Consider the following 61,662-nt stretch of genomic DNA (forward strand, 5'->3'; position numbering starts at 1 on the left):
CAAAAAAAAAAAAAAGTACTAAAATAATGTGATGAAGGGTGACTCCACATCTATGATAGGATCAGTGCCCAGGAATACGGGACTCATTTCTAGTTTTTATCTCCTCTCTCTACCTTTCAATAAGTAATCTTCTTAGCCTTGTAGTATAGGGATGGATTGTTCAATTGTTACTATGCCTTGCACTGGTTCATAGTTTAGGGAAGATCTCATCCTCTCATGGGTTAAAACAGTATCATATCTGGGTATTTGTTCTAAAAGAACATTTTTTCTTTTTTCTCATTTTCCAAATACTGTAGAAGACGAAGCATGGAGTACAAGGAGAAAATTGGCGCTAAAAAAAGGAGTCGAGTTCATTATCTAATGAAGGTAAAACCCTTGAAAGTAATTGATTTTACTGACGAGTCCCTGTCTCCACTGGTACGCCTGAATCTTGTTGGATCATAAGTGAGAATAGGAACAGAACAAGGACTCTTTTTATTTTATTTTTTTCTTCTGTTTTTCGGTGCTAGACCCCACGGGGGTGCAAACAAGGACCCACATATGAGGAGCCCGGTGAATATTCACTTACGTGAAACTCCCAGTTCACTTACAGTATATACTTGACACGTGTTTATTCTCTTAATTCTGCTAATAGGGTTGTAAACGGTTAGTTAATTGGGACTAATATTATTAATACTTAAATAATAATATAAATAAATAATAAGAATCCCAAAATAAGTGGACTTCGGTGATTCCACTGGGAAATCTCTCTCTCTCTCTCTCCATACTTCTTCAACGCGGTCCTTCTTTGTTCTTATATTTATTTAAGTATTAATAATATTGTTTTTTTTATCAGGTATCCGCACGTTAATGCATTACTCTGGTTCGGAAAGCAGAGCTCGATGCTTTTCGCTATTTGGTCTGATTTTTTGGAATGGTACTAATCCGACTGTCAAAAACCGCACCATATTGTTTATTAAAGGTTGAACTTTTTCCAATATGGAAGATCAGTTTCTGGTATTCAACGTTAAACTACAAAACACCAAGTTTCTCATGTTTTACAATTCAAAAAGAAAAAAACAAGAACCCACATATGACTCTTTTTATTTTATTTTATTTTATTTTTTTCTTCTATTTTTAGGTGCTAGACCCCACGGGGGTGCAAACAAGGACCCACATATGAGGAGCCCGGTGAATATTCACTTACGTGAAACTCCCAATTCACTTACACTATATGCTTGACATGTGTTTATTCTCTTAATTCTGCTAATAGAGTTGTAAACGATTAGTTAATTGGGACTAATATTATTAATACTTAAATAATAAGAATCCCAAAATAAGTGGACTCCAGTGATTCCGCTGGGAAATCTCTCTCTCTCTCTCTCTCTCTCTCTCCATACTTCTTCTTCAATGCGGTCCTTCTTTCTTCTTATATTTATTTAAGTATTAATAATATTGTTTTTTTATCAGGTATCCGCACGTTAATGCACTACTCTGGTTCGGAAAGCAGAGCTCGATGCTTTTCGCTATTTGGTCTGATTTTTTAGAATGGTACTAATCCGACTGTCAAAAACCGCACCATACTGTTTATTAAAGGTTGAACTTTTTCCAATATGGAAGATCAGTTTCTGGTCTTCAACGTTAAACTACCAAAACACCAAGCTTCTCATGTTTTACAATTCAAAAAGAAAAAAACAAGAAAAGATAATGTTTCCATGGCATAATACCAAGTTATCCACACCCAATTTTATTCTATTTAGACTTCAGAATGAGCCAAGTGTTCCATATCCATTTGATATTCAGATACTGTTCTTAATGGAATTACTGTATCCACTATGGTCATCATATTACTCATTCCACAGCATAACACCTCCATACTTGGCTGAAGTCTTGATCACTAGTAATACCTAAGAATTCAACACATTTGCAGGGACGAACCCACTTCCTGTTGCTGGTAAAACCATGAATATCTTGGTTTCCGGCATTGACGAGGTCTGTTTCCTCCAATAAGGAACCGCATTGAAGAAGAAGCAAGGAGAGAGAGAGAGGATTGAGATTTCCTAGCGGAATCACTAGTGGAGTCTGCTTATTTTGGGATTCTTATTATTTATTTATATTATTATTTAAGTATTAATAATATTAGTCCCAGTTAAGTAACCTTTACAACTCTGTTAGCAGAATTAAGAGAATTAACACATGTCAAGCATATAGTGTACGTGAAATTCACGTAAGTGAACATTCACCGGTCTCGTCAGTGAGGGGGTTAATTGAGTCACACTTATTACTACATTACTACTTGATGAGGCAAAATATGTCCCCTTCCTCAGCACGACTGAAGCGTATATGCAAACCTGAACAGGGCTGACCCACTACCTCGGCCCTCCATCAAGCCGTGCTGCCACCTTGGCATCTCATCAGACTGTGCTGCCACCTCGGCCCTCCATCAGGCCATGCTGCCACCTCTCCCCTCCACCAGGCCGTGCTGCCACCTCGGCCCTCCATTAGGCCGTGCTGCCACCTCAGCATCTCATCAGGCCATGCTGCCACCTCGGCATCTCAACAGGCCGTGATGCCACATCGGCCCTTCATTAGGTCGTGCTGCCACCTCGGCCCTCCATCAGGTCGTGCTACCACTCACCTCGGCTCGGCTGATCTATCACCTCGACTTGGCACAGTCAAGTAAGGCACTCAGAAACGTGCACACATCCACTCCTATATTCAAGGGACGTGATCCTTGATCACGTGGGCAGGACTCTATCCACTTCACATCATCAGAGGCGTCCACACCTCTCACGATTTGCACCTCCGATATCAATGAAGAATATTTTCAGAATATGCCCTGAAACCCGGAATATTCCCAGAATCACAGAGCCACTCCCCTCAAGGACTCTACGCCTGAACCGAACTCTCCACAAATGCCCCTTCTTCTCTCTCCATCAGCAGTCTATAAATACCAAGGTAAGCCTCCATCATGGGGGATCAATCACTCATTTCTCTTACTGGAAAAACTCTATTGAGCATCTGCTGTGGAAAGATCTGACTTAGGCATCGGAGAGTCCCCCGTCGGGTCAGCCCGGCTCTCCCCTGTCATCTCTCCTGTGCAGGTCGACCAAAGCACCAGGAACTGCAGGGAAGATCGTCCGATCAATTTTTACCGCATCACTACTATTTCAAGAAGGGTAGGAGGTAGGAGGGCTGAACTTTCTACAATCTCTGGACTTATGCTTAGGAAACATTGTTTGCATGAAGTCACATCACTATGAGTTGTGAAATTGACAAAGTTTCTGATTCTGTGCTCGGGTTATATGTACACATATCATTCACCATTGACAGTGATGCCCATCCCCTCTCTATACCTTGGCTCCTTCAACAATCAACATTCTATCAAGTTGAGGACAACTTCCTAGCACAGTTGGTTGTGTATGGTCCATAAACCTCAAGATACCGATACTGTAAGGGTGGTATTGGTACAAGGGTAAAATGGTCCAAATAAACCTTGGTATCGGTATTTTGTTGGGCAATTCAACCATGATACGGAATTTGATTCCGATACTAAGACATTGAGCCCAATGCCTGAACCCTAACCCAGTCCAAGCTTACCTAGGCTACAATTCTGGCCAAAATTCCATCATATTTCTATATATATATATATATATATAGGTTAGGGCCTAGGGGTGTCAATGGGCCGGGTAAAAACCCGGCCCAATCTAGCTCAGCTCAATACCATTGGTTACTTGGTTGCTTGATCGTGGTGCATTGCCGAGGTCAAAGATCAAAGCTTTTGTATATATGTAGATTGTAGAAAACGAAAGACAAGTACCCATTTATAATTATTAACATATTTATATTATAAACTTTATGTGTAGGGCTGAGTTGGATTGGGTTGGATTGGATTGAGACCTCAACCTAGGCCTAGCCCAACTTGGCGGCGGACCTCAAATTTTCAACCTTAGCCCACTTTATCGGTTGAAATCTCAGCTCAGACCGCTTTATTTGGGCTCTGTGCAGATTCGGACTGACCGGGGTTTTTGACACCCATATGTTAGGCCAATAATCAAGGAGAGAAAAACACAAAAAATGAAATCTTGTGTAGATCCGTTCCAAAGAAGATCATATATATATATATATATATAAGTGATTGGGAATTAATTATATGGACAAGAAAAGCTTCTTTTAAGGGCTGAATCATTTGATTGATCTCAGCCACAGGACCACAGTACAAGCTTTCCAAAAATTTCGGGTCCAATATAAAGCCAAGAAGAAAACTCTCGAAGACTAAAATATTCCATCACCAAAAGTCAAAAAAAAAAAAAAAAAAAAAAAAGGGTTAGGTGTTCCGTTCCATCGGCTTCAGCTTGTGCTTAGTGACAATTATTTAAAGCATGAATCTCGTTCTCAGAGTTCTCATTTCTTTTCCCTCCGGGCCTACTCCTACGGCTGTACCCCCACCCAAAAACATAAAAGGGCCAATCCCAAACCATGTAGGTTTTTGGGATAAAAATCGTCTCAAATTCTCATCTTGTGTAATTCTGTACAATGCCCCCTTAGGTGGTGGACACGTGTACAATTCCAAATGAACGGTCCATATTCAAATACCACTGACATAACCTTAAACCAATGAAAAACCAACTTGAACCAAACCGTTGGAGAACAAACCGATTTGATTCATCATTTTGAAATAAAAGCTGAAAGAGTTTCCCCCTCTCCTCTTTCGACTCTCTCTCTCTCTCGACTCTCCCTCTCTGTACTAGAAGCCCTAACCCTCTCTGTCACCAAAAGCTCAGACCTGCACTCTCTCTTCTCTCTCCTCTCTCGACTTTCCCTGCTCTCTTGACTCTCTCTCTGTTCGTTGCTCGACTCTCCCTCTGTCTCGACTTTCTCTCTGTTCGTCGCTCGACTCCTCTCTCTCTGTTCCTCGCTCGAATTCACTCTCGACTCGCTCTCTCTTTGTTATGAAGCTCTCTGCAAAGGTATGAAATGCTCAACTCTAATGACTAGCCCTCTCTTTCATGTTAATGTTAATGTCTCTACAAAGTTCTTTGCACCAACGTTTTCTTTTGTTAATGTCATGGTTTTTTTTTTTCTTTGCAGCTTACCTTGTTGATTAAATCTTGGTCGAACTTCGACTTTCCCAAAGAGGATTTTTTTTTTCAGTCTCTGTGCACGGAGGTAAAACTCTCCTCTCTGTCTCTCTATATCTTTCTCTCTCAAAAAGCATCACTATGTCTAGATCTGTGATTTAGGGTTTTGAGAATGGAAATGTCTCTCCATCAAAAACCTAAGAGATTTAGGGTTATTTTCCTTGGCTGATTTGAGTTTCTTTTCAAAAAAATTTCAATTCTATTATTTTTTATTTGCTTGCTGTCTCTGTCCTTATATTTTACTTATCTTTAAAATTTCAATTTCATATTTGTGTTTGCTTGCTGTCTTTGTCAAAACCTAAGAGATTTTTTTCCTTCGCTGATTTGAGTTTCTTTTCAATAAAATTTCAATTTCATATTTGCTTTTTGTCTCCATCAAAAACCTAAGAGATTTAGGGTTATTTTCCTTGGCTGATTTGAGTTTCTTTTCAAAAAAATTTCAATTCTATTATTTTTTATTTGCTTGCTGTCTCTGTCCTTATATTTGATATAGAGTATTTTAATTTTTTTTTAATTCCACTCTTGCTCTTGCTTTGTTAAATTCTGTTGAAGTACTGTTACCTTTATTTTTTTTGTTTGTTTTGTCTAGTATGGAGAATGTTAGACATCCAGGAATCTAATTATTTTTATTGATTTTTAGCCTCTAATGTACTAACAATCTTTTTTTTGTAGGTAAGGAGTCTTTAGCTCAAAATGGTAGAGCACCTGGGTTAGTGCCCAGGTTATGATGGTTCGAATCCACCAAGACTTTGAAAAGTAATCGGAATGTATTCTACCGTTTCAGTTCCGTGTTTGAAATTGCATTTTCAAGGTTTTTCAGTTCAGTTCTACTGGTTTCAAGATTTTTAGCCTCTAATTCCTTATGTTGGGTCCTACCTTGTTCTATACTTTAACCTCAGTACACGTCTGTTTGATACATTTCTTCTTCCTTTTATCAGATTAACTTGTTTATTTTATATGTTCTTGTTGGTGACTTTGATAATGTGAAATTTGAATTACTCTTCCTTCTTATCAGATTAACTTGTTTAATTATTCTAGTTATCATACATGGTTGCACTGCAATTTCAGGTTGTTAATGTTGGTGTATGATGTCTTGTATTCCGTCGCAGTTTAATCCAGGGAGTACTGGTGCAACACCTAGACAGTCAGGACGGCGGTCCCGCTAGCCGGTTAACTGGCCATGGGGGTTGCAAGGGGGGCAGGAGGCCCCCCTGCATAGCATAGCAGGGGGTGTAGGGGGGCGCAACCCCCTGCTTGAATTTTTTATTTGAGGGCAATTGTAGTTTAATCCGGATTAGGGTTTTTTCACTATATATTTGTAGCGAGGGTTTCTTTCTCTGTAATGCAAGCAATACTGAGAGGTGTGAGGACGAGCGCTGTAACCCTATTCTCCATTGATAGTGAAGCAGGATCTCATCTCACCGGGGACGTAAGCAACCTTGCCGAACCTCGTAAAATCCGTGTGCATTGTTTGTTTTGTTTTTCCATTATCTTTTACATCGTTTTAGGATTGCGTTTCTACAGTTAAATGATTCATAGTTATTCTATGGAGTTGTGCTATTTTAAGTATCTTGTATAGTGTTCAGACAATGAGGACTGTCACTGCAAACAAACTACATTCTCATTGCAATTCCTCTGTTCTTATTGTTACCTCAATCTTCAAGCATTGTCAGTGTTGAAGTTGAGATTTCAGTTTTGTAGATTCCAAGGAACTTTTAGTGAACCCCAATTTGGGAACTTAATGGTGCATATTGCATTTTAGTTTTCCATAGTATTTCCCCTAGTATACTGTGATGGTTGGGTTCATACTTTAGAGGGGAAATTAGGGTCTTCTGGTCTTTAGTGGTAAGAACTGTGGCCGGCAGATCGATGCCCAAATGGGGCTGAATCCTTGATGGAAGGTAGCTTGTATGATACCTATAACAACCTCAAAAGATGGGCTGCATCAGATCTGGGAGTTATGGGAGAAAGAATTAAGATGCTGCCCAGAATTCCTCCTCCTTATGCTATCACAGGGTCTTCTTGAGTCACAGACCTGCAGCAACAATTTTGGTTGATATCTCCTTGAAACAGGCCACCAATAGAGAATAAACAGTACTCACATACTCAGGAAAATAATAGAAACAAAAGGGAATAAACAGTACTCACCAATAAAAACTGCTTGATCAATTGAGTAGTTTATGAGCATCATTTGTACAACTTACTCTTATGCACAAACAGCTTAAAAGTCCTCTGTACTGCTTCCATTCTATAGGCTGCTAAACTAACGGCATTTGCAGTGAAAAGTTGTCTCAGTTCCATAAAAGTGACTGAAGAGACATAAAGAGAAGTATTAGTGGCAGAACTGCAGGGAGAATTAACTCACAAAGCTCTTGGTTGAGGATGACAATGTTCAGATATAATTCCAACAAGGGCTTTGAAAAAGAAGCAAAAAGGATCAAGGATGGGCTTGATTCAACATGATGCATCTTTTCTTGTGTAATTTATCATGCTCTAAAGAAATATTCATGATGATGTCTCATTGACAACTTCAGTTTTATTTTGGGTTCTGAACACCTATCTTCATTTCATTTGATTGTGGGATCCACAGTTACTGATCCATAAGAGCTGACAACCTAACTAAGAGTTGCATTCATCCAGAAACTGCATTTCCTACCAGTTAAAAAGGGGAAAAAAAGTGGGTCTTTTAATAAATATAAAAAGGACAATCATACACTGCATGGTAGTTCTTTAACAACTCTGTATTATAAAGTCTATCACAACAATGTAGGAGGCTAAGGACTTCTTAAATATTTGAGTTCCTGCAGACTTACATATATGTGGTGCAAAAACTCGATAATAAACCATTCGATCAATGATGCAATTCAGAATTAGAGGCATAGCAGTTCAATGTCCACCAGAGTATGTTGGACTTATTTCTGGCATCTTTTTTCGACATTCATATACAATCTGTAATCCATTTACCACAACTTATCTTGATAATTTCCAACTGAGGCACTAGAGGAGAAGTGCATCCACGATATCTTGAAGGGATTCTAACCAGTATAGCTCCACATTTCTTTTTAAAAGAATGGTTCAAGCTGTAATAAACAGGGGAATTAAAAACGTAGTAATCATAGGTAATATCTTCACATATCCATTGATACTTATTAATCCCCCTTTTTGGAGTATTCTTTGTTGGATATCATATTCCAACTCCTCTTACTTTCACAATGTTCTATTCTTCTACAGAATGGATACTCGGTACCCTTCCCCATACACAACCACCTCCTTTAAAAGAATGACAAATGACACCACCAGCTATCCAAGGAGATTAAAGTGTCAGAACCAGTCTCACCCAAAAATATTCCATCCAAACACTCTCAAATCCAGAACTGAACCTTGAAAATGCAATTTCATCATCAGAAACTATTTAAAAAAAAAAAGAAAAAAAGCCAAACTCTTGGTAAACCAACAGAAGCATATGACAGCAGTAAGGTAGAACAAATTCATTCACTTTCAAAGTCTTGGTGGATTTGAACCACCATAACCTGGGCATTAACCCAAGTGCTCTACCATTTTGAGCTAAAGACTTCTTACCTACAAAAAATATTGTTAGTACATTATAGCAACAAGTGAAAGGCATATGTCCACATTGGTCCTTAACTATCCTCAGGAATGTTTGACACAACTTTGGACATGTGAGAAATCAACGGGGAAGATCAACCCTTTTCCCCTAATATTACAGCAGTCAAAACCACAGAGCAAAGGATGCAATCAACAGATTCTATTAAAAATTGGTGATCTAGGTAAAGCAATACTTGGTATGGTTTTGGTGGGGATTTAATCTTACCCTTAATTAATAAAAAATAATAAAATAATAAAATTGACATATCAAATACATCCATAAGATTACATAAAAATGAATGAGTTGTTTTTCATACCTTTGCAGTGAACCAGAAATGTTGGTGCAACAGGTTGCCGTTAGGTCTCTGAGAGAGTTAGGGCAGAGAGGGAGAGCTTCGTAGCAAAGAGAGAGCAAGTCGAGCTCGTAACAAAAAGAGAGCGAGTGGAGAGAGGAGTCGAGCGACGAATAGAGAGCGAGTCAGTGAGGAACAGAGAGAGAGTGGAGTCGAGCGATGAACAGAGAGAGAGTGGACTCGAGCGACGAACAGAAAGAGAGTCGAGAGAGCAGGGAGAGGAGAGAGAGGAGAGAGAGCAGGTCCGAGCATTTGGTGACAAAGAGGGTCAGGGCTTCTAGTAACAGAGAGGGAGAGTTGAGAGAGAGAGAGAGAGAGAGAGAGAGAGAGAGAGAGAGAGAGAGTCGAAGGAGGAGAGTGACTCTTTCAACTTTTATTTCAAATTGATGAACCGAACCGGTTTGTTCTCTAATGGTTTGGTTCAAGTTAGTTTTTCACTGGTTTAAGGTTGTGTCAGTGGTATTTGAATCTGAACCGTTCATTTGGAATTGTACACGTGTCGACCTCCTAAGGGGGCATTGTACAAAATTGCACAAGATGAGAATTTCAGACGATTTTTATCCAGGTTTTTGGAGTAGATTGGCTACAAATGATTGCTATCACCAAATATGCTTCTAAATATCAATATATATATATTTTTTAATGATGGGTATTCAAGTATTCAGTCTAATTAGTGTCGTAGGCTCATACTGATCCCATAATTATATAGATCGTGATATACCAATGTTGAATGTTTTAAATATCAATATTTGTTTTCAAAAAAAAAAAAAAAAAGAAAAAGAAAAAATCAAATCGATATCTGAGCAAGATCTTAATTAGGTGTTGGTAATCATATTTGTCTCGGCTAATATCGTTATGGATCAATTATATCGAGTTAGATTGGACCCCTTTTTTTTTTTTTCTCAAGAAATTCTCATAAGGACAGCATACGTGTATAGATTGTTTGCCTTAATATAAATAACCGAATCAAGGAAACAACAAAACTAACATATAATTTTTTAATATAAAAAATCTTTTTGAGAAGAAAAAACCACAAGATCTAATCTAAATTAATCTTTTAGAATAATGCGCAATTACAATCACCTCTAGACAATGCTAAAGACTAACGGACATAGAGAGAATCACAAAAAGAACACACCAAAAACACACAAAATACTCACAAATATTCTCTACTAAAACACAACACAACATAAAGAGAGAAAAAAGAGAAAAAAGGAAAAATTGAAAGAAAGCTTTGTCTCACAATCAAAAACAGTTTTGGACTTAAGCCCTCTGTATATAGAGAAAAAAACAAACATCTCATACCCCACTACATAGAGAAAAACCAAACATGTCATACCCCACGCTCCAACCTCTCATTATGAGAGAGACTATTTACCAAAAAAGGGAAAAAAAAAGACTTTATGAGAAAAAATGGGAAAATAAATTCACCTAATTGGATCATTAGTTAATTATTTAAAGTCTTGACCAATATTCACCTAATTGAGTGCCCCACATGGTATGTTTCTCCTTTGGACTAAACCTACCACTTGATTTAGATGGAGACATAGATTTTATATATATATACAAAAATATGTAACTAGCTAGACATGTTTATCTTTAGAAATGACATCAATAAAAGGATGCTTTCATGGAATAGAGGTTTTCAAACATGTACGAGTTTCTTTCTTAATTGGACTAGAGGTTTTCAAACATATCTAGCTAGGCATGTTTTACTTCAACTGTGAAGAAGATAACATTTTATTTTTTGTTCCTAAGTGATGTGACTTTGTGATTGGACTTTTAGGTCATCATTATATTTCCACCTTATATTGAAAGATTCAAAATTATCTTTCCTTCGTACAATCGAATGGTATCCATGAAATGAATGTGGAGATCTTTCTTTACCATTGTAACAATGTCTAACCCAAAAGCCTAAGCTTTAGGGTTTCTCAAAGTCACAAGCTCGCCAATCATATATCATCCGATCTACGTAAGACTTAAACTTCTCTTCTATTCATGGTTATGGAATACACTCACTATATTAGACTGATGCAAAGAAACTTGATCTTTCTTCCTTTGCACTTCTTTTTTGTAATCATTAAGAAAAAAAAAAAATGGAAACAAGGGTTTAGATCTTGGCATTGCCTGCGAGCTCTTTTTTTTTTTTTTTTTTTTTTTTTTTTTTTAAATTCCATTTCGTAGTTTATTTCAATTTGAATAAGTTAACAAATTTAACATATGATGATAATATATTTGAGATTCGAACTATGGTAAAAAGGTGGGTTTAAAGATTTAAAAGAAAATAAAAAAAGGATGAGATTAAGGATTGAATAAAATAAAGAAGTGGGAACTAGGGATGGCAAGCATATGGGAAAGCTTAAGTCACGTGATTCACGCGACCCACCGTCTATTAGGACTCTACCTGTCTACTATAAAGCCGGAGCGGAAAGTCAACTTTTTTTTTTTTTTTTAAATCAAACGATCAAGAAAGTAACTATTGTTTTATAAAAATAAAAAAGAAATAAAGGTTTTTATTTTTCATTTCTACGTGGCGCACATAAGGAAACATGAACGCGTAATCTAATGTCTTCCATGGGACTACGAGAGATAGGGGTGTAAGTTTGGCCCTAACCTCCTGAAACTGTTTTGGTTCGTCTTGAGTTTGAATCTTGTCTAACTTGGTTATAAGAGTTAATCTGGTCCAGCCCAACCTTATTTTAACCCTAATTTATTATTGTGTTTCCCTTCTCTTAGGTTCACATCATGTGTTATACAAATTGTCTGTATGACTTCAACCCACATAATGTGTTACACAAACTATATACTCTTACCTATTGAGGTAAGACAATCAAATAACAAAACTATTTCCCTCATTTTCTTTACATAGTCTGTCTTTGTGTCTCCTGTCATGTATTGATATGAACTTTCGATATCATAAGAATCATAAAGAATTTGGCCAAAATTTGGCTTGTCCAGTTTTTGAGAGATGTAGTGATGCGAGGTGATTAAAAGGTCTATTTTATGATCAAATTGATAACCTTGCTTACTACAAATTTATGTATTAGGGGTGGATAAGGGCTGACCATAGTCTTAACATCTCCCCACCCTCACCCCCTTTGATAATTATAAGTTTAACATTTGTGACCCTTTGTAAGAAAAAAAGAAAAAAAAAAAGAAAAATACAGGGGTCAATCTGGTACAACCTTGAACCCAGTAGGGCTAGGCCTGAGTGTGAACCCAATAGGATTGGATTGGACCTAAGTTGAGTTTTAAAGACCTAGAATTGAATTAGGGTTTTAAGAAATCCGACCTAACTGCCCCTATTTTATCCTAGTGAAAGAGTTTAGATAGATATAAACTTTATGACCAAGGTCAGCCCCTGTGCTCACACATCGACTTTTAATATTAATAGAGTTAAAAGGCAAGACATGACAAGAGTTTCTATTTTTAATTAAAAAACAAAAAAAATAAGAATCCCTAAAAAATCAATCTTTTGTCAAGATGGTTGAAGACAAATGAAGAATTGAAAATAGAAAGAAAAAACAAAAATGCATTTACGAAGGGTATAGTAGGGATATGAATATAAGTTCGAAATTTATAACTATTTTTAAAATTCTTTTATTTTGATAAAAACTATTTTATCAATTAGATGGTGCTTCATTAACTGACTGACTGATTAATAGAGGAGGTCCAAAAAGGTTCTGGTTCAAGTCTCTTATCTCCACTTTATGTCATAAATCACTCACTTTTTCAATAATTGGAATTGCTACGTATGCACATCTATTTGTGCCAAGTGAAATGATGATACTAAGCTAATTCTAACTCTTGAATATTCAACTTGTGGGAAGTTGGCAGTCGGCCGAAGTTTTCTGAAAATGGAGGAGTGTAGGCAACTTTGTTGTTCTCATTATATGTATATTGTCCAATTATGTATATTTATGTGTTATTATTATGATTGTTTAATTGATTACTCTCCCTTTTGTTACTGTAGAAACACAACCCTAAAACGATGCAGAAGATAATGAAAAAACAAAACAAATAATGCACACAGATTTTACGAGGTTCGGTAAGGTTGCTTACGTCCCCAGTGAGATGAGATCCTGCTTCACTATCAATGGAGAATAGGGTTACAGTGCTCTTCCTCACACCTCTCCATATTGCTTGTATTACAGAGAAAGAAACCCTCGTTACAAATATATAGTGAAAAAACCCTAATCCGGATTAAACTACAATTGCCCTCAAATAAAAAATTCTAGTGGGGGGTTGCGCCCCCTACACCCTCTGCCCCTTGCAATCCCCACGGTCCGCTAACCGGCTAGCGGGATCGTTGTCCTGCCTGTCTAGATGCTGCACCAGTACTCCCTGGATTAAACTGCAACGGTATACAAGACATCATACACCAACAGTTACGTTGTATATTTTACTTTTTGGATGGGTTTCATTTTGGACATTCCCTTAACGTACATTGTCTCGATGATCTTTAGGCTTTGACTATCTGACGGATATAAGGGAGTGGAAAATTTATGAGGGTGAATCCCACATGTTGTGTATTGGGTTGTTAAGAAAAATGAAAAAAAAAAAAACAAAATAGAATATATAATTTTTAGTAAGGTAAAAAAATTCTATGAGAATGAGAGGAAATAAAGGTAGGGTGAAATTCTATGGAAAAGAGAGAAAATAGGAAGAGTAGAGAGATAGACGTAAAACAACTTTTTCATTTTGTAGGACTTTGGAAATAAGTGGCGAGAATGGATTAGGTTCTTTTACGAGAACCATTCTCGTACGTATAGGACTGATCCATACACATGGAATCCACACAAAAAAGAGTTGGATGATAGTGGATTCCATGTGTGTGGATCAAATTGTACAAGAATGGATCGCATACAAGAACTTGATCCACACTCGTGAATGGTTGGATGGAAAAAATAGTGTCATATCAGCCTATAACAATTAATACACTAAATGATCAATAAATTTTACATCTCACTTATCCAAACATTCATATTTACAATAATTTATGGAAAACAAATACAAAATTTCTATCAATTTTTACTATTTTTACTTTTCTCCATCAAACAAACATGCCTAAGGTTTCCATTAAACCGTAAAGATACGAAATTAACCACTTCACCTCGCTAGATATGCGTATGTGAGGGTTGGTACCTACTACCTTGGTGGAGCCCTGGAGCCAAGGCCGACACTCCAATACAGTTTAATATTAATATTAATATGATATTATTTAATATCAACTGCCCTTGACCGGTAGCAGATAAAGCAACTTCAATAGATCTTTGGAGACTTCTATAATTGGACCAAATGAAGCTTTTTTCTTTTTTGATAGAAAAAGCTTATCTTACATTCCAGTGTAAGGTTTTGAAGAATTCAAGGACTGCAAATGGAAGGCCTTAGCTTCTATGTTGGAATCGTAGGTAATGGTACAACTTATCTGTGCCTAGCTAAGGTTTCCCAATCCCTGCAAGCTTCAACCACTACTTTCTTATTCTGCTTCAGTGATAAGACTCTTCTTCTCAGTCTATCGATCTCTTGGCTTTCGACTTTCTTTTGCAGGGAACATCATTTCTGTTCTAGTTTTCCTTTCTCCCCTGTAAGTTCTCTTCTAACTCTCCTTAATTTAATCCTTTCTTAGAGAGAGAAAAGAGAGATCTATGGAAGTAGTCTCCAGTTGGGTCTTTTAGATATGAATGTGATGATCTTGTTATATAACAGAGGGACCTTTCTGAGGATAGTGAAGAACAGATCAACAGAAGACTTTGAGAGCCTTCCTTATATCTGCACTTTGCTAAACTCTGCTCTTTGGACTTACTATGGAATCATCATGCCTGGTCGTTATCTCGTCGCCACTGTCAATGGTTTTGGTGTTCTGGCCGAAGCCATATATGTTGTTCTATTCCTTATATTTGCTCCCACAAAGATGAAGGTATCTTCACCTTTTGTATCATCAGCTTCTTCATTAAAGTTTCCATTTTAAAACCAGTTGTCGTACTCAAAACTGATATCAGACTATCTCTGCTTTGATATCATGTTAAAACTTCCATCTTAAAGTTAATTGGTTTGAAGTTGGGTAAGGTGCAGATCAAGTCCTCGTACGAGAATGATTCTCATATGGTATTTGATCCACACTTGAATTCCACCAAAAATAAAAACTAATTAAAAGAGGAGAGAGATTAAGTGAAATCTAAATGTGGATCAAATACCATACGAGAATCAGTCTCGTACGAATACCTGATCTGTGGCCCCTATTGTGACTCTTATAAATGTTAGATTATGTAGAGCTGATGTGAGACTATGTCAATATTCTTCAATGGTGATTATACTCTAATGTATGTATCTTATAATATCTTTCTTCAGGCAAAGACAGGGATTCTTTTTTTGACATTGGATGGTGGGTTTCTAGCAGCAGTGATTTTGGGAACCCATTTTGGAATGCATGGAGATCTAAGAAATGATGTCTTGGGATTCATATGTTCAGGTTTAAACATAGTTATGTATGGTTCTCCTCTTGCAGCCATGGTAAGTCCATACCAAACTAGCTAGCAGAAGTGTACTCAGTCTACGGACATTTATTTTTCATAAAAATTGTATAAAAGTTTTTGTAGTCAGATGTACCGGTGTAGTAAGCATTAAATGACTTAGGAGTCTCTTGAGATGCATACCTAAATATTTTTATCATGATTTTTTTTTTCTTTTCTTGACATCCAAACATAGCGACCCGATTAACCTGATGCTGGAATACTGATGATGGATCAGGGTTGTCATTTTCATGTCTCCACCGACAAACCTATACTGAGACAGCCCAGATAAAATAAAATCGATTCTTTTTTGGATTAATTGGATATTCTTGTTCCGACCCGATTAACCTGGTTAGAACTGAACCTCCGAAACTTGACCCATTAACCAAAATATAGACAATAATGTTTTTTAACCGATTATTTAAGGATCAATTAAGACAGATTAGTTTTTACCCAAAAAATAATGTATACGAAAATCAAATTTTGTTCAAAATACCTTTCTTTGCATAATGGGAAAACATGTTTTTCATTGGGGTTTTTCCGCTTTTGGTGGGTATCTTTGATCAGTTAGATCTGATTTGATTTTCTATCGGTTTTTTTGTGATCCAACTGGTTTCGACCATTATTTTTTTTGGGGGGGGGGTGGGTTTGGAGTAGGAAATTTGCACTTTAATAAGCTGGAAATCATACTAACTCTATAGTGGAAGATACATACTTATAGGGGGCTTGGCCGAGTTACAATGAAGGAATTTTAAGTCACAAATTGTAAGATAATGGCTTCATATGTACCATATACCTTCTCATATGAGATCTTATCGTTCAAATAATATCTGAATCACGAGTCAAAACAATTAATGTATCATTGATTCGTGATAATCTGATACCCATGAATGGTGGAATCCTTTATGAAGTTTAAAGTTTATATTAATATGAGAATGCTAAGTTTGTCTCGAATTCTTGATCCATTTTGAATATTGATCCGCTCCAATATATTTTGGTGGTGACCTGAATGAAAGTTTTATGAGATCTGTGATGGAAGTAGAGAGGCCGATAGGTCCAAGCTTGAAGCTCAGCATTGATCTTGTACGCCCCCATCTACTGTTGTCTTATTGAGAAAGTCATTGTATTTTTTGGTTTTTTCGAGCTAAAGTTTCAAGGCGAGTTTTCTCGCCGCTGCTTGGATTTTTTTTTTTTTTTTTTTTTTTTTTTATGTTTGCTCTAATAGAGAATAATATTGTTGCAGAAAACAGTGATGACAACGAAGAGTGTGGAGTTCATGCCTTTCTTTCTATCGTTATTTCTGTTCTTGAATGGAGGGATTTGGGCCTTCTATGCTTTCCTCGTTGGAGATTACTTCGTTGGAGTATGTTCTCAAACTACTTTTAAAATTTTCTACAATGAATCAACTCAAATTAGGGAAACCAGAAGCTTATGGTATATGTTAATAAGCTGCAGGTACCAAACGGGACAGGATTTTTACTTGGAACAGCACAACTAGTGCTCTACGCGATCTATAGAAATCCCAGAGCTTCCAAGAAGAACAGATTAGAAGAGGTGGAGGAACATCTCATTTCCCCTTCGGAGTGGATCGAGTAACCCTAATCAATTAAAGCCGAAGAGTAAATAGAAGCATCAATTGATCCGAACAATGGATGATTTCATGGAATTGAGGTCCTTAAACACGTTTTAGTTTATTTAATTCGTTGGCCTAAGCTTTCCTTCACATAAAGGGAAAATGAAATCTTTCTCTATCATGTGATCAGATTCTAAGATCATCATTACACTAAAAAAAAGAGCAAGCATGAGGCTTCTGTTACTGTAGGGTTTGGGCGGATCAGCAAGTTTATGCAGCCTATATTGATGAAATCAAAATCAACGTTCATGTTATGTTTGTCTCGAATTCTTGACCAGCTCCCAAAAAAATTGATGGCAATCCGAATGGAATTTCTTTTGAGAATTGTGATGGTAGTAGAGGCCTTGGCCGAGAGGCTTGACATGGGGGAGTTTATGTTAAGCAAGTCGTTGTGAGATTTGGGGTTTTTGAGAGATCTCATTTGTAATTTTTTCTTCCAACATGTGATCATCTCACATTGTAATTTGTCACGAGTTTGGGAGAGATCTCCATTGTAAATTTTTCTTCCAACATAGTGATTCATCATCTTTTTCATTTGGGGACATAGCACACCACATTGGTATGTGAACCTTTTTAAATCTCTATGTCTAGCATGAATTTATTTGTTTTCATCATTTTCTTAGTGTTTGTTTTAATATTTCCTTAATACAATCCAATGATACCGATGAGATGATACATATGATAGTGAATGTGGAGGTTCCTCTCTTCACTATTGTGATGTACGTTGTTAAACCCAAAAGCACTCTCAGGTTTGGTCAACCATCCAATGCTCATCGGACACGTTGGAGTGTTGGAGAGGATCCAAACTCAGAATCCTTCTCTAACTCACAAGTCTAATAATCGTATACTAACCAACTGATGTGAAACTAAACTCCCCTCATTTCAGACCATGGACTCAATGCATCACACTATGTATTAAAATTGATATGAATAAAGAAATGGGAAGTGCCATATAGATGGAAAAGCTTTAGTCCATAATTCTTGCGACCAAGGACTCAACCATAAATTAGCTAGCCAAAAGGAGTGATCATAGGGGATAGCCAAGCAAAAAAATCCTTTGGCTCCCTGCACTAGTGTGATGAGGCTCTGCACGGTTGAGAGCACCTCGGACTGTGTGTGCCCGTGTGTCCCCAGCCGTTCAGATCCTCACCACACCAATGCGAGGAGGCAGAAAATGATTGCTCGATAGTCATCCAGACCAAGAAAAATTTGCTCTATAATATGGACAAAGGGTTCTAATTTCTTTTTCTATATGGCCCACATAAGAAAAAGAAAACTTTGCTGCCTAATTAATCTTAATTAATATCCTTCATGGAAGAGCTTAAATGGGGTCTAAAATTTGTTACGTGGTCAGCCTCGTGGTCACACATCGAGTATTTCAAAATTTTAATGAAGAATTGAAGAAATAAGGGATTTTTTTTTTTAGACAAAGATAAGGGTTTCTAGAAAAAAAAAAAATTCTTTTGTGAAAGTGGTTGAAGACAAATGAAGAATTGAAAATTTCAAAATTAGTTGGGGACAAATTAATGAAGAATTGAAAATAGAATGAAATAGGTGGACCAAAATATAAGTGTGTTGTAATCATGGGTGGGTTTCTATATCTATATATAAGAAACCTATCTTTAGTGAAAATGGTTGAAGAAAAAATGAAGATTTGAAAATAGAAAGAAATAAGTAGGACCAAAATATAGATGTATTGTAATCATGGGTGGGTTTCTATATTCATTAGAAACCAATCTTTAATGAAAATGGTTGAAGATAAAATGAAGAATTGAAAATAGAAAGAAATAGGTAGGACCGAATATAGGTTTTGTTTTCATGGTTATGTTTTTAGATCCATGAAAATCAATCTTTTATGAAAATGGTTGGATAAAAATGAAGAATTGAAAATAGAAAGAGATAGGTAGGACCAAAATATAGGTGTGTTATATCCATGGCTCTAAGAATTGGTATTGTATTGGCTGATATATAAATATATTGACTGAATCCGATATTGATATTTGATCAATACTATCACAATACTGTGAACTAAAACCCTCATCGTATCAATGGTTCATTCTAAACGAATTGGGTAAAGAACTTTTGTCCTAATTTAACTAGTGTATATATCTATTTGTGCCAAGTGGAAGGATAATCATAAGATATTTCTAACAATTGAATATTTAAGAAATAATTTAGATTAGCTATGTGTCAAATTTTAAGCTTCAAAATTAATCATTTATCCTCCCATGTATGTCCATGCATCTTCTACTAATTCGTGCACCCTTTTTGGTATCCATAATTTTTAATTCTTTACTTAACATTGTTGGTCCACATAAAAAAACTCAATTTTTTTATTTTTTTTAAAACTAAAACTGGACATGTGAGTAGAAACTTAGGGTTAACCAAAGAACTCTGATTTCAAGTCGAGTTGCATTGAAATTCTTTGAAATAGATTACAAACTATGCTTGTGGGAATTTGATAGCCCAGGAAAAGTTTTGTGAAGAAGGGGAATGGTAGGGAACTGTCATTTGGTTGGATAAAGAAGGAGAAAGAGAGGTTATAATAATATTATAATGTTATTCTCCATTGCTAGTGAAATCGCTCTCATATCACTGCAAACATAGGCATCTTTCCAAACCACGTATATCCTTGTGTTTGTGATTATTTGATTGTTCTTTCTATTGTATATATTTATAATTAGTAAATAAAAATATTAAAATTTAATTAAAAAGACATGAGTTGGTCTCATAATTTATAATATTTTTTTAGCTCAGTAGTTTTCAAATCTAAATGTTCAACCATATATTTTTTAGCTTTGTCATTTTTCAAGTGAAAACATCCTCTGCAGTGAGTGCGGCAGTGCGGTGAATATTGGATGACCGAGACGACCATGTGCCCAAATGCTCTTGAAAATCCGATGCTCACCACAACGCGACATTCACTAGACAATAACCGCTCATTTTTCAAATGTATTGACCATATTTCAGTTTGCTCAGCCCTTTTGAATTCTGAATCGTTTTAAACACGTCATAACAAACAAAGTTTTTTTTTACCATTCCCAGATCCAACCAAACAAGAAATAAATCTCTTCACCCTCTTCACCCTGAAGAGAAATTCATTCCCCTGCTAGATATCTGTATATGTAAGGTGTGGTGCTTTAATTTGGTGGAGCCAAGACCGACAGGCCCGGCACCCACTAGCTGGCTCGAAATAGACTTTAGTAATATCAAATGCCTCCGACCGATGGCAGAAAAGCAACTTCACCAGATCTTCCCGCACTACTTCTATAAACTCAAATTGGAAAAAATGAAGCTCATCTTACCTTCCTGTCAAAGGATCTGAAGAAATCACTACTGCAAAATGGAAGGCCTTAGTTTCTATGTTGGAGTCATAGGTAATTGTACTAATCTGTGTCTATGCTGATCTCCCAAGTCCCAATCCCTCCAACCACTACTTTTCTCTGTTGTGCAGTGACTAATTCTCTGTCTTTCTTGTGCATTGTGCAGGCAACATCATCTCTGTTCTAGTTTTCCTTTCTCCCTTGTAAGTTCTCTTCTAATTCACTCCTCCTTACTCTTTTTCTTTGAGACAGTGAGAGAGAGAGAGAGAGAGATCTATGGAAGTAGTCTCCAGCTGGGTCTTTTAGATATGGAGTCAAAAATTAGAACCCATGAAGGGTTTAAGCTTTTTTTGAGAGATTTTATGATGGTAATGGACTAACACTTATATAACAGAGGAACCTTTCTGAGAATAGTGAAGAACAGATCTACAGAAGAGTTTGAGAGCCTTCCTTATGTCTGTACTTTGCTCAACTCTGCTCTTTGGACTTACTATGGCATCATCAAGCCCGGTAGTTATCTGGTTGCCACTGTAAATGGTTTTGGTGTTCTGGTGGAAGCCATATATGTTGTTCTATTCCTTATATTTGCTCCTGCAAAGATGAAGGTATGATCTGCACCTCCAGCTTGCTTCTGTATCATCATCATCTTCTTCTTCAATGGAGATATCATCTAATCTATTATATCTTATAATATCTTTCTTTCAGGCAAAGACAGGGATTCTTCTGGTAACATTGGATGGTGGGTTTCTGGCAGCAGTAATTCTGGGAACCCATTTCGCAATGCATGGAGATCTGAGGATTGATGTACTGGGATTCATATGTGCTGGGTTAAACATAGTTATGTATGGTTCACCTCTTGCAGCCATGGTAAGTGCATAGCAGACTAGCATTACTGTACTGTACTGTACTGACCTTCTTTTCCTCAGAATAAATCTGACCATGGTATGCTCTTGTGGGCATTGATTCAACCAATCATTCATTTACCATTATGGATTCTGGTGTCCCATGCGACAATGCCAGTGCATTGTGGGACTTTCCTTTTAAGGGAAAATGGTTTCTATCGGGGGTTGTGGCCACTGCTCCCAAACATGTGGGGTGCAATGATTATCCCGTCCCACATGAAATGAAAATGATGCTTCTTGTGATGGTTTCTCATGTGTTTCTATTGATCATTGGAATACACATAAATTGCGATCCCTTGGAAACACTTCCTGTCCTTTAAATACTTCCTATATCATAAGCAATTCCTTAATTTCTTGTAGGAGAAGTTAGAAAAAAAATACAAAAATACAAAAATACAAAAATTGTGAAATTGAGGAGAGAGAGAGTTATTGGTTGGAACTCAATTGCGCAAAAGAGGGGATCAAATTTGATGGACATATTGGATTTATAGGTTTAATTAATTATTTAGGTTGATTAAATGGGTGAGAGTCGAGTTGCATGAACCGATTCGATCCACTCTCAAATTTAGGGATATACTGGCTCAACCCGTTGTGTTTAAGTTTTTAGATTTACGACAATATTATAAATAGTAGGTTTTGGTCTTTACAGCCATTATTCACTCTTCTCCACTTTACCACTAAAGTGAGAGAAACAAGGAGATCTAACAGGCTATAGAAGATCCATAGCGAAGAGAGGGAAAATTGAGAGTGACCGGCATTGTACAAATCATCACAGACAATCATTGCAACAAGAATATATGCCTTTTTTCCTAAAAACTCATTGATTAGCTCATACTAATATGAGAATAATATAATTGCAGAAAACAGTGGTGACGAAGAAGAGTGTGGAGTACATGCCTTTCTTTCTATCGTTCTTCCTGTTCTTGAACGGAGGGATTTGGGCCTTTTATGCTTTCCTTGTTGGAGATTACTTCCTTGGAGTAAGTTCGTTCTCAAACTACTTTTAAATTTTTTTTACAATAAATCAACTCAGATTAGAGAAACCAGAAGCTTATGGTGTTTGTAATAAGCTGCAGGTACCAAACGGGATAGGATTTTTACTTGGAACAGTACAGCTAGTGCTCTACGCAATCTACAGAATTCCCAGAGCTTCTTGGAAGAAGAACATATTAGAAGGGATGGAGGAAGAAGGGTTAATACGGCATCAACACCACCAACATCTTATTTCCCCTTCGGATCGGATCGAGTAACCCTGACTTTTTTTAAAGATGGAAGAGTAAATAGAAGCATCCATTGATCAAGCCAACCATGGTGACCAAATCTGGAGTTGCTGATCGTGAACACCTATTACTACATTCATTCCCATGGATTTTTTTATGAATTATTCTTCCCTATTTAATTTTGTTGTTCCTAAGTTGACATTTGTGTGATTGTATTGATCTTAACTGTAACTGGTGTGAAAATCGTCTGCAGCCGCTACACCAGTGAGCATCGGGTGGCTGGGAATTAGGGTGGGAATGAGCCAGGTTGAGCTAGGTTTTTTAAAACTCAAGCCCAACCCTAAGGTCTCTTAGCTCAACCCAAGCCCAGCCCAACCCTATGTCGGGTTGGGATATCTTGGCCCAAGCACTACCTTATTGGGGTTAGCCCAACCCTGCCCAGCCCTGGTGGATCCTGATTGGGATCGGTTTATCCCAAACTAATAATATTTGTTACATGATTGCTTGATCTTGATATATTGCAAAGGCCAAAGACTAAGTTTTTCTTATATAAGTAGATTGCAAAAGTCAAAAGACTAAAGTTTTCTTATATATGTGGATTGCTGATGCCAAAGACTAAAGGTTTTCTGACATATGTAAAGTGTGAAAAATGAAAAACTTTTTACCGACCTTTTTCTATAAGTAGCTAATTTTAATTATTAGCATATTTATATTATTATGTACTTAATATACATGGTTGGTTTGGGTCAGGTTGAGTTGGATTGAGACCTCAACCCAGGCCCAGCCCAACCCCGCCTCAGGCCTAAAGTTCTCAACCCTAGCCCACCCTATGGGCTGAAATCTCAGCCCAGGCCCTGTTTAGGCTCACGGCAGGTTAGGGCTGATCGAGCTTTTTTGACGTCTTTAGCTAGGAACCTCTTGGAGTGTGTGTCCAGATGCTCTCAACCGTCCGATATTCACGACACCTCACCGCTCGTTACAAAGGATATGGACTCCTGTAACTGTGTTGACAACAATGACAATACTAACTGTCATAATCCAACAAATTTGCTCGCCGCCATGGATCATATACTGCAAAGCAATCTTAGGATTAGATTGGTAATGGCCAATACATTATGACTGATAGGATACTAAAGCATTGGTATGACCCAAGGGTTAAAAGCGAACAATAATTGATTTATATATATAAAGGGTGAATCCGTTCGATCTAGCCGGATCCAAAGTAATCAAAATTGGGATCAATCTCTATTCGAGAACCAATACCTTAAACCGTGCTACGAACAAAAAGAGATAAATGTTAGAACGAGGCTAGACTGTATCCGTTTATCCGAGTAATCAGATATCAGATACGTATTAGGGTGACAATTAGACACGGATTCCGCTTTGATAATATCTATTATGATTATAACTAAACACTATATGTAATTATTTAAAAACTTACATTTTATTTGTATTATAAATTAGGTTTGTTTATTTATATTTACATCAACAATAAATAATTGTACATTATTTTTATGGGAAAGCATTTCCTATGGAGAGTGCGGCTCCCATACTAAGCAAGAGCCAATGAGAGAGTGTATAAGAACATCAGACAGGAGGTCATTATTGCTTTTCATGGGCGTGGGGGTGATCACCCCCCCCCCCCCGCCGGGGAGGGTAGTCTGGGACATAACCTTATATTTCTATGTTTGGAGAAAATTTTCCTCCACCATGGGAGAAGGAAAACCAATTATCTGATTATCATTATTACTTCCTACTAGCTAAAGGATGAAAATACCCTCACCACATAATGAGATATATCCTACCCCCACCCCCAAAATTAATGCCATGGGTGAATGAACACTGCCCTCTCATAAGTTATTTTCCTTTTTTGGTAAGACCCTCTCATAAGTTGAGTTTCATATATGTATGCATGATGGATTTTACGGTAAAAATTATATCGTGGCCCAACCCCATTTAATTGTGTGCTGGTTGGGGTTTGTGCCTAAAGGACTAGGTTCAAATGGGTGTAGGTCCAACCCAAGCTTAAACTTGTTTCCCTGGCCTTCGGCTTGGCTTGGGCTTGGGCTTGGTCTAACGAACCTATATCTAGCCCAATATTATCTTAAGATTATTTTGGATTACTTGTTCACACTCCATATTATCCTCTAATAAGGTTGCATGAATCGTCCAGAATCAGGTTTGGCACCAACCTACTCCGATTTGGATATTACTTTTGTGTTTGGGGCCTTTAGGCACATATGGTATATTAGGGTAAGAGAACGTTACTCTGTTGGAGTAAGTACATGCCAGAGTGCAGACAAATGAAAAGGTTTGCAAGAACATTTTCAACGTGGGGGCATCAAGGTCTCTCAGCACCCACTATGTCTAATTGTATACTTGCACCAAGAGGTATCAGTCTTTCTTCTTAATGATTTATACATGAATTGAGTACTTGAACTAGAGCTGAACCCTATAAGGCCACAGTTTTTCAAAACCGATTCAGTTCTCAATTCACCCTAACACTCTATTGAATCAAACCAGAACTAAACTAAACCGAATACCCGAAATCGAATCGATTTACACACTTGCTCTAATGCCGGCATAGCGATGAACCGTCCAATTATTATTTTGTGACTTTCTCTCTCCTTTTTTTTTTTTTTTTTTTTTTTTTTTTGTAATGCCTTCCAAACATGCCATTAATGCTTGTTTTCCGGCTTCATGTTGGTCATTCTGAGAGAGATCCAGCCGATTTCAGTTTGGACTTCTTCTCCATATCTCTCTCTCTTTCTCTCCCTGCATTCTCTGCCCTGCATTCTCTGCGCCCTAAATATCCTGCGTCAATCTAGAATTGTAGATAGATGCCATTGTAACTGTTCCTCTCAAGCGGTAATAGCAAGCGAAAGCGACGATGCAGGCGTCAAGGGTAAGACGCAAAGTCGCTCCAGCGGCCAACGATGGCGATTCCTCCGACAAGCTTGACCAACTACTCCTCTCCTCCGCTATCTGCAATGCCGAGGATTTAGTGCCCTTTGTACGCAAAGCCTTTGCCTCCGGTAAACCCGAAACCCTCCTTCACAACCTCCGCCATTTCGGCCGGTCCAAAGAGTCGGAGATCGAGGAGGTCTGTAAGGCCCATTACCAAGACTTCATAATGGCGGTCGATGATCTCCGATCTCTTCTCTCCGACGTAGATTCCCTTAAATCCTCTCTCTCGCATTCCAATGAACTCTTGCAGTCCGTCGCCGGTCCTCTCATATCCTCCCTCGACTCCTTCGTTGAGGCTCAGAACGTCAGCCGTAACGTCTCTCTTGCTCTTGATTCCGTTCAAATTTGCATTCGATTGATGGAGCTCTGTTCCAGAGCCAATTTTCATCTCTCTTCTAACAATTTCTACATGGCATTGAAATGTGTGGATGCGATCGAGAGCGGTTTCTTAGAGAAAACTCCGTCTTCCACGCTTCGGAAGATGCTCGAGAAGCAGATCCCAGCAATCCGATCACACATTGAGAAGAGGGTCAGTAAGGAATTCGGCGATTGGCTTGTCGAGATCCGAATCGTTAGTCGGAATTTAGGTCAAGTGGCTATAGGGCAGGCCTCGTCGGCTAGGCAGAGAGAGGAGGAGCTTCGAATGAAGCAACGTCAGGCCGAGGAGCAGAGCAGGCTCAGTTTGAGGGACTGTGTTTATGCCCTGGAAGAGGATGATGAGGATGACATCGTCGCTGGTGCTGCCGGAGACGATGCCAACGATAAGTATAGTAACGGTGGTAGTGCCCTTTTGGGGTTTGATTTGACGCCTTTGTACAGGGCTTATCATATCCAACAAACCCTGGGACTTGAGGATCGATTTAAGCAGTACTATTTCGAGAACCGGAAGCTTCAATTGACGTCTGATTATCAGGTATCCTCCATGACTCCCTTTCTCGAATCCCATCAGACTTTTTTCGCACAGATTGCCGGATTCTTCATCGTGGAGGATCGGATTTTGAGGACGGGTGGTGGATTAATTTCCAAGTATGAAGTTGAGACTCTATGGGAGGCTGCTGTTAGTAAGATGTGTTCCGTGTTAGAGGATCAGTTCTCTAGGATGCAAACCGCCAATCATCTCCTCCTGATAAAAGATTATGTGAGTCTGCTTAGTGTTACTCTTCGTAGATATGGCTACCCTGTGGATGCTCTGCTCGATGTTCTGAGCAAGCACAATGACAAGTATCATGAGCTCTTGCTTTACGATTGTCAGAAATTCATAGCAGAAGCTCTTGCTGCTGATAAGTTCGAGCAGATGCTGATGAAGAAAGAGTATGAGTATTCAATGAATATGCTGTCATTTCAGCTCCAGACATCCGATATAACTCCGGCTTTCCCCTATATTGCACCATTTTCTTCTACAGTTCCAGATTGTTGCCGCATTGTAAGGTCCTTCATAGAGGATTCTGTAAGCTTCATGACATATGGTGGGCAGCTAGATTTTTATGATGTTGTGAAGAAAAATTTGGAACGTCTTTTGAATGAGGTCTTGGATGGGGAATTGGTTAAGCTTATCAATACATCTGTCAATGGAGTTTCTCAGGCAATGCAGGTGGCAGCAAACATGGCCGTTTTGGAGAGGGCCTGTGATTTTTTCTTCCGTCATGCTGCCCAACTTTCAGGTATACCCTTGAGAATGGCAGAGAGAGGTAGGAAGCAATTTTTACTAAAAAATGCCCGCGATGCTGCAGAAGGGATGCTTTCTGGTTTGCTTAAAGCCAAAGGTGATGGGTTCATGATGTTGACTGAGAATGTGAATTGGATGGTTGATGAAGCACCACAGAATGGCAATGAGTATGTGAATGAAGTGATTTTATATCTTGAGACCTTGGTTTCCACTGCTCAACAGATACTCCCAGTTCAAGTACTTAAAAGGGTTCTTGAAGATGTTCTTTCTCATATATCCGGGACGATTGTTGGGGTTCTAGCAGGTGATTCAGTTAAGAGGTTTAATATAAATGCTATTATGGGGATTGATGTTGATGTTCGGATGCTGGAATCATTCACAGAAAACTTAAGTGATCTTTTCACAGATGAGGATGCAAATCAATTGAAGTCAGCTCTGGCTGAAGCAAGGCAGTTGCTTAATTTACTTTTGAGCAATAATCCTGAAACTTTTCTCAACCCAGTGATTCGGGAGAGGAGCTATAACATGCTGGACTATAGGAAAGTGGTGACTGTTTCAGAGAAGTTAAGGGATCCTTCAGATCGAATATTTGGATCCTTTGGAGGGAGGGCGCTTAAGCAGAATACAAGGAAGAAATCCTTAGATGCTTTGGTAAAGAGACTCAAGGAATTGAGCTGAGTTGATGCATTATTGTATGTAAAATCGTTTTGTCCTTCCACCTTACAGCTCTGATTGTGATTTGCATATGTTAAGAAGACCCAGCAGCGCCTGCACCTATCTCATGCATTACTAATCTCATTGTGTAGTTGGATCTCTCCACATCCCAACCTTCCCCTTATTATTTTTCTGGTAAGATACTTTCCCTCTTACCCCTTGAGTTGTTTCTTGTATTTTGATTCTTTGAAGCCATATCTTAAACAGTTTTGTTTTTGAACAATGTAATAAATTAGACATGAGCATTGTAAACAGGCATATTATATTGATCTATAGCCATTTTTGGATGCAGTTGTGTTCTTATTATCTTCTATCTTCCTCCTTTCTGTCGGGTTTTCTTAATTTTTGTCTTTCTGCAGTAGACATACATGGTTGATGGTTCCTGCATTTTGAAGGTTTTTAAACCAGAGAAAATCAAAATGTTAATGGGCAGGATCATAATGCTCAGTATAAAGTTCCCTCTGGAATAATGTTCAACCTGATATAAAACTTTTCTTACTGTAACCATCACATTAATTGTATTCTTGTGGAAGGAAAGGGAACATCAATTTTGCATTTTATTTGAAAGGTAAAACCAGTTTATTCAAATTCAATGTTCAAACTGGGCCAACCCCAGGTAAATGCACTAACTATATACAACCTGGGGAGGGTGACTTGCATAATGGTCATATAAAAAAGGCACCAAGTCTCTTTAATATAAAATTTTTATGAAAAATTAAAGCTCCTGCACAGCTGTTGTAGGAACCTACAACTAATTATGTGACTATTTTGATGATCTAGATCCATCATGTCAAATTTTAAAGTCTGATTTAGTCAAATACTCTCCCATTTATGCCTATGGTAGTATGGTAGTATGTTACTGGGCTTTCTTCCATTGCTTTAGAATTTAAATTGTATTTTGTCATGTGGCAACCTCCTTAGGGTCACTCCTTATTTTTGTTTTTTTTGGGAGGGGGTCTCGGGTCTTGTCCCTTGAATCACGCGGTGGTGGGAAAATTCATCCTATTAATTTTGTGGTACCCACCTTTCTCATCTTTCAATTGAGTTGCTATAAAATAAAAACACCCAACTTGATGCAATCATGATGTCTCAAATCTCCCATGCCATCACAAACATTTATGATGTCCACTCAGCAAGGGTGTCAAAATATAATCAAAATCGTTTGTTGGAATTAAAGCTTGACCTGAGTCGCAGCATAGAAAAACGATTTGATTCTGAATTTGTTGGTTATCTTTCTGGTTCAATTTGGTTTAGAATCGTAAAACCGTCGATTTAGCACCTGCACCGTTGTGTAAATGTATTTCATTATTTTGACAGATCTTAATTCGGTTGGTATGCAACACATGTCCAAGGAGATAAGATTAGAGAATACGAATGTTATTTTCCCTCGTTAGAGATTGGAGTACCTTTTATCAAATCCTTATTTCTTCTCTCTCCATATATTTAACTAATTTTTTAATAAATATGTAGGAAATTGAAAAAAAAAAAAAAAAAAAAAAAGGATTGGTTTCACAACAAAGTATTGTGGTACCTTTGGTAGAAATCGTTGGATTAGATTTTTTTTCATCGATTGGGTCAAATCGTCATCTGAGTGTCAATTTGCAAATCGTTTTTCAAAACTAACACTATAGATAACATGTAAATCGGTTGTGATGTGGATGATAAAAATCAAATAGAAATTGGTAAAGTTGAAATCGGATGAAAACTATTTTTATTTCAATTTATTCCTATCTAGTGATTTTGGTTTCACCTTATCAAAATGTAAATCGTATCAGAATCGAATCTAGATCGAATAATCAAAATTGCACCATTTGAAACCCTACTTTTAGGTAACCATTCAAGTTTATGTTATTTATTTATTTATTTAATTTTCTTTTAATGAGTCCTCAATAGACCCCGGAGTAAAGAAGTCCAACTCTGATCTTTGAGTTAAATCGTCATCTATTCTCTCAAGGCTTTAAAACTTGGGATCCATCTCAATTGAAATTCATCTAGATCGGATAGGTATCATTTTACCATTTTACCCTTATACATTACCAATGGATCAAAATCGGTTCGATCAGATCCAATTTTTAAAATCTTAGCTCTTCTCTAATTGTTATTATATTATATGCAGCTAGGCTGCATAGATTAGTGCCTCCTAATGTTTGTCACTTTTCTGTCTCCTATGAAATAACATCACTTATGGTGAAATAGAGATAGACATAGGGAGGTACTAGTCTGGTTACGCAATTAGATAAGCATTTAATCCCTTAAAACATAAGAATCCAATTCAATTCTTCACGTCCTAACGATTGAGAATAAATCTCCACCCTCCACAGGTCATTATTGCATTTTACGAGGATGGAGAGGTCATTTCACCCCATTATTTTGGCAGACATCCACACTTCCCATAGAATCAGAAAGCTGATTCAGATTCTTGGACAAGATCGAGATCGATCCACAATTCCACATAGATGAAATCCACCTGAAAAAAAAAAAAAAAAAAAAACCGTGATGGATTCCATATGTCTGGGTCAGACTCATAATCATTCCCGAGAATCTGATCCACATTTGACTCACAAAACCCAACAGAAGAACGCGAGAGTCCGGGACCAATCTCCAATAAATCTCAGCAGAAAAAAAAAAGGACCCATCAGCTTCACCTGCTTCCCTGGTTCCGGTGATGGCGAGTGAGGCATGCCCATCGATCGGGTTGAAATCGTCTACAATTTTGATCTCGTACAATTTTACATAATATCACCTTCAGGCGATGACACATGTATTGATACCAATATAATGGTCTAGATCTAGTATAACTAATAAAACATTAAATCAATAAAAGATATTTAAATCAGATCTGGACCATTGCATTGGTATCAATACGCGTATCACCCCTGAAGATGATATTTCACGAAATTATATAAGATCGAAATTACAGACGATTTTTTTCCCCACCGACCACAAAAAATTCTAATTCAAAACCCCATCGACTTAATTGCGGATGCAGACAAATTTATCGCCTAACGCATCATCAACTACCACCACAGGTCCTCTACAGGAGGGAGGTAGCTGCCCAAGAAAAGGGCACTGTTCACAATTGGGGAATCAATACAAATTAATCACAAATAGAGTTCCTCAACTACTACTTTCTTCCAATTGAAACAAATCTCCATTATCCTTGCTTTGTCTTTGCTTCTGTTCCAGGTTAGAGATGGGTTCACTGTTGATGCCAAGACCCATATCTTTGTCGCCGTTCATGTGTCTAATCCTGCTCTGCTTGACTTCATTCCCTGCAATTTTAATGGCCGAAGACGATGACACACAGCTGACTCCTTACGAAGTCCTTCAACAGTATGATTTCCCAGTTGGGGTTGTGCCAAAATCTGTAATTGGGTATGAATTGGACAGATCTACTGGGAAGTTCACTGGTTATTTGAATGGTAGCTGTAGCTTCTCTCTGATCGGATCCTACCAGCTCAGATACCAGTCCACCATCACAGGCTATATCTCCAAAGATAAGCTTACTCAATTGAAAGGCGTCACTGTTAAGGTGCTCCTGTTTTGGCTTAAAATCGTCGAGGTTGTTCGGAGCAACGACGAGCTTCAATTCTCTGTGGGGATCGCTTCTGCTTCTTACGCCATTGAAAATTTCCTGGAGTCACCGCAGTGTGGTTGTGGCTTCGAATGCGATGATGAGTTATCAAAGGAAATTGAAGGGAACCGCTTTGTCTCTGCTTCTTAGAGAACTTGATTGCAGGGTTGTTAATGGAGTACTTTGGTAATGTTACATTTTATCCTCTTTCACTTTTATTAAGGCTGTTTGGTTGTAAAGAAAAGTTTTGTTTTTCCTTACAACAAAAATTTTAGAGTCGGCCGTTTTAGAACATCTAAATCATGGTTTAGCTGTATCTGATTCTGATTTTTGAAACCATGGCAATGGAATTTGATTTTAGTAGTGTGCTATTTTTTTTTTTTTTTTTCGAGGAATATATTTATTAAGATGCATAAAGGAGAAGACATGGTCGCAACATTATTCTGTTTTTTGATAGAAAGCAAGACTATTTTATTCATGCGTATCCAACACTTATTATCCATGTTACATACACTAGATAACTAAAGAGTGGAGAGGCGCCAAATTGTCTCACACACACAGATAGGTCCTTCCTGACCAAGTAGTTAGTTACATTCTTAATCTTCCTAAGAATAGGGTGAAAAGAGCAACTTCTATAGAAAGTACTATGATGTTTGATATCATGAACTATGTTATCTCACATGGAGGGGGAGGGGGTGAGGGGGAGGGGGAGGGGGGAGGTGGCGGGGGAGAAATCAGGTTCTTGAAGTCAAATTCCACTATAATGTTATTGATACCTTCTGAAATGCAGTACAATAGCAAGATCAAAGAGCAAGCGCCTCACCCTGCTTGGGAGAAGAGAAGCACTGTGGAGATGAAATGACCATAGATGGGCGTCCCCTACTATCATGGATAACCCATCCAGTACCACCTTTTATTTCTTTAAGAGACATCAATATTCAGTTTGAATTGAAGGGGCCTTGGCGGAGTCCAGATAAGGCTACCCCGTTATTGGGGAAAGAGAGCAGTAGATGAACGCTTCTTAATCAGATGAATCTCTAAGAACTCATCGAATTGTGATTCAGCATAATGAATAAACTCTATAGGAAAGAGATAAAAATAAGGTTGAAAGTTTGTTCATGATTTTATGTAGGATAAAAAGACCCCCACACCTCAGGAGATACTTCCAATATCATTTCAGATAATGAGCTTGGGGGTTCATATTGACACTTTCAATGTTCATACAAAATCTGGGCCACCCCTACCAAATGGATACATCTCTGCCCTCACATTAATAGGTGTTTCACCAAGAGATGGGGTTTAAGGAGTCGGCATAATTTATTGGTAGAAATAGAAAAATCATGCAATTTTTTTTTTATCAGAAGAAAAGAAAAATTATTAACTACTAAAATAAGTGTCCATCAAGATGTTAAGATCCCTAATTATTGTTTTCAAGTTCATAGCCCTGCGGGCTAAGGCTTTGATCAAGAAAACTAGGTCATTGTTGCTTTTGTAATAAAACTTCCGTTTAAACAAAACATCTGCAGTTTCCAAGAAGAGGGGTATTGTGCTGCATGGCCATAAGTTTGTGTTGTCAGTAGACATGAGATTTTCCAACTCCCTTGCATCACTCCAGATTTCGTCTATCTTCCATTCTTTTCCCCTAGCTTGGTTCATTCCTTATTGTAGACTCCTTGTTGTCGCCTCAAGATTCTTACGTGTCATCATCTAATTAGCATAAAGTAAAATATACTTCCCTTCGGTTATAAGAGAAACAGCCCAACCATAAATGTTTTTGGTGTTATCAGTGGTTCCTGTGCAAATTAGAACTTTTTTATTGAAACAAGGGAGTGTTAATGTCTGGGTTGGTGTAGGGTTATGCATGGTCACCTGTTGCTCATCAGAGTGTATGGAGAGGCCATTAGAGATCCAGTGCTCTACCTTTTGTATTATGATATATAAATTGGGTTTAACATGTCCAAAGGAGACTTGGTTCATGTGTTTCCAAATGTAGTAACACAATAATAAAAACACTGAAAAACAAATCCAATTTATTTGAAGGGATGGTGTTAGAGTTAAAGAAAAACATGATTAAGTTTGAAAATGAAGAACCATTTAATAATTCGGTTTTAAGGCCCAATGGACCAGCAGCCCATATCCTTTTCGAGAACTCACAAGAGAGGAAGACATGCCAAGTATTCTCATGTTGGTTGTGGCACAAACTGCAAATAGGGTCAATATCCACCCACTTTTTTAGAATGTTTTTAGTGGGGATTCCTTCATGTACTATTCTCCAAAAGAAAATTTTTAATTTGAGGTGGATTTTGAGCTTTCATAAATAGCACCACCAGTGCGAGCATGGAGTAATGCAGGTACACAATACTATTCCAACAAATCATGCAATTTGACAGGAAAATCTTTCCTTGTAAATTTTTTTAATATCTCGAGAGCACCCATGTTGCTGTGGATGGATACATATGACCCATGGGATCCATGTTCATATATGATCCCTTCCCACTATATAATAGGAATTGCATAATTCAAATTTAATTATAATGGTTTTTATGTAATTATTTTAAATAACATGCAAACTAACATTGAGAAATCTTACAATAGCATTTTACATCGTATTTACCTCCTAAGAACAAACATTGGAAAATGTTCAACATGAAAAGCTTTACTTGTAAAATTTGTAATGTAAAATTCTTCAATTGAAAGTTTATATGTAATATTTTACATGGAAACAAATGGAGCCTTATTTTGGAGTGGCTTAGATTTATAAGGTGGTCTAAAAGTACATTTAGAATAGATGGTTTCATTGTGAAAAATAGTGTTAATAAAATAATGGGAAAAAGCTGGGTGTGCGAGCGGCATAGTGTCTATCTCTATCCTCCTCTTGGAAAAGTCTGTTATGCCCCTCCTATCCCAATCCCCTCATTGGTTGAGTCATTAACACCAGAAAAGCTGACAGCATACCTAACCACTAAAAAAAAAAAAAAAAAATCTCTCAAATTTGAAAAGTAAAATAAAAATTATTTGTATCCAAATTCATCATTACTAACTACAGATGTAACTTTAAATAGTTTATGCAATCATGTTGGATAATAATTATCAAATTCTTGTCTGATTCAAGCTGAAATAGGTCGATCCAGATCAAGATCAAAATGATATTGGCCTCGTTCGATTCCTATACCAATTATGATAACTTAAAGACTCAAACCATGGTACAAATTGAAATCTATCCACAATGCAGAAAACAAAATGTATCAAAAGAAAAAAAATCAACCACGCTTGGTTTGACAAAGTGCCTACCTGACTATGTCCATAGTAAGATGAAAGCATCTTTATTAATAGAATTTTTTTTTTCACTACTACCCGGGTTGGACGAAATTTAGCTGTTGCTTGGGTTGCAGCCAAGTAGGCAGCTCCAAGAAATAGAATCTAAAATGGTATTTTAAAAAATACTATAACCTGGAAGGGTATCTGTAAACCTTAGGGGGAAGTGAATTATTCTATTTCTTTGGCTGCCAGCAGTGGGTTACAGCTATCGGGTTGCTGCCAAATTTTTTCGGCCCGGGTTGCAGTTACTTGTCTGGGCCAGTCTGAAATACCCTCCTATGGTGGTTGAAAATTTCCATCCTTACCCCTAAGATTCCATTTCCCTCTGCTAGCATGGGTTGCTGCCAAGTGGAGAAAAGTGATTAGGTCCATGGTCTCTATGTTTCCAAAGACAATTGTCTCTTTAACACTAATCTCCCATCACTACCAATTTAAAAGAAAAACATAACGATATAATTTCCGAAAATTAAGATCTTTGGAGGTGGCCCACGACCCAAATCACTCACAGTAAGAATGTTTTCCTGCTAGATAGGAACGCTGCTTCTGTTGGAGAATTTCCTTTTGCTCATCTTATTGCAGGAAGCTATCGAGTATGAAATTGTGGTTCAAGAGAGAGAATTTGAGAGTTAGCTGGATTTCTGGATTGCTTAATGTTGTTGGTGTTGTGTGATTTTGAGAGAGAGAGAGAGTTTCACAGAGAGAGATAAGACCGCAAGAGAGAGAATTTGAGAGAATTCGCTGGATTTCTGGATGTTTAGTGTGGTTGATGTCATTTACTTTTCCAATTGACTGATCCGTTATGTTTATTTGACCGTAAGGAGGGAAAGACAGATAGCGGAAGGAGGTTAGTTGAGAAAATGGAAAAGTTGGTTCGTAGGATATGGTGTGGAGACTTGGAGATCCTCATGAAAGACAGATGCAGCGACAACCCACATACATATACCAACTAACCACCACGTTTTCAACGTTGCTTCCCTATTTAATTCATATCGACTTCGTAGTTCCTCAACTTTGCTCCACATGTGCATAAGGTGTTCTTCATTTTACCTGAAAGAAACCCTTCTTCTGCTTTGGTTCATCTTCATCTGTAGAAAGCAACTTGAAAGAGAGACAAGAAGAGGGAAATTGAGAGATGGGTTTGTCGTCCAGATTCTTCTTCAGTATCAGGTGGAGACTCTCTTCTCCAATTGTGTTTCTGTGTTTTAGTCTCCTCTGTTTTTCCTCTTTTACTGCCGCCGAGACTGTGTATGAGGTCCTGGAATCTTACGATTTCCCGGTCGGTCTTCTCCCCAAAGGGGTTTCAAGTTACGATTTGGACACTAGTACCGGAAAATTCTCAGTCTACTTGAATGAAACCTGTACCTTCACAATTGATTCCTACGAACTGAAGTACAAGTCCACCATTACAGGCTACATCACCACAGACAAGCTCTCGGAACTGAAGGGTATCAGTGTGAAGGTGTTATTTTTCTGGCTCAGCATCGTCGAGGTTACTCGGAGCGACGATGAATTAGACTTCTCTGTGGGAATCGCTTCTGCTGATTTCCCTGTTGCTAACTTCGATGAGTCTCCCGAATGTGGATGTGGGTTTGATTGCGATGATGCGCAAATACACGGAGAATCAGAATGGGACCTTTTGTCTCTTCCTCTTAAGATGTTTACTTGAACTTGAGGTATTACTGCTGAAATTTGATCTTGTTTCCTTCGTTTGAAGCTTAATCGATCGATCCTTGCTTATCCTTTTCTTTTCTTCGTTCCTTCCTTTGATTTTTCTGGGTTTTATAGGGTTCTAATTTTCTACTTTGTTTGGGGAGGGAATGCATTTGGATTTGATCATCTCATTGATATCTATTTTAAGTAAGAAGGGTTCTAAGATTTATTTTCTGGATATTGTGGAGTTGTTCTAATCTTCATAAATCTGCCCTAATCGAAGCTCTGTTGCCCACCTAAATACTTCAAGTGTGTCATGGGACGATGAATGCATGTTGATCCATCACGGAATTTGATTTCTCAACATGGAACTAAGCACATTTTGTTTTTGATGCCGAGAAATTAGAGTTTGATTAGCATACATTGAAAACTTAAGATGTTTCAGTGATTGTTTGGGACTTCACTTTAGTTTACAGAATTCAGTAGGTAAGTCTTGATTAGTTGAGAGAAGCTTTCTGAAAGCTCAATCATTTAGTTGTGTCTTCAAGTTTGGTTTAGAGAATTAATGTGTTTCAAACATGAATTAGCAACGTAAGGCTGCAAGGTTTGCTGCTAGCAGTTTAGGCCCACAGAAGCTACTCCTGTTTTTGTAGAGCTAGCTAAATACCAGAGACTAACTCCATGTTGGGTTCTTCTAGGGCATTGGTGATTTTGATTCAACCCAGATATACCCATTAATGTTAGTTGTTGTGAATGAATAGGGGTCTTCTGGGATAACGCAGTATACATTATATGTTCTAGGAACACATTGACACTAGGAGGCAGAGTAATATAAGCATATGTCAAGGAAATTTTAAAAACATTTCGTGGATAAGAGTGATTGAAGAATCAAGAATAACTAACCCAATAAACTCGTGAATAGTTAAGAAGAAGAAGCTAGCATAAGAGGGAAACAATCTCGTCGTAGGCTACTAAAGGTCTAAGAGGATCTGGGTTGAAAACCCATCTTCATCTACTAACATCTTAATATTAACAAATGGTTGCTGAGTTTGTAAGATTTGTTCTCATTGCACATTGTGGAAAAAGGTGGCATGGCTTTCAGAGTGGAGACTGGTAGTGAGGATTGATAGTAGAGGAGGCTGAAGACATGAAGGTAAGGATGTATCTTTTGTTTGCAACTTGCTTTGGTTGTAAGGCAAGCTTGTCATGTGGTCATCACTCCTGTAAGATGTGAGACATGATAGAATTTGGCAACTCCGACTTGCATCGGTTGTAGGGCAAGCTATTGTAGTGGTAGTCAAAGCCTATTGTAAGACGCGAGTTGTGATAGAATCTGAGTCCCCTCAAATATGGAGCATCTTTGCTGTACAATGAATACGAAGACATCAATCTAGATGATAAAAAATGGTTACTCCTATAAGTTGCAGGTTCGACAAAAATCTGAGCTCTTGGCAGAAGGAATATAGATTCAAGAAGTAACAATGAAGACATAGATCTTCAAAAACAATATTGAAGTAGATTGTTTGGTATTGCTAGAATCGACGGTTCCTTAACCCCAGGTGTGGGACGTTGGTGCTTGGACATGCTTATCTATGTTGGTTGCACTAAAGAATGGGATCTCAAGATTGATGGCATGAGGGTGAACAGCATATGGCAAGTTAGAAATTTTGTTAGAAGTCATTAGAGGGATGGATATTTTTGAGTCACCATAAACCTGCAGAAGATAGCTTCTCTAATGTTGTTAAAATTGGCTAAACCATTCATCAGGGTTCAATTTGGATTTTTTTTTTTAAAGCAGTGTGCATTGATTTTTAGTAAGGAAATACTTAGAATCCTTTTTTTGATTTATTTTTGCACAGCAACATTAGGGTTTAGGGCTGTTCAGAATGTGTAATAGCTCGCCCAGGTATAGCCCTAGCTAGCCCTTTCCTAGGTCTATTCAAATGATCCATGTTGTGTGGAAGCATTATCACTAGTTGATTGCAACACAGATATATCAAGTTCACAAACCAAGGGCTTCATCCTTGGCCCAAGGCAACCAGCAGAGAAGCTTCCCCAACTTGTTCATCACATCTGATGCAGAGAGACCAGAGCAAACTATATTCAAATAGATATGATCTCGCTAAAAAGATGCCGGATGTAAATTGATCCTGAAATTCGTTATCCACATCATAATGCAAGAATCTGATAGTGTTTCAAGTAAAGCAGTCCCCATTCATTGAGAGTAGGACCTGCAAGTCTACCTCCCACATCTTCTAATTCTTTAGAACATAAGTGATAGGGTAAGGATGTCAATTTGGGACCGAAACCAGGACCTGTCCTCGAACTGACCTGCTGAAACCCATAACTGGACTGTCTTATTAATAAACGGGATGGTTCTCAGATCTGATTTTGAACCGATTATTAAAATAAGTGATTCTCCCTTTTTTAAATTATTTGGTTGTTTTTTGAGTTGGTTCTACTTAGAAATACTAATTCATTTGAAACACCTTGTAAAGTTAAATGTGGTTCATCTGAGAAATAAGGTAAACAGCAAAACTCATATTTGACATACATTAATCTTCATATAAATAGTCCATGTTAAGTGGTGATTCGAAAGAATCACAAAAATTGGGATGGGTAACCAAATAGTTTTTCGAAAAATCTTAAAAATAAATACAGTTCAACAGAAATACTCTTTATGGACTCATTATCCAATTCGAAATAAAACTCCAATGAATTAGACCGTCCCATTATTAAACCGAATCAGATCTTAGGTTTTGGACCATTTAGTAAGCAAGACAGTTCTGGGATTGGCCCCCTTTTAGGCCCGGAACTAGTAAGGAACCGTCCTGATCATTACTCAGAACCGTGTTTTACCGGAACAGGATCTAGATGGTCCCCATTATTAAATAATTTCGGATCATAGTTTTAAAAATGTTTAATAAATGAGACGTTTATGGGATTAGCCCTTAGGAGCTCAAACCGACTAGGAACCATCCCAATTGACACAGACCCTTGCTTGAGGCAAATAGAAGGCCTCTTTAACGAGAGTGGATCAAGTTTTCGTATGAGAACTATTCTCATATGGGGTAGATCCGCACAAATGGAATCTACCCCATAATCAATATAATGGATTCTATTTATGTGGATTAGCCCCTACGAGAACCTGATTCACTTTTTCTTTAACATTGTTGTTTGGAAGGTCAAAAAGATAGAGCATTCCTTTAATCACTACCTTAAAATATAGCTTTTGAAACAAATTCCCTGAGCAATCATAGATAGAGTACGTAGGAGATCCGTATCTCCACAGTCAATATATAGAGATTGCTTCTTGCTTAATTGATGGAATTTCCAGTTAATCACTACCCTAGAAGGTGGTCATTGAAACATATTCCATAAGCAAAGAGAGATAAAGTAGGGGATCCGTATCTCCAAAACCAATAATATAGAAATTGCTTCTTGCTTAATTGATGGGACTTTCCAGTTGATCACTACCTTAGAAGATGGCTTTTGAAGCAAATTCCTTCAGCAACCAGAGCTAAACTATAAAAAAATACTTACACGTTACCCACAAAATTAAACAGAATAAAAAATACTTACAGGTTACCCACAAAAGAAAAAAGATACCTAAGAAGGCTAAGGTGTCCACCTATTTGGTCCAAGATCAGAAGTAGAAAAATAAAAGCTTTCCTATTGTTGGAAGTTAGTCTATCGAATCCTTTTTATGTGTTTTAATTCTTCTTAATTTGCATGACTAGGGATAGAATTGGATATTTTGTTCTAAGGGTTGTCACATTGTATATTTTGGAAAGTGATGTAAGCATTCTGAGAGTCTTGCATAGATATCATCTGTTGTTTGGCAATGAGACTCTCTGATATTTATTTTTCTCTCTATAATTGAGAGATCCTCATCATTATTGTTTTACTTTGTTTGGTATACCAAAAGTTGATGCATTTCCTAGTTATAAATTGGTGCATTAGATTTGCATTATTCTTCTATGAGTGGAAACAATGGTCAACAATCTCTCTCTTTCTCTTTCTTTCTATTTCTCTCTCTGACACACACATCTTCCTTGGGATTGCCATCTAGGGTTTGAGAAACCCTAATGTAAAGAAGAGATCCTTCACTTCAGCGCTGTCATAAGAACCGCTGTTTTAAGTGATATATTCCTTGGAAGAACCTACACTTATGGGATTCAGCTAACATTAAACCCTACTTTGATTGGATTGTCTTGCATGTTCTAACATTCACAAGGATCAGTTCTCGAAAATTTTATCGATCACCATCCACTGCCAACACCTAGAACACTAGACCATGACCTACCTAGATCAAAACCAATAATATTGCAAGTGGGTTGAGCTACTTAGCTGTCATTATAGGCATCAGGTTCTCCTTTCAATCTCATAAGTTTCAAACGCGGAACTGAAAAAAAGTAGTCTTCAATTTCAATGGAAGAGAAAGGCCAAAGACAATGCGTTACTTTTAGTTTGCATTGAAACTTTAGGCAAGGAAAAAGGAAAGAGATTACATAAATGAGAGGGATAGTTATTGGAGAGTTTCAACTCTAGTTATTAGTGGGAATTGGACGTAAATATTTTTGTCCAAGAGTAACCCCTGCGCCACAGACATTAGGGGTGCGGAATGATCAGCATGCCCCTCTTGAGAGGGTGCCCTTGTATCTGGGCGAAGGGACCATTCTCGGGCAAAAGACACTTATCCTCCATTGAATGGAAGGATCTTATCAACATCCATGAATGATAAATCATAGATCGAATTACCGAATCGAAAAAATTGGGTGCTATCATATACTTTTGTACGACTAAGTTCACGACTGAAGAAGGCAACTCGAACGTGACTCTATCCACAAAGTAAACCACCGCCTCTCAGGCCTCCCCGAATGATTTTACCATAGAGGCCAACAATAGACAATAACTCCCCCTGAACACAGCTTACCGCTTTCATTGTACTTTGTCTGAGAGTAACCCTGTGCCACAAACATAAGGAGTGTGCAATGATCACCATGCTCCTCTTGGGAGGGTGTCCTTGTGTATGGGCGAAGGGACCATTCTCGGGCAGAAAACAATTATCCTCCATTGAATTTTGAACCTTTAAAACATAAGCCTTATAATTCTTCAATATAAAACATAGCAATATCACAAGTACAGCTAATGTGACCGACACCTTGTACACATGTTGTATCCACGGTGTACCCACATGTACACACATTGTACCTCTTGGAACTTTTGGTGGACACCATCATCATCTCTCTCTTTTTACAAGACTACTCTTCCACCGTTGGAAGACTCCACTCTATTAGAAACTCTCCTTCTTGGAAGACCCCACCTTCGTGAAGACTTCACCTCCTATAAACTTCACCTCATTGAAGACACCACTCTTTTTACTCTTTGGGAGACTCCATCTACGGGATCAACCCGTTAGCTTGAAAGTCCCCAACTTTGGAGGATTCTATCACTTTGGAAGACTTCACCTCCTCTTCCACTCTTTGGAAGCTCTTCAACACACTAGACCGTTGACCGAAACCCATCCAACTGCCCTAAATAAATAAAACAAACTCAATAATCTTTACCTTGACTTTTGCCATAACCACCCTGAAGACTTGTAAATAACTTGAACTGGTATCCTATAGTCTAGATAAAAGACACAAACCCTAACAAAAATTTGGAAATACCAAAATAATTTCATGGAGTCATTTGGTTTGAATACTACAAGAAGAACCTAGACCAGATGACAGACAATAATTTACGGTCTTCAATCATCATATATCGTTTATTTATTTATTTTATTATTGCAAGTCATCCATTTTAGTTGTATCTGTCAACTCCATCACTAGGTTCTGTGTTTGGCCACAATGTTGACCCAATTATTTGGTTCAAAATTTCAGTCATATGGGAAAGATAAAGATGACATATGGCTTTGATGGATGGTATACAATGTATAAGGATCATTGGACTTCTGCCACTTAGTATAATAGATTATGGTTATAATAAGAATTCCACTATTGGGTTATTGGGTAGGTTTCTGTCTAGAGAGTTTGCCCCCACCCTATTAGTGCTATATTGTATCTCTCATGACTTAGCATCATCTTAGCCTTTTGGAGCCAAAAGCTATGGTAGAAGAACAGAAGAAACTACCATTAAAAGAAAAGATAAACCTTGTCCAGATTGTTTAAGCTACCCTTTCCTTATCTTAAACCATATAGGAATCTGATATATTGGATTCTCACTCATTTCTTCCATTACCTGACTTCACCTCTAATCCATAAACCAGAAAAAATGGTCTATTCCCAAATTAGGGTAAGTAGAAAACCAAAGTCTATGATTCTGTTTTGCTTAATTGCAACCACTCTGTTGCATAGCTGTTGACATGACTGGTTCTAAATTTAATGAAAAGAAATTGAGTGGCTCTACATTGTAGAAGGCACTAACCCTCCCACCAGTTCTGAATAGGAAAAATGTTAACTAATACAAATATTGATATCGTATCAATCATATCAAGATTGTAAGATATTGATACCGATACTATGAGTGGTTATGAGTAATACATTGTGGTTTTTTTTAATTCCATCTGATCCTAGATTGATGTGGCCCGATATCAAACTGATACGGATGTATCGGTCTGAATATCGGTAGATACCAATACATATAACATTTTTTTTTTTGGGTAGAAGATACATATAACATTAAATACAAGTGCATGAGTTCATGACCATATAAAGCACTGCACCAACTCAGAAAATCAGCGACATGATCCCTCACCAACTGGTTACGTGGCCCATAATGTAATGACCCAAGAAATGGATGAGAAATTACACCAAACACCTTTAATTTAGCAACGGTTATATAGGATGACATGTGTGGAACGTAGATCATTTTGAATTTAATATAGGTGACTAACAATCTAAGCCTCGAATGATTGCTAACATTATATAGTTGTTTTATTTATTTATATAGTTTCGTTGTTTCATTCAAATGAAAAAAATGGGACATAGATAGGTATGTTAGTGTAACACCCAGGAATAAGGTACGTTAATATATGTAGTTTTATTTATTTATTTATTTATTTATTAGTGTCGTTAGTTCACATCAAGTTTGCTTTTCAAGTTCAACCAATAAGAGGGCTGGGTAGGAAGAATAGAAGAGACTTTTCCAAGGAGAGCATAGAAAGAGAGGTCATTAAAACCCAACTGCTCATTGGCATGATGAAAGCATATATAGATATGGGTGTCAATCGGTCCGGAATCAGGTATTTGGTTTGGTTTTGGTTTTGGTTCTAAGGACTATTAGTGTGATCTAAAATCTGATCAAGTCTTGTCTCGGTTCTGAAAATTAGTACTCGTACTCAATCTATCCGATTCTAGTTTGGTTCTGGTTCCTATTCGGGAACAAGCAATAAACAAGGCAAAGGTTCCTAGCTCAATGGCCCATTGATATTTGTCTCAAACGTCCAATTATCTGTAATGTGGGAGATTGGATGAGTCCCAACATTATACATATAGATAAGCAACAATAATTTTCAAGTTCCTTTTGAAAAAAAAAATGCATATACGTTAGAAAAGATAAGAAAGCTCATACAAAAAGTTGCAACGCTATTGGAGATTGAAAATCAAACAAGTGCAATGTTGTAGGAGATAGAAAACCGACTTGCTGTAATATTATTGAAAATAATCAACCAATTGGCAACCGAAACATCATGAAAAAAGGAAGAAGGGAAGTTTTCAGCCACTGTAATTCTTTCTAAGACAAAGAGTCACTGTTATGCTAATCATGAGAATAAGAAGAACAGAACACTTCAAACTTGAAGAGTTACAGTTAAGTAGATTATTTAACTCACATTTCATGAGTCCTGAGGCAACCTAAAAAAAAAAGGGTTCTACAGTTATACCATAATTGTAACTCTATAAGATGATTTATCATTTAGGTGATTAATTATGTGAGGTTTCCATATAAGTTACATCATGTTTTTTAATAAAGAAGAAAAAGTAAAATTAAGTTATTCAGGTTTCGATTAAATCCGATGGTTCTTGGCATAAATCTAGATCCAGACCAAACCAAACCGAATTACTTATTTCAGATCCAAGATTTAAGCATATTATAATGGATTGGATTTGGTTCAAGGTATTTGATCCGAAACTGGATTTGATTTTTTGTTTCGATTCCGATTTGACACCCTTTTACATATAGATAACAAGCAAGATCCACTCTCGTGTGTAACGCAAATCCAAGGCCTAGGAGCCCGATCTGTGTTTTTCATAACCAAACACAACTAGATGTGAAAACACCGGCCCAAATATTAAAATTTAAAATGCCAGTTGCACCAACTAATCCAGTTTAAAACCTGGACCGGCTAATCGAGTTATAAAAGGCTATCAAATCACGTAAAGCTTGGGAGGGATTAGTCAAAAAAGAAACCTACTCAAGAAGCAAACTCAAACCCAGGTTGGCTTCGGCCTCTGCGTCGGCTAGAGTTGTAAACGTATCTCTCTCCATACCCCACACGTTTCGTATCACAATCCTTTCTCATTAAATTCGAGTTGGGTAATCCATCGGCCTAGAACTTCATCTCCTAACGTATCATTAATTTCAAATTTCAACTCAGAGTCACTGAAATGCCATAAATTTAGTCTTAATTTTATAAATTAGATAAAGGAAAAAAATTACAAAACTGATCAGAAAAATAAAAGCGACTAAGATTTTGTTTTCCGCAATCAAGAGAGGAGATACAGATACATTCATCACAGATCTTCTGTAAACACTGCTGCTGAAACCTTTCTTTTTCATTTGGTTGGATAATCTTCTTAAAATCTAGAGCTCCCTATTTTTGTTGTTCAAGAGCGTCTCCCGAAGCTCAGCCACATCGATCTCCGCTCCACAATTCTCTGGTCTGTAGTAACCGGTGACTGGGTCTGGTGCCCAACTTTTAGTTTCTTTCATGGCTACCCTCTCATCCCCACCTTTAACTAAACCGCTCCTTCCTCCACTTCCTCTCACCACGCTCGTTGCGACTCCCTGAGATGCTGCAGCATAACCTCGCCTGCTCATCCATCAACCAAAACAGAATCAAAACACAAACTTTAATCAATTACTTTCAAATAAAATATGTGATGGATTTGGGGAAAGAGCCCGAAAAGAAATAATGGAAGAGCGGTTATTACGGAACCAAATGCGGTGGGAACCGCCGCACCGGTTATTAGGGAATCAAATTAGGTGAGAACCACCGCATAGATCGAATGACGAAGATCATTAGGTCCCACAGAAAAACATAAAATAAAAAATGGTGAAAAATATATATATCAGATTAAAATAACGATAAATATATTCTAACAAGAACCAAATTTCTAGGGATACGATTTTTCGTCTCTTTTCTTTCGTTAAGATTCGAGCTTGAATTCTCTAGAATCTTTGGAGAGATCACAAACACAGGAGAACAAGGATTGAACCTCGAAAAAAACCGAAAACTATATCCAAGAGCTTTTTCTTTGATTTCTTCTTAAACGAAAACAAGATCCAAGAGTTTTTTTTTTATTTCTTCTTACCTGTTGATTGAAACTGAGATGGAATCGACGAGAGCAGAAACAAACTTTGCGTTAGAAAGAGAGCGAGCCATTTTGATCGAAGGAGTTTTTTTTTACTACCTCTGCAGAAAGATCTCAAGAGTTTTTCAGATTGTTTCGAAACTGGAAACCCTTCTGCAGCAGCGGAGAAAACTCTTCGCCGCTCTCTCTCTCTCTCTCACTAGGAACGATTGATGGTTCGAGACCTGAGGGGTTCCTCTGTTTATATAGAGAGAAGGGCGAGGAGTTCTCCTGAAAAGTGTGATGACCAAGCACCAAGGACCGCGCAAGAGAGGGAGAGTCGGGGGTACAGCGTTAGCCATTAAGAGGAATAGGTCAAAGTGTGGTTGAGCCTTCTAGGTTCTTTCGGAGAGTCTTTAACTTTAGTGTGCCACGTGGTCGTCGACATAAAGTAGGCCCCGTTCCAATTTGAGTCCTGATTCTGAAAACCTTAGAATTGGAATAAAAGTAGACCAAGTGATGTGAATAGGTTCAATTGTGGTCCACCCACTTATTCCAACCCCAACGATAGTTGGAAGGTTCATTTCGATATCAAATACAATCTTTCTTCCGATCCCTCTTGTTTTTGCTTCTCAGAAGGTGCTTGTGAATGCTTCTTCTTTACTTTTTCCACTAGTTGGTGGAACTTTAATTTGACATATTTTTAGACTCTGGCCATTTTCGTAGTTGAATAAACAAGGATCATTTCTACCAAAAATAAGATAAAATCACATGTTAAATTTGGATGTGCCATGTCACAAGAGACTATTTATTTATTTTAATATTTTTAATGAAGCTGGACAAAGTCCCACAACGACCCAGATGAAACTCACAAGAGGCTAATACGGTCAATGAGTCACACTTATTACTACATTATTACTATTACTATAACCCGGGGATAGAAAAGTTGAATTGTTGAACACACAAAATCGTTTTTTGGACTTATACTAATTTAATAAACAAATATTTCTAAGGTTCTACTCACCAAAAATTAAGAAAAAAGAGTGCAGATTTCAAAGGTTTGAGAAAGTGTCAATGTGAAACTTATAGTTTTTTTTTTTCTCTAATGATGGGTATCCATGACTAGTCCTGTAGGCCCATAATAACCTCATAAGTGCATGGATCGAGTCATACTTGGGGTTAAATGAGAATCATTCAACTTTCACTAAAAGTAGTAAAGAACATTAAACACCCCCGTGTGACGATGTGAGTGGCCTAATGTGTGCTTAGTGAGAGTCGAACTTAGGACGACTGAGTTTACGGTTCGTACCAAGTTCGTTGCTCACCAACTGTGCTGTCCCATTGGGTTGAACTTTGTAGTTTGTTATCTAAGAAGGCAAATGATTGAATCTAATTTCTAACATCATGCATTTTTCTTCTTTATTTTCTTTCCATTTGCCAGATTCCTAACAATGGATTTGGTGCAAGTTCGTTAGAGTCAAAGCACCTCATACATGCGGCAAAAGGATGATGTCAAAGACTATGTGCGAGCCACCCTCTTTTATATATTTTTTTATTTTTGAAATTTGAAAGTAATGGATCACAATAGTGTATTAATACTATTTAGTTGTGTGGTCTCAACATATCAGGGGTTCAATGAAAATTGTATGTAAAAGCCACCAAGATGGGGTTGCTTTGTCATTTTGCCACCCCTTATCAATCATAGGAGCACAGGATCGGGTAGTTATCTCTTCTCCAAATCTTATACCATCTCAAATAATTAATAATGGATTACGAATGAAATCCACACTAATACTATTTCCTATTCAAACCATGTCGACCCCATGTGAACCTATATGAATGATATTTTTCTTCAACCCCTCATAGAAGTAATGTATAGATTCTTTTTTACGACTGCCTTTGTAAAAATCTCTCCCCCCATCATTTAATACTATATGTATTCAAATTAAAAATTCACCTAATTGAATAGGTAGAGACCTTATACTGTAATGTCTTGTTTGTTCGTTCGTTTATTTGATGGAGAAAAATTGAAAAAAAAAATTAGTATTTATTTTCTAAGGGACATGAGAACCTACCCCAAACGAAGAATGTGTGGCAGATGATATAGGGGCAAGTGGACAACCAAACTATCCCCAAGCCATAAATTATCCATGGACGAGATTGGGGCCTGGGGCGGTGTAGTCTTTTTGAACCCCTTATCACCCGTCACGTGACTCACGACTCACGACTCACGATGGGGGTCGTTTTCATTCACATCAAGCTGGTTCACATGAACGAGGTGAACCCTCTGTGGTCAGGCTAGGCGGCGGGTCATGTAATTTGGACCTTGGCTTTGGCCGGCTCTGTCACAGTCTGTGATGTAACGGCAGCTGTCTCCACTTCCCAGTCCTGTTCTGCTGACCTGACCCTATTTAATTCCCCGAGTTGCAAGAACCCATGGCTTATAGCTTTCGTACATATAGAATCATTTACAATGGTTAGACTGAGTTGCGTCTGAATAGACCTCGATTTCATTGGGTCGTTATTCGGTACTACAGAATTTCATGTATATATTTTACACGTGGGGATTCGAGTCAAACGGGTACTGCGGCGCCTAGGTCATGACAGTCGCTACTTGCAGCGAAATGGGGCTCACATCCTCCTTCCTGCGTATCTCTGTATTGGGAAGCAACGCCACAGTGACAAAGTGAATTAGTTCGACTCGACCCTAACCTAATCCACTTACCTTCTGGCTTCTACAATGCGAGTGGACAAAAGGGTGTACTGGAATTGGGATCCGACTTAACCGACCCACAAAAGCCTGGATCCAACCTGTCCTACAACTAAATCAATCAATTGTGGAAACTGATTTTGTGACAGACTATTAAATAGGGCAGGATGATTCTAGAATGAGATTTTCCAGTGGTCTACAATTCTCCCATCGTGCAATTAATTGGAATTCTACCGCAGAGAGAGAAAGAGCCTATTTTTCTTGGCGGAACTGGCTCTCTCAAACCCGGCCAAATCCTCTATCCCTTATGGTCCATCATCTCCGATCAAAAACCTTTGACTTTTTTTGAAACGCTGAAATAGGTCTCTCTTCCCTCACGATCCGATCCAAATTCAACTCTAAATTTCTAATTGCTTCATCATAGAGATCGACGTCCAAGACGGTAATGACAAGAACAGACAAAAGTTCATTCAATCTTTTGATAGATTTGACACCAACGGTGATGGAGGCCTCAATCGCGACGAGATGGATGCCTTCGTCACCGCCACCAACCCAATCTTCAAGTTAAGCTCTGATAAGATCTCCACCATTCTTGACGAAGTTTTCTTATTCCAATTTCATTGAAAATTCTTTAATAGCTCTCTCCTTCAACAACGTTCTTTACATCTATAATGACGGCACTGACGACATTGACAGGGATTACTCAGCCCTCTTCTATTTCTTTCTGGTCATCTCCACAACCAAATTGAACGACGCCCCTAGAATCCCAAACCTTGGTCTTGAATGGGGCCGAGATGAATTCACTAAAAGAAAAGCGTGAAAAGCAAGAGCTTAACAACCACATAAATACCAAAGAGGGAAATTAATATCTAAAGTCCAATCCCGTCCAGCCATCCCCACAGAAACGCTGAAGCAGAGATTCTTCTTTCCTTCAAGACCGAGAGAGAGAGAGAGAGGAGAGAACCTGCAAATCTGCAACCGTTGGAGATCAGGACGCACTTGCAGTCGGAGAAGAAATCTTCTTGTAGAGCGGAGATCAGGACGTACCCGGGTGGATCTGGGTTAGTGGGGTTTGGATCAAAACCAGAATCAGATGTCCCTCTTTCGCAGAGCATTTCTCTCTCTTCATCTTCACCCTCCACGTGGCTTTGAACAGGTGTCATGAATTGCACCTAGCATTGCAACTAATTTCTTGATAATGGAATTGTAGAGGATCTGTATCCTATTTTTCAAACGGTAACATCTCATAACTATCTTTATTGGATCCACATCTTTTTTTAGGGATTTAGATCTTTTTCGGACGGTTTTTTTGTTCGTCTCTCTTGCTTTCTGTTTCTTAATTTCTCATGTTTTTCTCTCTCTTGTTCTCTATATGTCTGTCTCCTGACTGATTTCTATTCAACCATCTTTTGGCGGAAGAAGGGATTCGAGGGTTGTTGGAGAGGATCTGAATCCCCTCTTCAAGCCCGAGAAGATAAGACGTAAGTTAGGAAAGAAAAAGTCACAAACCCCAATAGAAAACACACAATCCCACAAAAGGAAGTAAATTTCATTGGGGTTTTGTGTCTATTTTATCCAATGAGATTGGATTCATTGTTATTAGATCACCTGATTATATGTGTCAATATTTAACACTTATCTTTTTTACTTCTAAATATATCTTTCTTTTATTGAATATATATGTATCAACATTTTTCACCCATAAAATAACAAGACATGAAATAGATATTAGATATTCACCTGTACAATCAGATGATCATATGAATAATAGATCCATTCTCCTCTCCAACACCGATGGGCTGAGAGATTGACACAAAAGATCCATCTCCAATAAAAAGTAAATTTCATGAGAGGTTAGTCAATGTGTTCACTAAGAATATGTTGACGAACCTGGTGCAAGACGTTGACCATTACTATGTAAGACATCCACTTCTTTATGTGGGAGACTGGGAGCTAGGAGATTCCAGAGAGATGGATACAGGAGATGCAAGCTTGCATGTCACGTAGGACAAGAAACGCAATCCAATGAAACTTATATAATAGCTGAGAAAGTGACACAAAATTGAGGTGGCGAAGTTTCTTCGAACCTGACCCGAAGGGTCCTGATTACAGGAATGAATGCTCTGTACTCCGGATGGACGGCGGTTCAAGTAAAATGTAACCTCTCTCTCTCTCTCTCTCTCTCTCTCTCTTCCTTTCCCAGTGGATAACAATCCAGTCAGCTCACATGCGCCGCAACGCGTTCACATGACATGATGGCCGGTGTTTCTTTTTTCTCGGAAAAACAAAAAACTCCCAAGTTCACTTATCTCTCTCTCTCATCAACACATTCAGATATGATTTCACATGCACCGAAGATCACCGTCTCCACGCGTGCTGGGCTCCCCTGCGTGCTCACGCACTCAGCCTCGGCTGCTCGGCTGGCATACCGCATGCGTTATATGCCCATAGAAGCTTTTTGTGGATGAATGGGGTGGGTGCTTTTGTTTTCTCGACTCTCGAGAGCCTTCGTCGCCGCCGTCTGATGAAACACTAAAACAGGCGTTATTCTACTATACTACACCACAATAGAGGCGATCATTCAGGTGTAATGTAACTATAAAATTAAAATTTCTCACGAGATATAAACCTGATATAAACCTTAGAGATAGGTAAATTAAAAATATAAAATACAATGAGATATAAACTATAATTAATAAAAGAGTATCTTATTTGAAATCCACAGTAATGCAAAGTGCAGTGGAAAATCTTTTGATTTACGTAGCAATGTACTTCTTTTCTATTCCCCTATGATCACTGGTTAGATGAGAAACTTGAACGTACAAGGGAGGAAATCACAAGAAACTCTGTCTCGTTATCTTGTTCTATCTCTCTTCAGAATGCACATTATGGATAAGATTAGGGTTAGAGGAGGACCTAACTCTCTATTTATAAAGTTTTCCAATAGACACACTCATCACAAGTCCAATGGTTAACTAAAGCCCACACAAGCCAGCTCATATTAAACTAATTAAAGCCCGTGTGTCTCACTTAATTAGACCAAATAATTAGTCTGATTTTATTAAAGCACAAAAACCCAATTAATATAAGTCCACATAGAAATATTCTAACATTCTCCCATTTGGGTTATATTAATTGTTATTAATTTTTTGAAAACCTATTTGTTTTTTAAAAACAATCTCAGGCTAATCATCACTTTAATGCACGAGCCTTTATAATGGTTAAAGACATCTCTGATAGTCAATTATGTCCTATAGAGTTTCAAACACTAAATCATGGTGGTAACTGCATCTTATAAACAACACAAGACTTTTCATAGTCACAAGAGCTCTCAACTCTACTAACATGGATTTAATATAGTAGTGTGGCAACTGGATAACACCCACATAATGGTTTCATATGTGTTATCTCATTGTCAGTCCAATTTTCTCTCCCTTAAGTGATACAACCACATTAGAGAAAACTCTTTATGGTTCTAATCTGTGTCTTATCTTTAATAACTCGAGTTATACTTTATGCGTTATAAGACATACGTTAAGGTTAATAACTGAATGCCCCAGACTTTGCTTAAGGTTAACACATACCTTAAGACTTCAAACATATATATATATATATATATATCATGCCAACATATAAAACACCCACATGTTAAAGACAACAATTATAACAAAATTTTATTTTATTGAATAGAATTGCATGCAAAAGACAAAGCAAAATATTATTACACATTAGAGCAAAATAAAATATCTCCCACTAAACAACCGCATCCCATGACGCTCCTAAGCCCGTGCTAATGATATATCTCTTAAAAACACAAGGGCAAAGGCCTTTAGTCAGGGGATCAGTTACCGTATCATCTGTACCAATATGTTCTACTGTGATGTCAAATATATGACCTCTATATGCTTAGACCCTGTGATACCCTTATTGTTGTTAATAAACAACATAGCAAAATTGTTATCACAGTACAACTGGATGGGTCTAGCCACAAAATCAAACACTGTCAACTCCCTTATGAGGTTCCTGAGCCAAATTACCTGAGTAGCTGCTCCATAGCATGCTATAAATTATGCTTGTATAGTTGAAGAAGTTATCAATTTCTATTTCACACTTTTCCACGATACTACCCCACCTACCATTAAGAAAATATATCATGATGTGGAGTTCCTGTCATCATGACAACCAGCAAAGTCAGAGTCTGTATATCCTACTAACTGTAGATCTTGAATATGTCTGTAAATCAACATATAATTCTTTGTCCCTTTTAAGTACCTCAAAACCTTCTTAGCAGCAATTCAATGATCGTGACCAGGGTTTGACTGATATCTGTCTAGAACTCTTACTGCAAAAGCAATATCTGGTCTAGTACAAACTTGAGCATACATGATACTTCCAAGTGCACTAGCATATGGTACTTTCTTTATTAAATATCTCTCAATATTAATAAGCTCAGTTTATCACCCTTGAGAATTGGAACATTTTCAGATTTATAATCTAGCGTACTGAACCTCTCTAGAACATGATCAATATATGCCCTTTGAGAAAGACCTAACAATCGACGAGAATGATCCCTATGGATCTCAATGCCAAAGACAAAAGACACATCACCAAGGTCCTTCATGTCAAACTCCCTAGATAACAATTGTTTTGTCTCATGCAACCGTCCTAGATCACTGCTTACAAGCAAGATATCATCTATATAAAGTATAAGGAAAATAAATCTGCTCCCACTGACATTGTGATATATATACGGATCTACCTGTTTCTCAATAAAATCAAACGAAGTCGCAACACTGTCAAACTTAAAGTACCACTGTCTGAAAGCTTGCTTGAGTCCATAAATAGACTTATTAAGTCTACATCCAAGATGTTCAAAATCATTCACTACAAAACCTTCAGGTTGAACCATATAGACCACCTCATCAAGGTTTTCATTTAGAAAAGTAGTTTTTACATTCATCTATTGCAACTCTATATCAAAATGAGCTACCAATGCCATGATTACCCTGAAAGAATCCTTCGAAGAGACTGGGGACAAGGTCCCATTATAGTTTACTCCTTCTCTTTGAGTAAAACCCTTGGCTACCAATTTGGCTTTAAATCTATCAATCTTCCTTTTGAAATTCTTTTTAATCTTATACACCCATTTGCTACCGATGGGCTTACAACCTTCAGGTAATTCAACAAGCTCCCAAACACCATTATGTTTCATCGATTGCATCTCATCTTTCATTGCATCCAACCATAAATCTGACTGAGGACTAGAAATAGCATATGAATAAGAAACTAGATCAATCACATAACCGATATCATAGTCATGTTCTCCCAAATAGACCATGTAGTCTGGTGGCATAGCTGACCTCCTCTCCCTGGTGGATCTCCTGAGTGGAGCCTCCACAACCAAATCTTGAACCTGAGGAACCTCAGTAGGAGCTATATCAACAACATGCTCATGTATATCAATAGGTGCAACAACTGGTATATTAGGATCTACATCCATCTGAATAGGTAGAGTAAATGATACAGTTGTCCCAACCTCACTACTATTCTCTCTATAGTTTGAGAACAACTACCCTTCTCGGCCACGTCAAGTTTCAGAAACTTTGCTGTCTGTGATTCCATAATTCTAGTACCTCCAGAAGGGTTATAAAATTGATACTCTTTCGAATAATCATGGTAAGTAACAAAGTAGCAACGAGTAGTTCTGGAGTCCAACTTGCTCAAAGTTAGATTATACAACCTTTCTTCTGCAAGATATCCCCAAACTCTAAGATGGTTCAAACTAGGTTTCTGTCTAGTCCATAACTCATAAGGAGTTAATGGAACAGCTTTAGTAGGGACTCGGTTAAAGATGTAAATGGTTGTCTTCAAAGTCTTATCCCATAAAAATTGAGGTAAATTTACCCTACTAACCATACTTCTCATCATATGTGTGATTACGCCTTACGGCCATCCTATTCTGTTAAGGACTCCTAGGCATAGTAAATTGACCTTTTATCCCAGAATCCTCTAAATATTTGGCAAATGGGCCTTTAAGTTGTCCAGCATCTCTATGTCTACCATAATATTCACCACCCCAGTCAGATCTAACAACTTTAATAATTTTTTTCAATTGTTTTTTTACTTCAGTTCTTAAACTTATCAAGAGACTCAGATTTTTTCTTAATCAAGAACAGATAACCATATCGAGAATAGTCATCAATAAATGTGATAAAATAAAAAATTTTACAAAATGTAGCTGTATAGGGTCCACTGATGTCAGTGTGAATAACCTCCAATAGGTCAGAACTACAAATTGTCGACTTTTTCTTTATCTTGATCATTTTCCTTACAACAGTCTACACATGTTTCTAGGTCACTCTCAAGAGTAGGCAGGATATCAAACTTTACCAACATTTCAACTCTTTCCCTAGAGATGTGACCAAGTCTTTTATGCCACAACATGTAAGATTGTTCCTTAAGTAAAAACCTTTTCGGAACAATTGTTTTAACATTATAAGAGACATAAATATCAGAAGGAGCTAAACATAATTTATATAGTCCTTAAGACATAGTACAGTAACCAACCTTATTTGAATTGAAAAACAAATTAACCATGGTGTTCTTTATTTCAAAATGGTAACCACAAAAGTCTAAAACTGAAATGAAAATTAAGTTCCCCCTAAAGGACAGTATATAAAAATTATTTCTTAATATCAATTTAAAACCAGAGTCTATAATTAAAATGACATCTCTCACGAATTCTACGTCAGTTTGATCATTACTTCCCATAGTGAGCTTTGATTCATCTTTATTTGGCTCCCTCCGATTTATGAATCCCCGTATGAAAAAAGCAACATGATTAGTTGCACTGTTATCTAGCCATTAAGAACTGGATGGGGCTTCCTGATAAATTGGATCCACAAACAAGTGCCAAAAAATCATTACCTGCATGCTCATGTTTAGATAACCAAGTCTTATACTTAAGGCATTCCTTTTTCATATGACCATTTTTCGTATAAAATAAGCAGTCACCACCCTCCTTCTTAAAAGAGGGTTTCTTAGGACCCAAGGTACTAGATTGACTAGAATCCTTATTGATTTCCTAAGCCACTTTATAAGTATGTGATTTAGGCTTTTTACCTTTACAAAAACTGGAGCTATAAACAAACAAGGCTGTGTGGGTTTTCTCTTTTTTCAGTTTTTCCTCCTCAGCAACAACTCTAGAGATCAAGTCATTAATGGTCCAGGTTTTATCTTGGGAGTTATAATTGGTTTTGATGATCCTAAATTCAGAAGGAAGCGTATTTAAGGCTTGATAGATAATCCAAGGATCAGGAAGAGAAATATTTAAGGCTTTGAGTTTGGTTTGGTAATCCACCATCTGAATGATATAGTCCTTAGCACCTCCAAGGCCATCATACCTCAAATTAAAAGGTTCTTGCAGAAGAGTTCCTATTTCAGCATTTGATGAGACTCTGTACCTGAGTACTACTGCTATCATCATCTCCTTAGTAGTGCAATTAGTAGGCAATCCATTTTTTAGGTGATCTTTGATCGACCTCTTCATGGATAGTAAAAATATGCAATTACTCTTTACCCATTCAGCATACACCAAATTTTCATTATCAGTGCTCTGATAAGTGAGATATGTTGGTTTATTCATAATAAGGGAAGTGTGACATAGCAAACAATACATTATCTTTTCATTTCTTAAAATTAGACCTAGTAAGAACCTCAATAGTAACCATATTATTATTGATAGAAAAGGTGACTGAAAAATAAACAATGTATATTATTAGCTTAAAATGAGTACTGTGTAACTAAAAATATATAAGTACACCAATTGAGAGTTCATAAACATCATTATGTAAACATCTTTGAGATGAATTCATAACATGCAATTGCAGAACCCTCCACATATCAGTGGTCATAAAAACATATTTCAACCTTTGATAGGCCATCACCTTCGGGTGTTTAGGCTATTTGGGTTAGTTAATTTTCAACCATATGCTGTCTATGTGACCTTTTAAGTATTAACACACAATCACCTCCTTTGGGTGTATGACTATGCATTAGAACTAGAGACATCCCACTACTGTATAAGATCGATAATCCATAAATTCAATGAAAAAGACCACTTTAGTGGTTACAACTTAATCAAATTTATGAAATTCTCTCATACCGAAACATAATTAATATCACTCACTTCAAACCAAATATTATGTAATTTTAGACTTGAAGACAAAGAACTAAAAATTATCCCTAAAATTATATTAAATACTAATAATATTATTTAATATTTTAATCATCCACTAGGATATTTCTTCATATATTTTTTAAACCCATGAACAATGCCATGAGTACTATTCATCCTCAATAATTAAAGTTTTAAACATAATAATCCTTATTAATTACGGTTTCAAACCTAATCATCCCTAATCAATTAGGATTTCAAAATAATCATCCATCTTTAATTCATGGATCCAATCTAAAAATAATAATCCATCACTCATAAATTTGATTAGGATTTTAAACCTAATCACCCATAATCCATGGATTCAATCCAGAAATTTTAATCTATCAGTTGTAAATATAATTATGATTCTAAACCTAATCTATGGTGGCTCTGATACCACATGTAGGATTAAAATCTCTCACGAGATATAAACCTTAGACCCATAAATCACCATAGATAGATTAAGAACACCAAAAACAATGGGATAGAAACTATAATCAATAAAAGATACCTTGTTTGGGATCCACAGTAATGGAAAGCGTAGTGGAAAACCTTCTGATCCAAGTAGCAAGGTACTTCTTCTCTATTCCCCTATGATCAGTGGCTAGATGATGAACCTGAAAGTACAAGGGAGGAAGCCACAAGAAACCCTGTCTCTTTATCTTTCTTCCTCTCTCTCCAGAATACACGTTATGAATAAGATTATAGTTAAATGAGGGACTTAACTCTCTATTTATAAAGTTTTTACAATGGACCCACTCATCACAAGTCTAATGGTTAACTAAAGCTCACACTAGTCAACTCATATTAAACTAAGTTAAAGCCCGTATGTCTCACTTAATTAGACCAAATAATTAGTCTATTTTTGTTAAAGCACAAAAATTCAATTAATATAAGTCCACATAGAAATATTATAACAGTAACACAATTGATACAGAATCAAGGATTTAGTTCTTAATATCTGTATTGGTACTAGTATTGATATTGATATCGATTTTGATCGATATTGATATAAAATGGATTAATATCAGTAAATATTGATGCATATCGATCATTTTTATCTTTATTTAAAAAAAAATATATGAACAATCGATCAAGTATCAATATCAAGGCTAACACCAATATAATACAATCAATACTTAAAAATCATGCACCGAACTTAACACAAAGACACGCCTCGAGGATAGTAGAAGAAGCTTAAGAAAATTTTTGTTGTTGCTCAGGTTGTAGCCAAGTTGCCCTGACCATCCTCCTAAAACAACATCTAATTGCAACGCAATGGGGCTCACATGCTTGCTCCTGCTCTTGTATTCGATACTGATTAGATCCTGATCTCAATCTCAACTGGATTGAAATACCATTAGGTTCAATTTAAAAAAATATAATAAATATATATATATACATATATATTTATTTATTTATCATTAATTCATATCGATCTATTGTCACACTATTAATAAAAAATTGAAATCGGTCAAAGCCAATTCCTCGACCTTGCCACAATGACACAATGAGATGATTTGATCAAGCCCGATCAAATAGATTCAATTTGATTTAATAAAATTTTATTAGGAGTGGACCAAAAATGATAATTTGGAACCGACCCACTATAACCCAAAATTGACCCTGTTAGATATAAATTAGAGTTTTATAATGGACTCTAATCGGTTCCCATATAGACAACTAGAATATGATATGAATTAAAACATGAATAATTGGATCAAATCATATTTAAATAAATTCTATTGAGAATCCCAAGGTCATGTAAAAATAAAATACTTGTTGTATCGTTATCCTTGTTGGCAACCCGACCACGTGGCAGTGATGATGTGGCCAGTTTGGGTGATATGGCCGAAAGTGATAATATAGCAGTATTGAGTGTCATCGATGAGATAACATAGCCACATTGTGTGCATGGAGTGGTTTGATTCATCCATGGTAGGTGGTGCAAGTTTCTGAGTCAAAACTAGTAAAATTAGCCTATTTATGCTCAGGGAAATTTTTGACAGTGAAAATGACATTTTTGGAAGATCATTTCTTCATGAAAAAGATAGTCTGTAATTTATATAGTCCATTGCATTTGATTTTGTTGCATTTTGATACCATATGAAAAAGTTACGGCATTTGTGGCAGTCAAGGGTAGTTTTGGCATTGAAGATGAATTTTTGAAAGGAAGTGTTCTCCATGTAACCATATGACAAAAATATGATCTTTCTAACGTTTATAATTTCATCATGTTCTGATTCCGTATGAGAAATATGCATTATGGAAAAGGTCTAGGGGCATTTTGATCTTTTTACATGGCTGAGTATGACGATCGGATCTTCTGGAAAGTCGTAAAGCATCTAGTCGCGGTTCCAACACATTCGTTTCATCTCGATCGGATATCGTATGAAAAAGTTACATCTGTTTTCGTGAAGCCAATTTGAAAATCCAAACAAAAAAACCAACAGTAGCACTCGGCCAGTGGGGGGTCTTTTAGAAATTTGGTTGAATATTTGGAGGGTTTTCTTATAATTATAAGAATCCAGGGGGCTGGTGAGTGATTTAAAGAACTGGTTCTTCATCAAGTGTGACGTATGTGCATGGTGCACCATGCTTGATTCTCTTCCCTAAGATCTGATCATATCTAGTTTAGATAAAGCCAATCGGACGGTTGAAAACAGTTTGTGCTTTATGGAAAAGCATTCAACATCACCATGTGATCTGTCAGCATGGACCAATCTGTGATCGACAACGCGCCTGGTGCTGACACAGGCGCTAACGGTTTGCGTCAGCATGTGTCATGATTGTGTCACGTTGACATCATTAAGATTTCAATCCTGTGGTTCTACCTTTTATCCATTATTTAAATCCGATGGTTAAGATTAAAAGATACCTTTAGATGAGATCTACAGTCAGATCTGCACCCCCTGTTGCTCGCCCTGCTGGTGTATCCTTCGCCACCCCTACGAAAATTTCATTTCAGGCTATCTCATTGCTCCAACTTCAAATGGTCATATCTCCCTCATTTTAACTCGGATTTAGGTGAACCAGATTGCAACTTCTTTGTTTTTTCAAGCCCTACAACATGGTAGCAAGAAAAATGAGTTTTAAGTGATAAAAGGCTATGATTTTAGTAAGAGAAGTTTCCATGTTGATGGTTGATCATTGAATAAGGTTTATTGCTTGATGGAAAGTGTCTTTACTCCATTAAAGTGGGCTTGAGAAGGTAGTTGAGTGTTCTTGATGTTTCATTGATCAAAAGCCAAGACTAGAGAGAAAAGAAGAGAGGGTTTTTCTATTTGTGCTTTAAAATGCAAGAGGACAAGGGAGAAGACTTGTGAGATGCCATGATCATGTTGAACTTACTTGAAGATTCAAGTCTCCTACTCTAGAGGGGAGTTGAGGATTCCAGTGTGTAGAGACTGTGCTCTGAGACAACTCTGCTACCAACAGACAAGGGCTGTGATATTTTCTAACCCTAGAATTTACATTATATGCATATATGATAATATGTATGTATGTTAGGTTAGTTGTGGATGAACTGTAAGCATGCTAGCTAGTTGTGGATGTATTTGTTAGGCAAGGCTTAATTGTAGGGCATTGATATAAGCCCAAATTTACTCTATTATTTATTGAGTGCTTAGTAGGTGCTAACCACTAGGAGTGGGTACTCCCGTGTAGTCGGTGTTACACATTGTACCGACACTGCGAGTACCATCTCAGCTTCAACTTGAGAAAATTAGGTGTGGATGCTCCTGACTGTGGGTACAATCAAAAGTAATGTATTGAGTAGGTACGAAGCCTTTACAGGCACTACTCCGGGGATGTAGGCAAATTGTTGAACCTCATAAAAATCTTGTGTTGTGGGTGCTTGTTGTTTGCATTTTATATTGAAGTGTGTAGAATGCGAATGGATGTGCACAATTAGAAGTGCCTATGAGAGGCTGAGTATACATATAACTGTGTGCAAATAGGGACAGGTGTATCGAGTTTTTCTTGGCTAGACATCGGACAGGTTTTTTGGGATCGAAATTGAACTCACTGATTCACCCCCCCTCTCAGTGACTACCGGGTTACAACAATACTATTGGTTGGCATAATATCACTTTATCATATACTTGTGATGTTGTGGATAAAAAAAATTAACTAGTCGAACCAGTGGGATGATGGATTTATGTACTTTGAAATGTTTTATATGGTTCGATCAATGGGAGGATTTTCAGTATTCTAGATTACTTTTAATGCAAGATAAAATATAATAGAATCAAAGTTTGTTCAAAAAATGTTTGAGACCCAGATATTTGTTCCAGAATTATCCTGGGACCCCGATTTTTGTTTCATAACTGTCTTGGAATAGTTGTGGTATTTTGTTTTTATTTTCATATCGGCTTTGAAATTATTCTAGGTCATATTTATTGTCTTGATTTTGTTCTGGGAAATTTTTTTGTTCTATAACAACTTTATATTTTTGTCAATGGTTGTACAAATAACACTTCAAGTGTGTGTTCCCACACATATATTTATGTTTATGCATGCACTAGTTTATCATCACCATGATATTGAAAAGTCATTTATGAATGGCGTAAGTAGAAAATTAATGATATTTTGTGCTTGTATGTCATATTTGGAACACCTTATGACGAATGAATAATGTTGGAATAAAACTGGTGTAAGCT

At 37.3% G+C, this 61,662-nt stretch overlaps 6 protein-coding genes across 6 annotated transcripts; 5 read left to right on the forward strand and 1 right to left on the reverse strand.

Annotated features, from left to right (window-relative positions):
• Positions 1–14,288: 14,288 nt before the first annotated feature.
• LOC122057552 (bidirectional sugar transporter SWEET16-like) lies at positions 14,289–17,758 on the forward strand. The gene is made up of 6 exons (XM_042619688.1): positions 14,289–14,490; positions 14,630–14,666; positions 14,789–14,999; positions 15,431–15,592; positions 16,835–16,954; positions 17,047–17,758. Exons 1-6 carry the CDS (start codon positions 14,457–14,459, stop codon positions 17,185–17,187), a joined length of 705 nt encoding a protein of 234 aa, XP_042475622.1. The 5' UTR covers positions 14,289–14,456; the 3' UTR covers positions 17,188–17,758.
• Positions 17,759–20,385: 2,627 nt separating this feature from the next.
• On the forward strand, positions 20,386–23,183 carry LOC122057603 (bidirectional sugar transporter SWEET17-like). The gene is made up of 6 exons (XM_042619757.1): positions 20,386–20,601; positions 20,714–20,750; positions 20,942–21,152; positions 21,253–21,414; positions 22,310–22,429; positions 22,526–23,183. The coding sequence occupies exons 1-6, from the start codon at positions 20,568–20,570 to the stop codon at positions 22,697–22,699; spliced, it is 738 nt and encodes a 245-aa protein (XP_042475691.1). The 5' UTR covers positions 20,386–20,567; the 3' UTR covers positions 22,700–23,183.
• A 2,217-nt stretch (positions 23,184–25,400) lies between these two features.
• LOC122057021 (exocyst complex component SEC15B-like) lies at positions 25,401–28,307 on the forward strand. Its single transcript, XM_042619005.1, has one exon. It carries the CDS (start codon positions 25,560–25,562, stop codon positions 27,978–27,980), a length of 2,421 nt encoding a protein of 806 aa, XP_042474939.1. The 5' UTR covers positions 25,401–25,559; the 3' UTR covers positions 27,981–28,307.
• A 2,735-nt stretch (positions 28,308–31,042) lies between these two features.
• LOC122057529 (uncharacterized protein At5g01610-like) lies at positions 31,043–31,961 on the forward strand. The gene has a single exon (XM_042619654.1). It carries the CDS (start codon positions 31,210–31,212, stop codon positions 31,738–31,740), a length of 531 nt encoding a protein of 176 aa, XP_042475588.1. The 5' UTR covers positions 31,043–31,209; the 3' UTR covers positions 31,741–31,961.
• Positions 31,962–35,730: 3,769 nt separating this feature from the next.
• LOC122057733 lies at positions 35,731–36,796 on the forward strand. The gene has a single exon (XM_042619961.1). The coding sequence runs from the start codon at positions 36,041–36,043 to the stop codon at positions 36,572–36,574; it is 534 nt and encodes a 177-aa protein (XP_042475895.1). The 5' UTR covers positions 35,731–36,040; the 3' UTR covers positions 36,575–36,796.
• Positions 36,797–45,168: 8,372 nt separating this feature from the next.
• Positions 45,169–46,365, reverse strand: LOC122057734 (late embryogenesis abundant protein Lea5-A-like). The gene is made up of 2 exons (XM_042619962.1): positions 46,095–46,365; positions 45,169–45,592 (listed from the first exon to the last, which is right to left on the reverse strand). The coding sequence occupies exons 1-2, from the start codon at positions 46,163–46,165 to the stop codon at positions 45,364–45,366; spliced, it is 300 nt and encodes a 99-aa protein (XP_042475896.1). The 5' UTR covers positions 46,166–46,365; the 3' UTR covers positions 45,169–45,363.
• Positions 46,366–61,662: the final 15,297 nt, after the last annotated feature.

Source organism: Macadamia integrifolia, chromosome 12, assembly GCF_013358625.1.
Source record: "Macadamia integrifolia cultivar HAES 741 chromosome 12, SCU_Mint_v3, whole genome shotgun sequence".
Lineage (NCBI taxonomy): Eukaryota > Viridiplantae > Streptophyta > Magnoliopsida > Proteales > Proteaceae > Macadamia > Macadamia integrifolia.

Bases quoted from the DNA above. Each gene is read 5' to 3' on its own strand.
- LOC122057733 (XM_042619961.1), top strand. From the start codon at position 36,041: ATGGGTTTGTCGTCCAGATTCTTCTTCAGTATCAGGTGGAGACTCTCT.
- LOC122057603 (XM_042619757.1), top strand. From the start codon at position 20,568: ATGGAAGGCCTTAGTTTCTATGTTGGAGTCATAG. The intron at 20,751-20,941 runs GTAAGTTCTCTT...CTTATATAACAG, and splicing joins CTAGTTTTCCTTTCTCCCTT to AGGAACCTTTCTGAGAATAG. The intron at 21,153-21,252 runs GTATGATCTGCA...TCTTTCTTTCAG, and splicing joins TTGCTCCTGCAAAGATGAAG to GCAAAGACAGGGATTCTTCT.
- LOC122057734 (XM_042619962.1), bottom strand. From the start codon at position 46,165: ATGGCTCGCTCTCTTTCTAACGCAAAGTTTGTTTCTGCTCTCGTCGAT. The intron at 45,593-46,094 runs GTAAGAAGAAAT...ATGGATGAGCAG, and splicing joins ATCTCAGTTTCAATCAACAG to GCGAGGTTATGCTGCAGCAT.
- LOC122057529 (XM_042619654.1), top strand. From the start codon at position 31,210: ATGGGTTCACTGTTGATGCCAAGACCCATATCTTTGTCGCCGTTCATG.
- LOC122057021 (XM_042619005.1), top strand. From the start codon at position 25,560: ATGCAGGCGTCAAGGGTAAGACGCAAAGTCGCTCCAGCGGCCAACGAT.
- LOC122057552 (XM_042619688.1), top strand. From the start codon at position 14,457: ATGGAAGGCCTTAGCTTCTATGTTGGAATCGTAG. The intron at 14,667-14,788 runs GTAAGTTCTCTT...GTTATATAACAG, and splicing joins CTAGTTTTCCTTTCTCCCCT to AGGGACCTTTCTGAGGATAG. The intron at 16,955-17,046 runs GTATGTTCTCAA...AATAAGCTGCAG, and splicing joins TTGGAGATTACTTCGTTGGA to GTACCAAACGGGACAGGATT.